This window comes from Ananas comosus, linkage group 5, assembly GCF_001540865.1.
Source record: "Ananas comosus cultivar F153 linkage group 5, ASM154086v1, whole genome shotgun sequence".
Lineage (NCBI taxonomy): Eukaryota > Viridiplantae > Streptophyta > Magnoliopsida > Poales > Bromeliaceae > Ananas > Ananas comosus.
In genome coordinates this window covers 6,378,260-6,448,366 of record NC_033625.1, presented here as the reverse complement: position 1 = coordinate 6,448,366, position 70,107 = coordinate 6,378,260, and the positions used below count along the sequence as shown (strand labels likewise).

Here is a 70,107-nt window from a genome sequence, read left to right as displayed (position 1 = left end):
AAGATAGATTAAGATACTGATAAGATAACCTTTTTAATTATTATGTACATATTACAGCTGTTTAAATAAAATTATGAGGCTAAGTATATTGTGAGCAAACAATTATAAGCATTCTTCTACTGAAAGAAAAGTTTAACTTCTTTGGCAGCTCTTTCCTAAAGATTGACCGGAAAGTGAGTTAAATCCTTGAGAAAAGATAATTTATCATATCTCGGATATGGATTTGGTACCTCAACATACAAATCATAGAGATCGCAGATTCTGTCTTCTAGAGCAGCATCCATGCGATACCTCCCTTTCAGATCTTTTCTTACATTGCTATTAATGCCTTCCTGAAAATCATCAGCTGAACCATCCAGTTGTTCAGATGCCTGGTGAAGCAAAGACATACTTCAATGTTATGAACACTTAGGTCGAAAAAAAAGATAGCTGTATAGTTATATGGTATAATTCCCCTCAGATTTTTTTTTTACACGTATACCCATAAATTAATGACTGTATGGCTCTTGAAAGTCTTTCATCCGATACAAAATTCCCCTTTAAATTGGCTGATTCCACAACTTAAGATCAGGGAACTTCTTGTATCATATTGCACTTTTGAAGTGCATATATAAAAATTCAGATTTCTAGGGAATATATATGTATAAGATGATTTTGCTGGGATATATATATGAAAATCTTGTATAATAATTGTTAAATGGAAATGAAAAACTTTCAGTCTTTCAGACGCCTCATATAAAAAGTTGAGCTTCATATTTCAAGATACATATCAGATGTTATGCAACCTCCAAAACTAATATTGTCCAAAAATGATTAAAATAAATCTGATCAGTTTTCACAATTCAAGAAGGAAGATAAATGAAGTCGGGTTATCATCTATGATTAAAGTTTACCCTCGTCTGCATCTGTGAAACATGTGCTCTGATCATTTCATTGATCTCTTTTTTTATTTGCTGGAATCGGTCAGCCTTCTGCTGTTTAGCTGAAAGTCCCAATTCAACCATCTGCCTAATGTTTCTCTGCACCAAAATATGATTGGTTAGTGTATACTGCATAAAAAAATACGAGACCTAAAGTAGCGCAAGTATTCAAATCAGTGATACTTACATACAAAACTATACTAACAAGATGTTCTAAGGCAGTTACTTAATTTTGGATGAATATTGAGCATAAATAGCACTTTATTCTTCATCTCCTTTCATATATATCCTCTTCTCTCTTGACTACTAAATTGTCACCCTAACGATATACTTATACGCCCTTTTATATATCCTTATGACATTATGCTAATTGGATTACACACATAGAGAGTACAAAGCAAGCCTCTCTTTTTACAGCGCAAGGTTATCTTTCAGCAGATTTTAAGTAAGAAACCAAAAGCAGGAAATCAAGGCTAGAGATACCAAATTGCACTTGCTTTTGTACTTCTCTATTTCAAAATTACCTTCAGAGTCTCGCGCTGAACCAGATGACCAAGAATACCCATAAGGCGGTCTAGTAACTCGTCTTCTGATATTTTACCTCGTGTTGCCTGTATCAATGAAAATTTGGTTGCTTGTAACAGATCCAACAGAAGTTTCAACTGTAAAAATATCAATGAAAATTTGGTTGCTTATAACAGATCCAACAGAAGTTTCAACTGTATAAAGGAATTAAGCCGAAATAGGAATGAAAATAAGGAAAACGGCTGTTAGTAGCACAAATCCTTTTCTGTCAGGAGTTTCTAAATAAGTCAAAAAAGTTGTTTAAGAGTTTCATTCACTACATGGATGAGACAGATTGAACAAAAGTTTTTTTGTACTCCTGTTTGTCTTCTTCATTCTCTTCTTTCTCTCTAAATAATTCCTCTTTATGATTGTTTAAGTTTTGTTTTACGAATGAAATAAAAACTAACAAAACATTTTTCCTAACTATTGATGTTTTCGACACCATAAGATTTCATTAATTTTCCTTTTTTATTATTAGCATTTATGCAATCAATTCATGATTAAATCTGATTAGTTTCAAATCAAACGATTCAAAACATCTTTTCTTGATCTTGATTCTCACCTCCAATTAATTTGTAATCTAAAGAATCCAATCTGAGCCTAAATCAAAGCGCGTATCAACCAAGTTAGTCAAAAGCGCAAGTTGTGTTGATTAAGTCCCCAGCAGTCTTTAAGTTTATTTCATAGAGTTGGTTTTATATTCTGTTGAGTTCAAGTTGCATGTATGAGTCAGTTTGTTATAGGAGTGTTCTTGTTTGCATTGCTGCCACACGAACAATGACTACTATCTTTCAATAAGCACTAAAAGAACATTGCAAGACCATGGTGTACAAGACTTGCACAAATATTTCAAATTCAGATAAAAACCACTACATTCAATTGAACCATAGAGAGAAGGAAATCCAGATTACTGATTGAAGGAAGCGAAGATGCCATCTAGAGGCATAACAAGAACAATTTCTCAAGTAACAACAATGCCAAAAACAAACGAAATCACAATAACAAGCTACAACTATGACTCTACCAGAAAATTCTTTGAATTATAAAGCTATATACTACCCACATATTCGGATACTCCTAAAGGCGAGTAGTGGCTTAAATGGGTTCTCAGAAAGTTAATTCCCATCATCATTTTAGCTACCAAATAACTGCATTCTATGCACCTTCTGTTATAATATCATATTTGTGTTGAAATTAGCTGCGTCAATAAAATTTTCACATATATAGTGAGACAAAGAAACAAAACATGATTTGAATTATGGATCATTTGAATTTTGAACCCAGTAGCACAGATCTAACTCCCGCAACAAGTCATAAATCCATCCCTCAAAGCTGCATAAAATACTATAAAATTCATAGCTACTCTTTAAAGTCAGCGAAGTGTGGATTTGTATTCAGATTCCAACCAGTAATTTGGAAGTATTTCTCTTCTTTAAACCAATAAATATCCTATAGGATATAAAATGGAAATTTTGAAAGAACCACTATAGGATGGTTAAATGTTGTTGCTGAAGTATTTTGACTTCACCTATGAATATTTCTGAACAATTAGGATATAAAAACAAAGATGGTCACAAGTTCCATTAGCTTCAAAATTTAACAATGTAGAAACTAGGATTCCCATGCAAACTGTGACAGCCACATAGAGCAGCACGTACCATGTCAGCAACAAAAACTTCACATTATACTTGTTTTTCTCCTCTTCTTTTTTTAGTTTCAATGTCCAAGGAGACAGTCTGAATTGCACGTGCCATGGCACATTTCGCGACAGGTTCCAAAACAGCAGGGGTTGTTCCACAATTAGGGTAATGCTGCATGCACCTCAGAAGGTCCCTCTCAGAACAATTTTTGATGAATCAGTGTGGCAATGTACGATTGGTTTAACTTTAAATTTCAAACAAGACAATAGACATAGCCATCATATCTAAAAAGTTAAACAAACCACTAGCTTCAATGTGCACAATGTTGACTCATCTTGAAGGACCTTCCAGAGGAACATATAGCATTTATTCACAGTTATATCCTTGGTAACAGACTGATACGCATACAAAAATCAATAGAAAAGGTTAAATCAACAGAATACCGATAATCTCGCAACTTTAGCAAGCTTTTGCTTTACTTCCTGAGGCAATCTCCTTTTAGCTCCTTGAGTTGCAGGATCCACAACATGGACATCATGACTTGGTGGTCTGGCTGTAAGAAAACTTAGAATCTTTGAAGTCAAATCTTCCAACAGCAATGTACTCGACAAAACAATCCTCAAATCAAGAAGCAGATTAGAACTTGTGGCGAACTTACACTCTGCAACTATCTTCTCAAGGTCACGAATAGCTCGCTCAAGTGTCGTGCCCTTAGGCCTCATAGAAGAACCTTCCTTCTCCTTAGCATATGTTGGCTGCTGCAAAAGACAAACAGAAAAAAACAGTTTAATCAGAATCAAGAACAATGCAATATAAGATAAAGCTAAGAATACATACCTTTACAATAGTGCATTTTAATTTTACCTGACTTGTAAATATTTTGATTTAACTGCCTGACTCACAATATGTGTGATTTAAGTACGTCTCCATCAGAATCAAACTGTATTTCAAATGGTTCTGATGAAAATTTCATAACTTAAACAGGATATTATGTTAATTGCAGAATATCCTACAACTCTTTTGAGGGAAATAGTTAAAACTTCTTATGGAACTTAACGGATTTTCTGAAATATCAGTCCTGAAAATTTAGGCCGCAAAACCAAAATTTTCAAATTCAGGTACTACTTTCCAAATATGCAAATCCATAGTAAGATATATACACTTTTGCATAAAACAAATGGTGTGGCATCCAATGAACAAGTAATTGAATGCCTGTATTAGAATCTTTAGATTTAACTGGATAAAACGGCACTTGTATATTGGATTATAATAAACAACAATCTCAAAAATAGAGAACTATCTGCTTTATCAAGTGTCTTTGCTGGCCTACTAGACAGATTGTAAAGCTCAGGATAGGGCTACAAAGAGTTTAACAAAGTAACAGAATATTCAACTTGTTCCCACCATGCTGCTGCAACTTCAAAACAGAAAAGAAGCATATGTTCAAGGAGAAAACCTGTCACAGTTCAATCTACCAACCACAGTCGAAAAGAAAAGAAAGAGATTATATGGTTCATATACATTACCTAAGTTAAGAGAAGCACTGAATCATTTTAACTTAATAGCCTCAATGTATCGAAAGGAAAGCTCATACCCATAAGCTAAGAATGTAGAGAGTAATTCTTAACTTTTTACGAAACAAATGGATACTTACTATTGTTTGTGTAGGATAGACACTTCCATAACTGTTCATGTCAGCAAATTCACCAGCTGCATAGTGTTCTTTGCGCCGTACTTTATTTGCTCTGGCATTTTCGTCAATAAGCGATGACTTCTTTATTTGACCTTCATAATGTGAAGAAGCACCAGCTTTATGTCTCTGGAATTCCTTCCGCACTGAAGGCAGAGACAAGACAATATTATCCGAAAGCTTTGCAGATGTTGGATTGTCAACACTGGATGTGTAATCGCCAAATTTCTTTTTAAGGACTGCTGTGGGGGCCTTTAATGAATTTTTCATCCGTCTCCTTTCTTCGTGAAAATGTTCACCATAGAGACCCAAATCTCTACTTGATGACTTTCCCCTTGCGACAGAAGCACTGCCTGCAACAGTTATCATCTGCATATCACCCATGCTAGCATCATGATCTCGATCCTTTTCTCCACGAACTTTTGTTGAATCTTTTCTTCTCCTTCTGTTTAGCATAACATTAGGTGTAGAGCTAGGTTCGCTGTTCAAAAGTAATAGGTGTATCAAAAAAATGTTTTCATAACATTTTTTGACCTAATTACGCAAATGAGTGTATTTGAAAGCAATCATGAATGGAAAAATGGTAAGTAATGCAAATAACTCCCTATTATTGAAGAAAAATAAAAGGACTCACGCAAATAACTCCCTATTATTGAAGAAAAATAAAAGGACTCACGGTTATACTAATTATAGGTGTTGATGGTTGAGATGACAATCAAAATTTACGAAAGTTTATGATCTTACAGGTAAGCTCGAAAAATCGGCCATAATAAGTCAAAATGATAGAGAACATAAATAATGTGATAACGAATCACGAAGAGGTTCTGGCACCAACTTACTGACCCCTGATAATATGTCCGGTGGTGCAATCAGAATCACGTCAATTAAACGGATTCCATTTTGACTCTGATTTTGTCTTTTATTCAAATTATTTAAGTCAAATCTCATGATTTTGGTTTGTAATTAATTCACATTTACTTGTACTGAGTCGATTATATTTCTTGGAAATGTCGATAACATATAGAGTATCCTAGATGGACTCTGAAAATCTTTTTAGGAAAGTTTAGATCCATAGAGTTTCATAATCATTTCCGTGAAGGAGAGTCCAAAAGGTTTAAAAAAATCTCAATTTACGGCATGAACTCAAAGAGATGTATTTATCGTAGTAGACGGGCTCTAAAAGAGTTGTTCAAATGATTAAGAGCATCATTTTCAGCCCAACTAGTTTTTCTTAAATCTAAACGTCGTATGGAGGGAAAAGGTCAGTGTTATTTTCTAATGTTTTGAATCTTCTACCTCTTCGCTTTTACACATTAGTTTATGTTCTGACCAGGAGAATCTTAATAATTACTAGAAATTCTGAGTACTTACATAACTAATGAATTACTTTGATTTATAATTATGGAGGAGAAAACTGATAATAGATAAGAAAATAGTTAAACGAATATGCAGAGATAGAATAGCAGAAAAGCCAAAATGAATGAGTAAGAGCTGGACAGATGGAGAAATAGAATTGTGGGTCATAATATTAGAGATCTTCTTCCTCCACTAGATCAATTTGTAAGAAAAACTAACAAAGCTAGGCATTAATATGTATACAACCATATTTTCAAACCAGGTGCTTAACGTCTTACATCTGTTCCAACTTTCCTTTATTGACAAAATAACCAGTGTGTTTAGTTGCCAATTTGTCAACTTGGAAATATTCATCCTGCAAAGGAAAAGGCACATTCCATATAAACATTATAACAAAAGCCATAATTCAATCAAACAATCTCAATTCATTGTACACTGATCTACTAAAGATTGGATTTAATTTGCTATGACAGGGGCGACATTCTACAACTAGATGAACAGCACCAAGCCATCAATATTAGAGTAAATATATATGGAACCATGCCAATTGGTGAATTCCCAACTACTGAGAGACATCACTCTGTTCAGATAAAATAGTAATAGAGAAACTACGCCACAAATAACTATATTAGATCCTTTACACATACGAAAACTCAGTTTTATATTCTTATAATATGCATTATAATAAATAGTTCATCTTCTGCAGAATATATAAGGAAACCCAACCAGTTCAGCATCATCAATAAACGAATCCTCAGTGTCATATTGATCATCGTCAGGAATGTCATCAAGTTCTTCCTCATCGCTGCTTTGCTTACCCTAAATAAATGACCTTTGAGTCAATAGGGAATTAAAGAAAAACATACTTTAAAACAAGCAAGACTGACATACAAATACAACTTCAACTTGCAAAATGTCCTGCAATTTTCTGATTTCTTGCACTTTATTGATACAGTAAATATAAAACATGATAGATTCCAGTCACATATTCTTACCATATATAGGCGTTCAATTTTTTCAATGACTGCGCTAAATCTGTTCTGAGGTGGTTGATCATCCTTCAGTTCATTTTCAGCAGGTATAATCTAATAAACAAGAATCGTCAATTTAGGTGAAGTGATCATAGAAAAGCATCATATATTACCAAATATTATTAATTATGTCACATCCTATATATGAAAAGATGTCTAGTAATGTATCCTCAATTAAGTATCAATGACAATACCGAGTGCCAAACATACATCTTAAAATAGAAAAACGACACACAATAAGACACTTTCATGTTGTTCAAGCAAATATAGCAAGTTTCAAAGTAATAACACCCAAGGATTTAAGTGCCGTGGTAGAGGAGCGTGCGGATTCCAAGTATGGAACCACTGAGACTAGTCAAGTACGTATGAATTATGCATGTTAGCAATTGGGGTAACAAGAGTGTGGATTTTTCCCTAATTTTCTGATTCCTACTAAGTAAAAACAAAGCAAACATCACAGATAATCGCAGTCCAATTTGATGTATCAAATTTTAGTGCATGATATTTTTTTTCAGTTTATTTTGGCTTTTCTTTCTGTCTATAAGATGCCTATGGTTTATTCATTTTTGTATGAAATACGTCGCATTCATGGTATCATGTTAATATTGTTGGATCGAGATGAAGCCACATTCCGAGTCAATGTCACGGAGAAAAGCCGAAGAAAACAAGTTACTGGATGTTCAGGTTCCAACACTCGGTGAAGGAATTTCGGAATCCAAAAGTGTGAACTTTTGACTGGAGTTGGAATTCCAGAATTTGATTTAGGAATTCCAGAACCCGAAAGTATGTTTCTGCGCGATGTTGAGATTCCAGAGTTTGGTAGCAAATTCCAGATTCCGGAATTCAACATCTTGCTAAGTGTCGAGTTCCGTAATCCCTGTTTAGATTCCAGAATTTGGACCTGAGATGAGTTTCTTGAGTTGGACTCCAACTTGATGTAATCTGGTGCTAGTTTATGAAATTTACCACCTTTAGGAAATCTCCATGTTCCTCGTGCGTGTTCTGTAATAAAGCTTCAACTATTCTCTATCACTACAATCACTATCAGATTAGAATTTCGGTACTGGTAAAAATGAACAAAACAATAGCCTATATATCCTCACTAAACGTAAGTCCAACGAAATTTACTCAAAAGCCAGTGCTTTCTCCAAAGTCCAAAGATAAAGTTAGTACCTTTACGAATTATCCTATCAATAAACTGAGATCGATTAAAACCAAGGATTGTACGGCACGGGGCGATACGTACCGTGCCCCAAAAAGGGGGCATGGTACGAGGGGGTCTCAGACCCCGGCAAGCAAGGCCATGCCGCACGAGATAGAGCAGCATAGTGACGCATGCCGGGGTACAATGCCGTGCCAGCACTGTGCACTTTTTTTTGCATTTTGTTTTTTTTTTTTTTTGTTTTTTGGGGTATTCAAAGTATTCTGGGTACCCCACATCTCCCAAAGACATTACAAATTAAATATTTACTTGTTAGGCAAGTCAAAAAAATTATAATTTAATTTTTTTTGTTTATCAATATAGGGCAAATTTTTAATTTACATATCCGATCGGTCCGAACCCTCCGCTTCCGCCACATACATCCATTTTTTCTTTACAAATTATTTTATCAAAATTTGTAATACCGCGAAACTTTTGCGGAATTAGGGGAGCAAAATCGAACTCAATAAATAAATTTTGAAGCACATCAAACATAAAATTTTATTTTTGCGTTAGAAGATTGAAAATACTGATAAAATTAAAAATTAAATTAAATCAATTGATACTTAAATTTATTTAATTTATTTGTCATATAATTTATCGCTTAAATTTTTTTTGATAGATCTACTATTTTTTAAAAAAAAATTAATTAAAAAATAATTTTTAAAATAATTAAAAAATGATTTTTAAAATAATTTTTAAAATAATTTTTTTGTATTTTATAAAAGAAAGACTGTAATATGGTCAAAAGAAAAAAGAGAAAAAGATATCTTCGCATTTTAAAAACTCTAACCTATAAAAATTTCTATTCTACATCAGATATAGTTGTACTTTACATACAAAAAAGCTTACAAGTATGTTAATTAATAAGTATAGTAAGATATACATAGCAAATATTTATAATTATTTGATTAAAATTTTCAAAATAATATTATAAGAGCTTATTGAGATTAAAAAAAAAAAAAATTTAAAATAAGTCCGTACCAAAGCGTGCATGTATCATGTGTCGGCACGGAAGCGTGCCGGTACCACACCGTGCCAGGCAGATAGCGACACGCTCCCGTACCACGGCACTTTAAACCTTGATTAAAACGGCAAGTATATCAGGTATAATTCCCGATATAGGTTCAACCAAATGTACTCAAAATTCCAGTGTTTTCTCCAAAGACAAAGCGAGAACCTTTATGATTAATCCTATCGATGAACTGAGATCAACAAAGATGGCAAGTATATCAGGTTAATACCACACAAAATCCCTTCTTTAAAGGAAAAAAAAAAAAAAAGTACTTTGGCGATGGTATACCCATATAAATCTGAAATTAAAACACATTAAACAAACCTACCTATTAGAAGAGCAAAGAAAAAACACCAACAACAAAAAAAAAAGCGCCGAAACCCTACCGGACCAGAAGGACCAGCTTGGTCGGCGAACACCGGATCGACCCCGACTTGCGGGGCCGAATCCCCACCCTCCTTCGCAGCCTCCCTGAGCAGCTTCTTCCACGACACAATGGTGGTCTCCCCCGGCTTCAGCTCCACGTAGAACTGCATCCTCCGCTCCTCCTCCGGCGACTGCGCCGCCACCTCCGCCGCCGCCGCCACATTCGGAGGGTTAGCCGGCTCCATGGGGTCCACTGGTGGAGGGAGGGAGAAGGGGGGGTTCTAGGACATGGGGGATTGGGATGAGAGCGGGGATTGTGGGGATCGGAGAGGTAGGGTTTCGAAATTGGGAGGGATTTGGGGCCTCGGCGTGTGCTCACGCTTTTTGTCGGGGAGAGGGGGTGGGGTTTGCAGGGGAGGACGAAAACGAGAAGCTCGCGCGGGATTATTGCGGAGAAGAGCCCAAGCGCTCTCTCTTTTTTCTTTTTCTTTTTTTTTGTCTTTTTTTTTAATTTAATTTAATTTATTTTTTTTTTTCACTGCGTTAAATGTACTGTACCATTGCTCGCCACTCCACGCTCACCAAATGGAAAATGCTTTGCGCGACCAAAAAGACCCCTATAATGTTTTCTTCAGGGAAAATTACATGGGAGCACCCTAAACTTTTACAATTAAGTCCCCAACGTCCTGCTCGTGCCCAATTTCGCCCTTAACCTGTTTGATCCTCAAACTATGATTGTTGTGACACTTTGGTCCTTAAACTTTAATTTATTAGAATTTCTGATTCAAATTATTACAATTAAGTTTTATAACCCAATTTAATTGTCTAAACAGTGAAATATCACTGTGGTAGAAGTAATATAGCAGTGTTGTGCTTGATAATACGCTAATAATTAAGATATCACATCACTCTTATACTAGTGATGTATTAATATTTAGTTGATTAAATTGGGTTGTTGAACTTAATTGTAATAATCCTAAAAGTTCGATCAAAAAATTATAATAAATTAAAATTTGAGGACTAAATATATCATTTGTCTTATAACTTGAGGACCAAATATGCAATTTATCAATTGAATTTCTACCCATCTAGTTGTAAAGTTATTGTCAAATAATATAAAAAAATAACCCGTATCTGTTAAATTGAATAGAACTTATCATGTCTTAACTTAGACGTTAAATAACCGTCTTCCTCAAGTTATCATATAACCATATTTTTAATATTTATTTTCTACACCTAAACAATCGTTTATCTTGAAAAACTCAAATTATAAAGTAGTGATATTTTAAATATTTTAGATTATTTATTTTATATTATATTTTAACTCTAATACAGTTTGAGTTATAATATTTTCTTTACTTGAAGCTAAATTATTACATTTAAAAGTATAAAATGAATGGAGAATCGATGAATTCGTATGAATAAATATACATATAAAATAAATACAACAATAAAATTTTACTCCGAGATATGGATTAAAATAAAATACTCTTAAAAATTCATGAACTAAAATAAAATATTACTAAGGTATAGGGTCTTGAATATCGAATTTAAAACACAAGTACCAAAATTAAATTAAGCTAACTGTAAGGGACTAGTCGTATAATTCGTACTGAATTAAATGCACTGAATCTTTTTGCTCCCCACTCGCCTCTTACCAAATGGGGTAAGAATTAAAACGTACGCAGGCCCCTTCATTTATAAGAAATTTTAAACTGGTCCCTCAATTTTATTTTTTTTGGATTGATATATCTCAACTTTTGTTTTTTTATAATTAAATGAGTTTTATCAACTAAATTAAATATTTTATAAAATTTGCGTTTAATTTTATCAAATTTAATAATTTTGATCTCCATATAGTAAAGATAATTAGAGTAATTAATGATTATTAATACTTAATGAAGTTGTTAGATTTTATTATTATTATTATTTAATGCAAGGAGACCCCCTCTGCTAGAGTCGATTTTGAAATAGACCCTCCAAACTTTACTTTTTTGGATAGATACCTTGAATTTCTCCTTAAATGTAGTTACCAGTCATTAATTATCTTAGATTTTCTTGCTAAATAATAATTGGAACTATTAAATTGGTAAATCACTAGTGAATCTTATAAATATTTCAATTTAAGTTACAAAAACAAATGGTTTTTAGTATAACCAAAAAAAAGTGTACATTTTATACCCACTCCATCCAAAGGCTGAAGAAGAAATGTAATTATAAAATAAAAAAATAATCAGTCCATTTTATTTTTGGTTTTTTCTATTAAGCCTTAGTTTGATATTGAAGCTCATTTGACGTTATTAGATAAAATAGAGATGGGATAAAAGCATATAGGACTATACTTTTGTGTTTTCCGGTGGCACCGCAGAAAATATATTATAATCGATTCATTGCGATATGCGAAATGCAATTTTTTTTTTTTTATAATCGACTCGTTGCGATATGCAGAATGCATTATTATATACGAAAACAAACATAATATTTTTCCATCATATTTTTTCACAGCACGCAACGTAATCTCCTTGTAATCCCAAATGAAGCCTAAGGCTTAGTTTAGTATTAAGGTCCATCTGATACTATTAAATAAAATGGAGTTGGGGTAAAAGCATACAGAGATATGCTTCTGCGTTCTTCGATGAGACCGCGGAAAATATACTGTAACCGACTCATCACGATACACAAAACAAATATTACGTTTGGAAAAAAAATGATATTTTCCAATCGTACTTTCTCACAGTATGTAATATAACTTTCTTGCAATCACAAACGAAATTTAAACATATTTTTTCAAGCTCATTCCCTATCATAAACAAGGCAAAGTATAAAAAAATTACTCAGTTTGATAGAATAAACACGATAAAATACATTTTTTCCTCTGAATATTTTGTTATCAAACATGATCTTACATGACATGATATTAGGGCGAATTGTAAGCTTCTGACATTTACAAAGATCTAATTTAATGGATTAAAATTACATCTTTTATTTTATCAGTCAATATAACGTATTTTTTTTATATCTATCATGCAGATAAGCAAGGTAGTTTAATTCAATAGATTAAAATTTTACGTATTTTTTATATTTATCATGCAAATAAGCTTCCTTGGACCATTTCTTATCGCACTGATCTTTAGGAAAATACTCTAATATTACTGGCTCCATTCTTAATAGATTAAGATGCATTATTTTGCTACCAAATCCATCTCAACCCTTCAATCATTATTATTTTTCTCTCACCCATTCCATTTTAGAAGTTCTTATTATTATTATTTTTTAAAAAAAAAACAGTTGTTTCACACTATTGGAGCTCAATTTTTGTCCGGTTTAATTCAAATTTTATGCCTACGGGCCGTTTAGCTAAATTCTGAAAAAGTAATTTCTGCAAAATTGATTTTAGTTTGGAAAATGATTTTGATTAGAAACTATAGAGCATTTGGCTGAATTTAAAAAAAAACGATTTTTCTAAAGTGATTTTGTAAATATGTTTAGCAAAAAAAATTAATATCTGCATATGATAATATTTTTATTAAATTTTATTTTAAAATAATTTAAAATTTGAATTAAAATTTAAAATTTGTAAAAAATTTAAATTTTGATATTTAAATTTAAAAAATAAATTTGAAATTTGAAAACTTAAAATTTACAATTTGAATTTTTAAAGCTAAATATAAATTTTCAATTTCAAATTTAAAATCTAATTTAAAATTTGACATTTGACATTTGAAATTTAAAATTTAAAATTTAAATTTTAAATTTTTTTTAAAATTTAAATTTTAAAATTAATATTTAAAATTTTAAATTTAAAATTTGAATTTTAAAAATTAAAATTTGTAATTTGAAAAATTAAAACGTATAATTTTAATTTTTATTTTTTTTAATTTTTAATTAAAATGTTAAATTCTAAAATTTCAAAATTTAAATTTTATCTTAAAATTTCAAAATTTAAATTTTATCTTAAATTTTAAATTTGAATTTTTAAATTTTGTATTTTAAAAATTAAAATTTAAATTTTGAGATTTAAAATTTAAATTTAAATTTTATAATTTGAAATTTAATATCTAAATTTTAAATTTTATGAGTCCAAACTCAAAATCAAATTTCAAGAAGCAGATTTTAGCTACTTCCAATTTTGGGCCTCGAAAATTAAAAAGCTGATTCTCAAAAATCAAAATCAGATTTTGAAAATAAAGTTGCCAAACGCTTTATTGAGCGACATTCACTTTTGAGCCCAAAATCGCTTTCAAAAGGTAGGCCGAACAACCCCGAAACTTTACTGTGGCCACGGGCCGTGCGTGGTCGTGATAGTTCCCGGGCCGGCATGACCATGGATCATGTTGGGTTGTGCCATTCGCAGCCCATGGCCTGGCCCAATACGGTCCAATAACCTTTTTTTTCCTTTAATATTATGTAAAACTCCTTTTCTTGCGTCTTCAATATAATTTAAGCTCGGCTCTTTCAGGAGGCCCTAGCTGTCTCCATCATGTACGCTTAGTTCATTTCGCTTAATGAATGAAGCAGGTAGCTTGCTACCTATTTCTAAAAAAAAAAAAAAAAAAAAAAAAAATTAAGCTAACCAATCATACTTATAGTGCACATGGCTAAAGACTTTGTTGGTTAATACTCGAGGTTTCAAGTTCGAAGGTTAGTTGCTTCGCGTTTCTAACAGATTGTTTTCCGAGCGAGACGAGCTGGGCCATGAACTCGGAGAAAATGCATAGTTGGCTGATACAGCGCAACACGTATTGTGAAAGTAGGAAGATAGTTTTTTCTGTTTTTAGAAACGTAAATCTAAGCTTTATAAATTTATTTTCCTCTTCTTCTACTCTCATGATAGATGATGACTCCGCATGGCGCATGCGTAATGTGTGATCCCCTTCTCTTCTTCTTTATCTCCAATAAGATATAAATTTTGAATGTTGGGTGGTAAATTTTAAATAGGGATAGGCGTAAAAGAGAATTCAAAAAGATTTTTCACATGACCAACTTTTTTTTTTATTTTTTCTTTTGGAGGAGTTCATGTTCACTTTTAGAAATAGATGGTGGAGTAATATTTGGGCAATAAAAACTAATTAATGCAGTTAACATTTTACTCTTACTCATTCTTTGGATATGCATAATACCATTCATTTGAACCCTATGGTTTGGTGTAAATGGTGGGTTGAGTAGCTTGGTACAAAAAATTCGTACTTCTTAATATTTTCAAGCATTAGTTAATTGCTTGTTAAAGTAAGGTCTTTTTGCATAAAAAAATGAACAGTTTTGCATTTTTACAAAAATCGATCACTTTTTTTATTTTTATAGATTCGGACGGAATTATTTAAAAGTTGACCAAAATATCTTTATACCTTAAACACCCTATATTTCTCTCCTCTACCCCCTTCACACTAGCCTATATTGAGGCTGCCATTGGCAGTCTCGAGCTTTCATCCCACTTCTGCTGCCTTCATATCAACTCCTCCATCTGCATTGTGGTGTTCCAAACGTGCAAGAGGAAGATGATGAACTTGCTTGTTCATCGTCATGGCCTCTCAAAGCTTCGTCGGAGGCGAAGACAAGGAGGCAAAGGAGAGGAGGGCAACGATCGCCGACCAAGAATATTTTCAAAGCATGTTCGCTGTGCAAGCGTAGTTGACCGAGGTGAGGTGGTGGCGGTAGTAAGAGAGAACAAGCTGGCAGATGACATGATGTCGCACTATTCTAAAAATAAATTGCACTATTTAAATATATGTTGCACTATTTAGTAAAAAATCGTACTATTTTATAGTTTATTTTACGTATCAAATAGTGTAACTTTCTTAGTAAATAGTATAATATGTGTTCAAAATTGTATTATTTTTTTAAAATAGTGCAACTTCGTGTCATCTGCTAAATTTTCTTTCTCACTACCGTTGCCATCACTTCGTCGTTGCGAACCTGCTCACAAACCTGCTTCGGCAGCATCACCAGCGATCATCACCCTCCTCCTCTGTGACCTCCGTTTTTTATGTCCGCCAACGCTCCGAGCAGGGCTACCCTCGTCTCTAGCTACCGCCACGACCTCGTCGAAAAATGTCGAGAGAAGCCACAACGATTAGCAACTTAAGCTTCGTTACTATCATCTCACGAGTGGGCGAGGTCGGGAAGGAGCGCAGTGGCAACCCTGGGCCGGGGGAGGAGGAAGAGGAGTGAGAGGAAGTGGAGGAGAAATAGAGAAAGAAGAGACAATAGGGATACTTTTATTAGTTTTTAAAACTTCAACCCTGAATTAGCAAAAACGAAAAAAATGGTTCACTTTTACAAAGACGTAAAACTAGTAAATTCCATTTTTGTACAAATTAGCCTTTAAATTTAAAACCGGTCAAAAAATCCAAACAAAAAAAAAAAAGAAGGGCACTTGGTTATTTCAACATCAATAGATTTACGGTTAAAGTATATAATAATATATTTTTTTTATTTTTCGATGCAATTGTAAAATGTATATTGCAATCGACTTACTATGATATATATAAAACGTGATATTACGCATAAAAATAAACAAAATATTTTTTTATCAGATTTTTTTGCGGAATGTACCATAGTTTCCTCAATGTCAAACCGAAGCAATTAATCTGACTCTTTATCTTTTTCTTTTCTTGTTGTTAATTTCTTCAATTATTGAGTGGTGCATCAGCAATTACCTAAATTGGCATGTGATGTAGATTGAGTGCATAAAGCTCCATGCCTCATCTTTTTAACAGTGAATCCTCTCCCATGTGTTTGTCATGTCTTTGGCTTTCACATTAAATGAAGCATAGAATGTCACATGACATGATTAGACTACACATAGAGAGAGATCTTCAACCTAAGCCTAGCTTTAAAAAAAAAAATCATATGCATTACAGAATCTGTTCTTGTGTACGGTACCGTTTGGTTCGGGTATAAACAAGAACTACTTATTATAGGAATAGGGATAAGTATGGGAATAAGAAAAATAATGTTTGGATGAAAATTGAGTTGTTTCCGTGGATAAGAACAATTTTAGATAGTTTTATATAGAAAATGAAGGTGTTGGTACGGATAACCGAGAACTACTATTCTCGGATAAAAAATTAGTGTTTGGATATAAAGGGAGGGATAAGGATCTATTTCTATCCCTATCCCCTAACCAAACGCTGCCTTATAAGAAATTGTATGTGTTACAATTTTACATGGCCATTTGCTCTTCCTTTTAAATATTAATAAAACAAAATATCAGAACTCTCAAAGAGCATTTTGCATTATAGACCATTTCGGGGTGTATGATTTACACCATTTCATTTAATGGATGAGATTATATTACTTGTCCTATGATATTACAAGTAAAAAGAAAAAATCTCACCTTTAGACGAGTAGAATGTATAATATGTATCTCTTTTCAGGTGTATGAATAGCATTTCTAAAAAAAAAAAAAAAAAAGATTTGAAGAATCCCTTAACATTTGAAGAACCCCTTAGGTGTAGACCATTTAAAAATAAGTTAATTGCTCTATTACTCACTGAATTTTAAGTGAAATTTCGTAGATTCGCTTGAATTGGAAAAATTGAAAGATTTGTTAGCCAAGATTTTAGCGTTCAAGATTCACTTACATCATATTTATTTATTATGAAAAAATAGATAAAAAAAAGACTCATTAACTTCAATCAGTACGTGTATTCCTATCAACTAAACAACAGTGGACAAGTTACTTCGCATAACCACACTTCAATATATTCAACAAAAATATTGAGCTACCGACCGTTCCTAGAACAAGTGGCAAAGGGTTTGGTGATTGATACCCGAGATCCAAGTTTGAATCCTAGTTGATTCACATTTCTAACTAAGTTTATTTCTAAATGAAATAAACGAAGCGGGTAGTGTGCTATCTATCTCTCAAATAAAAAAAAAAACAAAAATATTGAGCTTCTAAGGACTGTTTTAACCGGCTTGCTTTGTTAAATTTTAAATAAATTTTTTTAAACAAAAGGACATACTAATAGTAATAATTCAATTATTACTACATTAATAATCAAATAACCTTCTCAAAATTATATATACATTGAAAAAATATATATATAGCACTTTGTTTCCATGTTAAAAAAATCCTTTTTTTTAAAAAAAGGAAAAGTAAATGTGTGCGGGGCTTCTTTCAATAGCAATAATATTAATTAGGAAAAACTTTAAATACTACTTCTATAGTTTCACATTTTTTCATATTAATACTCTATGGTTTAAAATGTACCAATTTAGGGCGTGTTTGGTTCACTTCTTTTTCACCATGAAATCGGAATCGGAATGGATGAATCTGTTTGTGGGTGTTTGGCATGCAGGAGTTTCATTCCGATTCCGATTTCCGAGTGGAATGGAAATCCCCCAATCACTTTTTTTTCCAATCCGGCATAGAAGACCGAATTGGAAGTTGAATCCGGGCAAAATGGGTATTTATTCGGATTAAATTTATTTTTTCAATTTTTTTAATTAAATTATGAGTTTAAATTTAGAAATTAAATTTATATTTTTAAATTTGAATTTGAATTAAATATTAAAATTTAATCAAGTATTTTGAATCTAACTTATAAATTTGAATTTAAATTAAATTTTAATTTACATAAAGTTTTATTCAAATTTTATTTAAAACTTAAATTGAATTTATGGATTCAAATTAAAATTTAAATTGTAATTTTAAATTTGAATTTGAATAAATCGAAATTTAGTTTTATATTTTGAATTATCCACTCAACTTCAAAGTTTATTTTTTTTTAAAAAAAATGGATTTAAAATTTTGACATTATTTCAAAATTTTGATGTAAATTTTTAATATTTAATATTTAATTTGAATTTAAATTAATATATTATAAAGATAAAGTTAGTATATTAATTTGATTACGCTTTTTATATCTACATGAACCAAACACCGACAATAGAAATGATTTATTCCGATTCCGATTCATGTAACAAACCAAACAGAATTAGGTAATGAATCATTCCGATTCCAATTCCACCTTATTTCGATTCTAATTCCGATTCCGACTTTGAACCAAACGCGCCCTTAGTGTCATGTGGTTTTATTTTTATCTTTTTATTATCTATTTCACTAATTTTTTTCGTTAAATCAGTGATAAAGTTAAACCTAAAAAAGGGTACTAAAGTGAATATTCGATAAACTTAGGTGGGGTATTTGAAGTTGTTTATATAGAATTTAGCGAAATATTAACGAAGAATCAAGAAGCTGGGATAAACATGGGTGGCATTTATTTACCCAATTAATTATTAATAAGCATAAAAGCCTAGTGATCTAAAAGGTAGGGAAAGCACTGCTTAAACAAGTAGAAAGATAACACCGGAATACTGATGTCGGGGGGCCAAAGTGAACATTTTTCATTTTTCAAGGGGGCAAAGTGTAGGGCAAAGTGTAGATTTTTAAATGACAACGGGAGAAAGTGAAAAAACGGGTATTGACAGGAAAATTTTCTGTAATTTAGCCTTAAAATTATTATTGCAGATTTAATAGGATAGCAAATTTGCTTGTTTTATTTTTATTTTATTATAAAAATTTACAGTTCAATGCACATGGTTTTTATTTTATTTGGTTGGTTCTGAAAAATTAATTTTTAAAAATCAATGTTCTGAATATTTTTTTTGAGAGAAAGGTAGCACGCTACCCGCTTCATTCAGTAAGAACGTGAATTAAGCTATATGGGTGAGGCAGCAAGGCCTCGGCAAGTGACAAGAAGACGCGAGAAAAAAAAAAAAAAGGGGGGGGGTCAGCTACAGTTGAGTCAGTCTGACGAAAGTTTCATCCACAGGTCCGTTAATGTTCTGAATATTGAATTTTCTTTTAGAGGCTATTTGGATGTAAATAATGATAATTACACTGCAGCCATAAATACATTTAAATTTAAATCTGTTGTTTAGTTTGATGTATTTGAATATAACTATCGAAGTTGGAAGTGTACCAGAAAGTTCAACTGCATCAATTAGAACTATGCTGAAATTGGTTGCAGTCTCAACTGCATCATTTGGAGAAAATAACTTTAAATAAAATATAAATTTACTTTCTTAATAACCTTTTAAATTTGTAAATATACAATTTTCAATTGCATATAACTAAACGAATTATTTATAATTGTGACGCTATTTATTATATCCAACTAAACAAGATGCATGTAATTATAATTGTCTGTATCTCTAATTACATAGTATTTATAATTATATCCAACTAAATGACCCCTTAGGTTAGTTGTTTGATTTTTTCATTTAGTTTTCAATTGGTTCAAATCTAATAAATTAAAAGATGAGATAGTAAAATTAATATTCTTAAAACTTAGATAATCAAATCTAAGTGAGCTATAGTTAAGATAAATTTTATAGTTTTTAGGAAAATGTCAAATGCCACCTTTGTGGTTTCACGATTTTTCACTTTAGTACCATATGATTTAAAGTGTATTACTTCAGTATCATGTGATTTTATTTTTTCCTTTTTATTATTCCTCCGTTAATTTTTTTTTATCTAATTAGTAAGAAAATTAAAACCACGAAATATTAAAGTAAAAATTTAGTAAACCATAGAGTACTAAAGTAAATATTTGATAAATCATAGGTGAAGTATTTGAAGTTTTTTTTTCTATATTATTTAATAAAGAGTTAACGGAGGTGCTGACGAAAGAGAGAAAAAAAAACCACAGAATGGATACTAAAGTGATACATTTCAAACCATTGGGTATTAAAGTGTGAAAATATAAAATCATAGATGTGGTATTTGAAGTTTTTCTTAATTTTTTTTTTAACTAAATTAAAATTAGAGGACTCTACGGCGATCCTCATAGTTTGAGGGTCAAAGTGTAATTTAGCCGTAATTTTTCGGTACAAACATGTCAACGGGTCATGTTTGGGTTGGATTTTTAAAAACCCGAACCCGAATCCGAACCTGAACCCGAACCCGAAAATCAAATTAAAACCCATATTCGGACACGAATCCAGCGGGTTTTAAAAATTCATACCCATATCCGTATCCGACCAAAAACCAGAAATCCGAACCGAGAGCCAAACCCGACGGGTTTTAAAATTCCATACCGTTAAATGAAGATTTAAAGAATAAAAATTATTAAATATTTTATATATTAAATAAATAAATAAAAATAAATTATGTATATATATAATTTATTGGGTTCGGATTCGGATTTGGGTCGGGTTTGGATTCGAATCCGGTAAATACAAAATCCATATCTATACTCATATCCGTTAGGTTTTTATTTTCTATATCTAATCTATACCCGTTTAGCTGGGAGAAACCGGTCTTTGTCCGAATTCGGATTCAGATAATATTTCAAATATCCGTTACCATCGACATCAAAACGTTTCCCGTTCCGTTTCGCGTTTCCCGTCCAACCCCATAATTTTAAACGTCACCCCTCTCTCCAACACCCCCTCGTTCGCCATCGAAGGCTCGATCGAGTACGCACAAAACCCTCCCATTTCCATGCTCCCCGTACCAAACAGCCCCGAAAGCTCCCGCATCATCTCCCCAACAATGGAAACCCTAGCCCCCGCTCCTCTTTATCTCCGCCCCCTCCCTCTCTCTCTCTCGTCCATTTGCTTCGCCCTAGAGAGGGAGAGAGAGGGAGAGTGAGAGGAGAGAGAGAGAGAGAGAGAGGGAGGGGGAGAGGAGGATGGGGCGGGGGAAGATCGAGATCAAGCGGATCGAGAACTCGACGAATCGGCAGGTGACGTTCTCGAAGCGCCGCAACGGGATCATCAAGAAGGCGCGCGAGATCAGCGTGCTCTGCGACGCCCAGGTCTCCGTCGTCATCTTCTCCAGCTCCGGGAAGATGTCCGAGTACTGTAGCCCCTCCACCACGTGAGCTCTCTCTCTCTCTCTCTCTCTCTCTCTCTCTCTCTCTCTCTCGATCAATGCCCTTGTGCTAGTAGTTTTGGTTAGGGTTAGGGTTTTCTCTGGGGTTTCTACGGTTTCTAGGGTTTCTGGGAAGTGATCGGTGTGATTTTGCAGGTTGCCGAAGCTGCTGGAGAAGTACCAGCAGAATTCGGGGAAGAAGCTGTGGGATGCGAAGCATGAGGTAATGCTCGGATCAAAATCCTGTTTTTGACGTTGTTTTTGTAAAAAAAAAAGGAGCTTTTTTTTAAAAAAATTTCTTTCATGGATGTGAATGATAAGAAAGCGAAAGTTTGCAACTTTATATGAGGAACAGGTTGTTAGGTCTTTAAAATTTTCTTTTTATTTTATTATTATATGAGATATCTCCAATGTTTACTCTTTTGGTTTTGAGTTATTTTTTAAAATGTTAGAGATATTTTAAAATTAACAGCTCCCGTGGAATCGGTGCCGATAAAAGTTCATGAGATCTGCAGTTCTATTTGCAGAATTTCTTTTTTCCGACAGTTAAATTCAACAAAATTGCCAAATTTAATTGTTGAAAATTGTTCAAATCAAATGAAATAATGGTTCAGGGGTTTATCTCAAAATGGTCTCTAGTTGAGAAGCCCTGGTAGTTTTTATCTAGATTTAAGAAAACCCATTTCAGAATTTGAGTGCTGGAAAAATGGGTATTTTATTCGTTTTTTTTATTTCAAGTTCGTGGAAACCCCTTTCAGAATTTGAGTGCTGAGATCGATCGGATTAAGAAAGAGAATGACAACATGCAGATCGAGCTCAGGTTCGTCTTGGATGCCCTTCTCTTTGATCTACTTTATGTTTCTTTTGTTTTCTTTTTTCTCGGTAAATTATTTGGTGCTTTGCTAATAGATCACTAAGTTGTTATAAATAGGCATATGAAAGGTGAGGATTTGAATTCATTGCATCCGAAGGAGCTGATCCCGATAGAAGAAGCTCTCCAGAATGGGCTTACCGTGGTGCGGGATAAGCAGGTGAGAATACTTTACCATCTCCTGCCGTTAAACTTACTGTTTATTCTTTGTAAAATTTAGTTTTCATTTTTCCTGTTTGTTGGTTTCTGTTCGTAATCATTCCTTTTCTTGTTGCAGATGGATTATTTGAGGATGATGAAGAAGAATGTATGCTCTATTCATCGGTTAAATAACTCCATTCCTTCTATTTGTTGATTTGTTATTCAACTGTTTGAATTTGATGACCATTTTTCCTTCAATATTGATGCTTGATGTTGCAGGGGAGATTGTTGGAGGAGGAGAACAAGCAATTAGCTTTTATGCTGGTAATTACTTTAAAATTTCCTTGCCATAATCTTCTAGGCCTTAGATGCACTTGAAAATTAATTCGATATATTATTTTTCGCCTAGACGATGGCAAACAATGGAGTATTTCTGTGTCTGTTGTGTATGCTGCTGCATCGTAACTCAGTTTAACCATTTCGTCCTACACAAAATTTGTTGTGTTGATATATTAATATTTCTCCACTTTGTATTGCACCTGAAATGCCATTCGCATTCAGGATAGGACTATCCGTGTGAATCTTATGCGAACAATTTCATATAGTAGAGTCTCGTCTATGCATTTTAAGTGTCAAAAAGTGGAAGTATATTAGAACTACTGGTGTCGTCGAAACTCGAAACAGATGATACAGCTTCCAGTTACAGGATCGGAATAGATCATCACGTATTTGCTATTCATGAGCCTTACTAGTGAAAGAAAAAAAAAGAAAAGTGATGAGCTTTAATAGACCAATGCATTCAATAATGAAGTCCGACTATTATTATTTTTTTTATACTAAACCCATGCATTATTAAATTCCCTCTAAATCAAGCAGTTTCTGTATTGAAATGACCCCCAAGAGTTCTGCATTTCGGTTCTTTATTTCAGGGAGTGTTAAATCCCTTTCTAAAAGATTTGTTGTTGTAAATTATGTAGTCCGACTCGTGTATATGTATTTGTGTAGTGTACAAGTAGTGTGTAGCTGATTGCTCTGCTGCTGACAGAAGTGCTTTTTTTATGATTATCTGCTGTTTTTTGTTCAGCACCACCAAGAGATGGCGATGAATGGGAACATGAGGGAACCGCAGATCCCGATGGGCTTCCGGGTGCAGCCGATCCAGCCTAACCTGCAGGAGGACAAGTAACAGAAGTATCCTACATCTCCTAATACCGCGTCTCTGCCATCGACTTTGTCTGCTATATTATCTGTTGTTATATCATCTGAACATCTGAATCTTTCTTGCTCTTAGTATCGAAACTTTTGATCCGACTGTAAGTTTGTAAAACTTCTTGGTTATCTCATGTATTGAAGGGTTCAGCTTAATCTTAGAATTGAAATGGCTTATTAGTATTCAGTGGACCTTCTTGTTTTCGTGAAAATTATTCTGCGATTGCTGAAAAGTGCGACAACTACTCTGATTTCAGTTTTCACTGCCTCTGTAAATCGACTTCGCAAAAGCAGCGGAGGAAGTAGTCGTCTTACGCTGAGTTATCCTCCGAGTTATCGTTAATCTTTCTGTTGTGTTGTTTCGTAGTTGGTTGCGAATTTAGTCCCTGAATTTTGATATGTGCTTCAATTTCACTTGTAAATTTTTTGAATTGTAGTAATTTACTTCATAGAGTTTGACCCCACTATTATGGACTATTTTATGTCCTTTATTAGAGGCTAAATATGTGGATAATGATGCTAATTTATTGTTTCTGCTTCTGCGAGAATCTGTGGGCCTAGATTGGCCAAAACATTGAAGTGTTAGGTTGCTTGTGTTCCTTAAGGCCAAAGAGCTTTTAGTTTCTTCCAAGTTACTTCCACTTAAATTGCTTGGACCTGATGTACCACATCATCATTACAAAGTGCAAACACCGTAGTATACAAATAGCTCTCTTTTGGGTCGCTCTAAATTAAACGAGGTTTATAATTAAAAAAAAAAGAAATTAAAAAAAGATAGTCCGTTAATCGTTATGCAATCACTATTTTCAGAAACTTGAAAAGTTTGAAAAAAAAAATATAATGACATTAATCAGAGACTAATAGACTATAACTATGATTTGTATAAATAGATGAGATTTTGTTGAAGTCGACCTGGTCTATTTTGTCATAATTTTACAAAATTGGTTGATTGAGGAGACAAGACATAAAAATTATAAAAGCGGGACAAAAAGTTAGGGACCAAATTGAAAAGAATATGGTTTAGGGTATGTTTGGTTGGCTGTAAAATTACTCCGAAAATTTTTTTTCGATTGAAAAGTGATTTTTCGTTGCTTGGTTGCTCGTAAAAAATTTTGCAAAAAAATTTATTTTATAAATTCTCTAAAAAAACGAAGTTTTCATTTTCAGCCGCAGACGGCGGAAAACGAAAACTTCCTCCAAAAAAGCACGGCTCACAGGCTGCTCAAAAAAACGCGGTCCACGAGATTGCCAGGTTCTCGTGGACCGCGTGAGTGGTCCAATGTGGACCACTCCCCCTCTCTCTATTATATATATATTATAAAGGCTCTCGAATCAATTATATATACATATTCTCTATATTTTATTATCAATATTATATAGTTTTTTTATTATTGATAGTTGATTATCTTATTCAATTTTATATGATATTTTTGTTAAGACAAAGCATATTATTATTTTTAATATATTACTTATCAATTTTTATTATTATATAATTTTAATATATTTATTCATTAAATATAAAATTATATATAATAATAATATAATATAATAAGAGCTTAGGCTCTATACTATCGGCGTAGCACGCGAGCGACTCCGTGCTTACCAGTTGTTTTCGATGATTGGCTTATCAAATCGTCGCGGATCGGCTCGTTAGAGTTGATCTACACTATTGAAAGTATTAGACTAAGATTTCAAATTTTTCGAATATTTCCTATTCAAACAAGTAGTCTAGCAAATTGAACGGCCCTGAAAATAAAAATCTCATATAAAAAATGAATGATTAAAGATTTTAAATTCAGATCAGATATACTGATCTTTTCTAAATGCTGAAAAGAAGTTTTCTATAAAATTGTCATCCAATTTGGATTGTTTGACACCGTTAAACTCACAACACAACCACACGGCCATTAAATTGCAATTTTGAAATCTTTTGATCACTATTCAAATGATATCGAAAAATTTAAAATTTATTTTTCCATATATTTCATAGTGTAGATCAAGATTCTAACGGAGAACCGATCGTCCGATTGGAAGACCGGGCAAATCATCGAAAACAACTTGGTAGCACGGAACGCTCCGTGCTACCGATAGCATAGTAGCCGGACTCATAATAATAAATAGCTTAATAATTAATATATGATAATTATAATACAAATAATTTTTATGATAATTTTTTATATAGATTAATAATTTTTATGATAATTATAATATATATTTGTTTATAAATATAAATTATAATACTAATATATATAATATGATAATTATTATTATAATTATAAATAAATAATATATAGAATACATAATAAAAGATAATGTACTTTTTTCTTTCAACCATCTAACCAAATAACTGAAGCTGAAAGTTTTCTTTTCCTACAAACAAAACACTAAAAATCATAAAATAAATTTTCCACGGAAAACTTTTTTCCACGAAAATTTTTTTTTCCAGTTTTACGTACAACCAAACAACCCCTTAGTTCATTTTCATTTTGTTATCTCATAGTTCAAAAATTTACACTTCGTTTTTTCTATGATTTAGCATATATATATTTTTTACTTTGTTATTCTATAATTTTTTAAATATATTTTAATTTTCTATTTCATATATAATTTTTTAGTAATAAAACTTATACTACAGGAGAGCAAAATAAAATTTTTTTATTTTAAGTTATAAGTTAGTAACATAAAAATGAGCTGAACAGCGAGAGAATTTGAAATTTACCACCAAATAATCCAACACGTAACCTCTATTTCCTGGTCAATTTCCCCTACGTTGACTCTCTCTCTCTCTCTCTCTCTCATGATCACCATTGCTATGGAAACTACGCTCCATCTCCATGTGAAAGAGAGAGATTAATAATAACAGTGGTGTTAATAATTGCTATTATTCCTTTATTATTATTATTATTATTATTATTCATTCCTAAGATAGATGTTCGATGAAATGCCTCAACGAGTGTTATTATTTATTATTCATCCATTCACGCACACAAATTAATCGCAGTGTCTTAGATCCGAACCACACATACAATTCAATTTAAACAATATAATATATATGTAGAGAGAGAGAGAGAGAGCGCACCGACGCACGCAAGGTGTTCGACGATTTAGTTGGAAGAGGAGGGGGCGGGGGCGATGGAGCGGGGGTAGCCGATGCCGTGGCGCGTGGTGGGGAAGACGACGAAGAGCAAGCTGCAGAGGAGGCCGACGCCGAGGGGCAAAGCGTCGAGCACCTCGCGGGCCTGGGGCCCCTGGGGGCTCGGGTAGAAGCAGCCGAGCACGTTCGCGTCGCGGAGGGCGACGGCGCCGAAGACGAGGACGGAGAGCGCGGCGTGGACGAAGTCGACGGGGCGGAGGCGGTAGCGGGAGGTGTCGGGGGGGTCGTCCGGGGCCGGGGGGTAGTCGAAGAGGAGGAGGCCGCGAGGGGTGGCGAGGCCGTAGTAGAGGCGGCCGTGGGAGGGGATGCGGATGGAGTCGGTGAAGGAGGCGAGGAAGCAGGAGAGGGCGAGGAGGAGGAGGAGCGCGAGGGTGAGGAGGCGCGCGGCGGGGTCGCAGGAGCCGTGGTTGGTGAACACCGGGGTGAGGAGCTGGAACGCGAGGAGGGTGCCCGTGGGGAGGAGTTTCGCGAGCGACGCGGTCCCCGCGAGCGCCTGGGAGAGCGCCGAGGACGACGACGACGACGATGACGATGAAGGTGGTGGTGGTGGTGGGGAGTGAGATTGTGAGGACGAGGACGACGAGGAGGAGGGTCCCTCTTTAATGGCGGATTTGGCTCTCGCGCGAAGAGACATGACGAAGATGTTGTTGTTAATGTTCTAGAGAGAGAAAGAGTTTTAGAGAGAGAGAGAGAGAGAGAGAGAGAGAGAGAGAGAGAGAAAGGATGTTTTGAATTGTGGTTGATGTAGTGGAATGTTTTTCCTTTTGGACGAATGGATCGTCTGTGACATTGCATAAGATTATTTTCATTTATATGATTGGAGGAATTTTTTTTCTTTTAGAGCTGTTTTTTTTTTTATTTAGGATAAATTTTTAATAACATTTATGTAGTTTCACACTTTCTCACTTTAATACATTTTAATATCATGTGGTTTAAAGTGTATCAATTTAATATCTCGCGATTTTTTTTTTTTTTTCGTCAGTCCCTTCATTAATTTTTTATTAAATTATATATAAAAAACTTCAGATATTCCATCTGGTACTAAAGTAAGAAAGTACGCAATCGCAGAGATGGCATTTGAAAGTTTTTATTATTATTAATTTTTGGGTTGTGGGGGGTAGGGGGTGGGGGGATTGATTTTCGTCTTCTTTTGATTATGAGAACAATTATTTAATTATAGGAACAATTATTAGATAGAGGGAGAGTGCGGTTTATAGAGGAAACACGCAAACGCCAACAAATCAAAGAGTGTAATATATAAAGAGAAAACAAAAAAAGAAGAAAAGAAGCAAAAAACAGGACACACAAGAACTTCTCACATGATGCAAATGGTAGGCTTAGGTGGCTCAATTTAGGTTGTGTGAGGGGAGAGGCAATTGACTTCATTAGAGTAATTTAGGGGGCAATCTTTTTTCATTTTTTTGTGTTCACATGGATGAAATTTGGCAAATTTGCATAAAAAAAATTCTAAGATTTTGTAGAAGTGGGCCACCATCTTTTTGAATTTTGCAGATTCGATCTGATTTTTAGAAGATGACTAAATTACCCTTTTCAAAATGTATAGAAATATAAATATTAAATATCTTGAAAAATATAACTGACAAGTTATTATTGTAGCTGTCCGAAATTCTTATCTAACATATAAATAAAAAGCTTTAAATAAAAAAGAAAGAAAGAAAGAAAGAATGGAATATCATTTAAATAGTGTAATATCTTTTCAAATTGTGCAATATTCTCTTCTAAATAGTATAATATTTATATGTTAGATAAGAATTTCGGACAGCTACAATAATAACTTGTCAGTTATATTTTTCAAGATATTTAATATTTATATTTCTATACATTTTGAAAAGGGTAATTTAGTCATCTTCTAAAAATCAGATCGAATCTGCAAAATTCAAAAAGATGGTGGCCCACTTCTACAAAATCTTAGAATTTTTTTTATGCAAATTTGCCAAATTTCATCCATGTGAACACAAAAAAATGAAAAAAGATTGCCCCCTAAATTACTCTAATGAAGTCAATTGCCTCTCCCCTCACACAACCTAAATTGAGCCACCTAAGCCTACCATTTGCATCATGTGAGAAGTTCTTGTGTGTCCTGTTTTTTGCTTCTTTTCTTCTTTTTTTGTTTTCTCTTTATATATTACACTCTTTGATTTGTTGGCGTTTGCGTGTTTCCTCTATAAACCGCACTCTCCCTCTATCTAATAATTGTTCCTATAATTAAATAATTGTTCTCATAATCAAAAGAAGACGAAAATCAATCCCCCCACCCCCTACCCCCCACAACCCAANTTAAATAGTGTAATATCTTTTCAAATTGTGCAATATTCTCTTCTAAATAGTATAATATTTATATAAATAGTGCAATATATATATCGTTTATATACAAATTGCATAATTTTTATACTAAATTACGAATAATATAGTATATTACGTACAAATAGTATAATATATTATAATATATTATAAAAATTATACAATATGTGTACAAATGATGTATATATTTCAATATTTACATAAGTATTGCACAATTTAAAAAAGAATGTTGTACAATTTGAAAAGATTTTTATTATTTGAGAGGATATTGTACTCTTTCATCTCATTAATTATACTTTACTTTTTATTTCATCTTAATGACGATTTTTGTTTCTTAAGAAAGGTACATACAATTATAATTTAGCAGTTGTTATTTTCAAAAATTTGACACTTTATTTAATATACAATATAATTTAATTTTTAAAAAGAAAGTGCAATATATCATCTAAATAGTGCAATACTCTCTCCTAATAATGTAATATTTATAGAAATAATGTAAAATTTGTACAAATAATGCAACATATATACCGTTTATATACATATTGCATAATTTTTATAATATATTGTAATATATTATAGAGTCCGGCTACTATGCTATTAATAGTACGAAGCTGCTACCAAGTTTTCCGCCGTTCAATCTACCCTTTTGATCATCTTATTAATTATATTATATTATTTTTTATTTTATCTTAACGTGAATTTTCGTCTTTCAAGAAAAGTATATGCAATTATAACTTAACAGTTGTCTTTTTTAAAAAAATTGACACTTTATTTAATATATAATGTAATTTAATTTTTTTTAAAAAAGAGTGTAATATACCATCTAAATGGTGTAAAATTCTCTTCTAATAATATAACATTTACACAAATGATATAAATATTTATACAAATGATGCAATATATACATAGCTTATACGCATCAAATAATTTTTATAATATATTATAATATTTTATACTATTTGTGCGTAATATACAATATTATTCATACTTTAGTATAAAAATTATGCAATGTTATATAAATTGTGCAAATGTTATATTATTTGCACAAATATTACACTATTTAAAAAAAAAGTTACACAATTTAAAAAGATATTGCACTATTTAAGAAGTATTTTATTTTTTTTCTTTTTTATTATGTTAGATGAGAATTTCGTTTTAAAAAAAAGATAACAGTAATAATGACTTACTGATTGTATTTTTTAAGATATTTAATATACATATTTTTTTTATATATTAAAAGAAAAATAGTTTGATTATGATTTTCAGACCGAATCTGAAAAATCAAAACAACTACGTACTTTTACAAAATCTTAAACTTAGCGAATTTTTTATAAAAATTGGCCATGAAATTTTTTGAGAGGAGATATTGTCTATGCCAACACGGCTCGCCACGTGGTTTTCGCGGACGGAAACAACGGCCTTCATTTGACGTTAGTGTCTTCTATGCATAAACACAGTTAGATAGATGGACCTATCACAAAGCTGGGACATGCTTGTAATGAGCCGGACCTGTTAGCAACCCTCGATGGAGATGGATGGCTAACCGGGATGATGGCGTGACCAACCTGATCCCAATCGCGATCCGATGAGACCTCGGATTGAGGAGCGTGAATTGGGAGATGATGGGAATGAGAGAGACAGAGAGAGATACAGAGAGATGAGGATAGGGATTAGAAATAGAGAAGAGAGAGGAGAGTTAGGGAGCTTAGAAGCAAAGAAGGGTTTAGAGAAGGATTGGGGAAGAAGATAAGCAATATTTCATTTCATCGATGCCTCTGTTTGCCATACATTCTCGTACTTATACTTCTTAGGACTTAAACTGAAATGGAAATTACATAATCTTTGAGGGCTAAGTAGCAAAGTGACAAAATGAGATGCTGATGGGCTGGGCTGCCATTCGGGTTGTTGGGCCACCTCTCTGGGCCTCCCTGCCCGGTAGTGCTGGTAAGTGGGTAGGCGGGTGCCGGACTCCTCCTTCTTCGCATCATCCGCGACCCGGCGGGGCTTGGGTTCGCGTTTTATGCCCGATCCGGTAATCCGACCGCCCAATCCGCTAGCTCTCTCTCCTTCGCCCCAACGACATGGATTCCGTCGAGCTCGCCTGAGCCCCTTCGAAGGCGCCTTGCCGCTGGAGTTCCGCCCAAGCGCCTTCTCGCCGGATCGCTCCGCCGAGCTCACCATTTATTCTTCGGGGTTGTTACAATGCTTTCCCACAAACATTTGCCATTCCTATCTCACACGCACCCAAAAAAAAAAAAAAAAGAAAAAAAGAAAAAAGAAAGAAAAAGACTTATTCAATTTGCAGGTTGCAGCGAATAACCAACAAAATTGAGACGGAACAAACTTATTGACGGTTCAGAAGCATTAAATTTGTCTAATGTATTATATATAAAAACTGGTCAGATCAAGTACTTCACCACAATAGTTCCTGATCAGAAGCACTAAATTTGTCTAATGTATTATATAAAAACTGATCAGATCAAGTACGCTACCACAATAGTTCCATGCTACCAAAGTAGTGCAACAAGCATGAGGCTATCCAACAATCACTCCATTTGATCACTAACACATCCAACAATTTGCCGCGACGACTCACCGAAAGGCGACTCAATGCATGCTCCGTTGTCTCTACTATGGTGGCTCTTCTTCGGCATTCTCCGATGTCCACATTGTTTTATGTAAGAAGAAGCAAAATAGCTCTACAGGAATAGCACCTTCAGCTCTAAAGCACTTCAAAGGAAATTATGAAGCGAACAGCGAGTTTCGCGGCAATTGAGGCTAAATTACAGTGGACCGTATAAGTAGTGTGATCCCCATGACTCTTTTAACAATGTGACGCATACAAGGGGGGGTTTGCAAAGCCTAGATGTAAAAAAAAAAAAAAAGGAAAAGGAAAAATGAAAGGATCTACAATTTTGTATTCCTCGGAAAAGTTACAAACTACTTTGCTTAGTTACATCAAGAGTGGATGGTGGAGGGAACCCTAATGCGCAAAAAGCAGATGGAATATGATGTACGGGTTATGGCGACCGAAATGATTCCTGAGACCTCAGAGGAATGCCTTCGGCCGGATAGCCATCCTCATCTGCGTGTTTTGGAAGCCGCATTGATAGAGATTGTGGAAGCCCTGTTGAGAGGCATGACAGGTTAGGACGAAGTAAGTTTCCAGTAAAATAAAAAGAAAAAAGGAAGGCTAAATAGAGCAAGAAAGCCCCCAGTATAAATAAAGATTTTCTCTTAACATGCTTAAAATAACGAAACCTTCATGGGAAGGGGTAAAATGTAGTTAGACAACATCTATTACTCTGCTCATAGGAAGGGGTAAAATGTAGTTGTTAAAACTTCAGAGAGGTAATGCGAGGATCATGATATATATAGATATATGGGGCTTTCATGCATATTACACATATAATTGCGGTATGATGCAGGACCATACCATCAGCCATGTCCTTCGTCTTGTGAAGAAGAAAAGTTCCGGAGAGAATCGTAACAAAACCACACATCTCAGTTACTATTTGCGTTGGATTTTGCCGATCCCAGTCCTGAAAGTTAAGAAGTACTAATTAAACATATTAATAGCTTTCTCAAAGTCGAAGATTACATAAATTCATTCAACAGTAACATTTGTGGGCATCACTGTGGCTACATGTGCATTTCATGATTCTCACCCCTAATTTATCTTAGGAGTAAACATGCAAGATTTCAAGTTGATGGCACACCGATAAACACACTTCAAGATTTTTTTTTTTTTTTTAATTCAGAGATTTGACAAAGATAAGAGAAGCATATGCATCGAGATGATAGTTAGGTAGTTAAGGCCTTTAGGTTGCATTTATGTTCATATATGTCCGATTTCTCTGCTTTGAAAAAATATAACTGCATACACAGTTTATATTCATATGCACAGACTATTTCACACTTATCACCGTTTAAAATGATGTATCATTGAAACTGAAGTTGAGCACAACTAGTGGAATAGCTTGACTCGTACACTTGCTAAGCTTTCAAATACATATAAAATTTACTTAAATTTCTTCACATGTTCATTTAATAAAGAGAATGTAATTACAGAACTGCTACACCAATGAATGTTGCCCAACATGAAGGGAATTGCTAGCAAAAATATGTATAGTTTTATTGCTTCTAGTGATAGGTACTAATCAAATAATATTTAGACTTATGAGCCAACTTTTCTTTTCACTAAAAAAAATATAAATATACATTCTAAGATATTCATATAAATTAATTACATGTTACTTGTAGTAGATCATCTTATATTATGTGTTTATCAAGCATAACAGTAACATCATATAGCACAATGCCAAAAAAAAATTCTAATGTTTTTTTGTTAAAAGAAGTATTCTTAGTCATGAATAATATTTAAAGCATGTACAGAATCATAAATGCCGCCAAATGGACAAAAAAACATGGTTCTGCCCCAAATGTCTATAAGCAGTAACAACTGTACAAAGTTGTGTTTATAAAACTTGGCTTAAGCAACTTTGTCTTTACCAGTTGTCATCAAATGTTGATATTTTTAGAATTACCACACTGGTAATATGAATCATCACATTCTTATAGCTTAATTTACGTTCTAACAGAGAAATAACTATAAACACATAAGTTGAGGACAACAATGATTTGATTGACGAAGACTAAAATAAGTTAAGATTTTTTTACCTTGAACATGATAACACTAGCCAAAATGGTTAGCGATGTAAACATTGTGTAATATATGGGTGAGACAACTGCTGTGTTGAATGTGTCAAGAGCCTGCAGTGGAAAATATTTATCAGCTTCAGATTTACTCAAACAAAAGTAGGTACATACGTATAACCTTAAATTAATTAGGATTTGCTGCCACTAATCTGGAGACGAGTGGTGTAACATAGATCAAGTACTTAAACTTAACAGTAACTCATGAAAATTATTGTATTCTTAATTTTCAGGCCCTTGAAGAATATTATACAATATCTAGTTTAGATTGTAGATTCGTGCTTGCTGAACTTAAAAACAAGCTTAGTCTAGTTAAATGAGCTTAAAATACAGGCTGTAATATATAGACTCTAACTTGTCCATCAGCCCTGAATGTTTCACAAGGGCCATCAAAACAACATGAGCAATATCTAACGAATACCTGACTTGACTATTAACTCTGTATTTGTTTTCACAGAGAAAGGAGAGGACAAGAAGAGAAGCTTAATTACAACATTGTGTGTAGAATTAGAACATTGTTCGTCTCTAATTTGTTGCATCGCTGTCACCTGCCATAGTTTACTGATCAAAATGTAAGGAGGTATCAGATAAAATATGTAAAAATTGAAAAGTCATCGAGATAAGGATGTGGTGTCATCGAGCTAAGGATGTAAGGTAAATTCTTGGGTCGCTAGGAAAGATGGGGAAAAAATATATATATAGTATCTGATACGAGGTAGCTTGAACCTAGAAATAAGAGCATGAAAACCAGTTGAGATTGTATGGTCGAGGGCAATGAACCACATAACATACTGGTAAGGGTGTGATTCTGCTAAGCTAGCACAAGCCTAGGGAAAGAGGGCAAACCAAAATTAACATTAAAGCAGAAAGGGAGAAAAAATATGACAGTATTTGGTTTGAGAATCTTGCCTAAAACCATTTGAATGAAAGAAATAGGATCCATATAGCCGAATGGAATAATACTTGGGTAAAGTTTTGATATTCATGTAAGAAAGGCTTGGAAAGCATTTAAGATATCTGATGGATATCAAGTTAACTAGAGATATGTACACCTAGCTGAAAAAATCAACTAAGCCTAAGAATCTAGGATAAGAAAACAAAATTACTTCGAAGGACAATGCTACTGATAGATGAGCGTAAATATGCAATTATTCTTGGGCAGCTGGGCCATGAAATGAATTCGACAAGTACATTAGAATGAGCCCATGTTCTGATATTTGGATGGAATCACATGCATGCAATTTACAAAGAGAATCTACAGATTGTTACCGTGTCATGTCCCTCATCTTTACACAATTAAAAGCATATTAGATTCCTGGAATAAGAAGCATAAGTGATAAAGAAACAAAAGTCCAAAACAAAATGCAAACAAGCCACATAAGAATCCTGGAATAAGAAGCATAAGTGATAAAGAAACAAAAGTCCTAAACAAGATGCAAACAAGCCACATAAGAATCCTAGAGTTGACTTCCCCAGAGAGGTTCACAACTTGTGTATTTAATGCGGAAAGACTTAAAATGAAATCCAACTCGTTATTTTCTTCATCTAAAAATCAGAAGTACTATGCATAGCAAACAAATTATGAAATTATCCCATTGGAAAACTACATATATTTCTTAAAAATTAGTCAAAACTCAATTAAAATAATAACCACCTAAAGTCTTATTAATAACTATCACTTTAATCAAAGAGTAAATCATATAACCTTGTTCAAATAATTCATTTGGGTAATCACACAAGCAAAAACGACTATAGTGAAAGCCCATGTTTGTGGATATATTAGCTGATTCATCCCTGAAAATGTCAACTTCAAAGCTATTCCAAGAGCTTTCACACTCATGACCTGCTCAAATAAAAATTAATTAATTAATTAAATGGGTCCAGCCCATCTAAAAAACCATGAAACCAAGATAAACTATGATCAATCACCCATGCGGAATTGCTTACCGATAGAGAGCCTACAAGAGAACAAACACCAACGTACACCATAATATGCGTCTGTCCATATTGTGGTATAAAATGGAAAATGAGTATGAAAATTGCTGCAAGTACCATTGCTGCATACAGAAGGAAAGCTGCAGGGAAGACAAATTATGGGCTTAGCATATCACTACAAAATTAATGCGGAAGGACATGTAAATTCATGCCAACCTAGAAAGCCTAGATGCCTCTTTAGCGTAGCTCTTGGAGCATCTTCTCTACTTTTGAAAGTAAAAGTTGTTAGAAAACAAGCATTTGGAATGAAAAGACAAAGGCTTTTGCTATTCAGAAAGCTAAAATGAACTTTTAGGCCCCAAAAGAATAAGCTCTAATTTGAAGCTTCTATTTACCCGACAAAACTAGGCTGTTGAAATTTACCCAACAAAACTAGGCCGTTGAAATTTGAAAATACACAAGTGCTTGTTCAAACAGCTCTAGCAACAGCCATTTTCTAGAAGCTCTAGTAGAAGCTCCAGCAAAGTCAAACAAGCTCTACGGAGAAGAACAAAAAAAGGGACAAAACCTGGTTCTGTAGCTAGATCCCATACTTCTGCCACAGACTCAATCTCACGTTCTTGAGGGGCATGGAGGACAATGGTAGTTGATCCCACAACACAGAGAACACATCCAAGAATGCCAAATATATGTAGTCTCTCCCGTAATATGATATGTGCAAGAGCAGCACTGTGACATAAAAGTTAGCTTCATATCAGAAAATGCATCATTTCATGGTTATGATGAAAATTGTGAACATATATTTGATTTTACAATTCAGAGTCATACCTGATTATAATGCTAAGAGCGCCAAGAGGAGTAACCAGAATAGCAGGAGCAAATGCATAAGCTGCAAAGTTAGCCACTTCCCCAACAATCACTGTAGCATAACGATAAACTTGTTAATATCTCTATCGAAAGAACAACTAAGAATCACAACAGAAAGCCAGAAGGTATAGCATATAGGAAAGAAATTAGAGTGATTACTTGTTATCATGCCTGCCCACCAAAGTGGCTCGTACAAGTATGAATAGCCTCCAACTCCTGTTATGAGGCAAAGGATTTAAGGCGTTTCTAAGGCAAAAACAATCAACACAAACACGATGCAAATAATAAAAGCCTGTGAGTATAATAGGGATATAAGTCAACATTGCTAGCAAGATCTCTAAAATTACAAAACCCAGCCATTGCCGGCAAATAATTTTATTTAGTTGCCCTTAAATGGGATTAGATGGACTAAATCACAGCTAGTGGCACAGCAAAGCACTTTGTACTGAAAAGCGAAAGGTGGTTATCACTAATCAACTAATCAGAGCACTGGAAACTGGAAATGGGTTTACTTGTTACACCAGTACAACTAACAATTGCAAAAATTACTAAAGAACTTACCATATACAAAGTAACCTGTATATGAATCCTTAATTAAAGAATTAGCATCTAGTTCTTAAGTCCAGCTAGTGAAAGAGCAATCCGGTACAACAAGTTGGAACTTGAAAAGTAATAGAATCTCAATGCTACAACATCTTAAAGCAGGCCAAATTTCTTATGAAGATTGAATAACAAATCACAAATTCTCTCCATATGGTGGAAGTTAGAATCGACAAATTTGGAAGAAGTTTGGTCATAGAGATAAAATCCACACGCAGAACAAAAATGTCTGATGTGAAATCAGCAATAACCCAATAATCCAGTCACATATCCCCAAAATTGCACAAAAATACAAGAAAAAGCATCATAAATAGCACAATCACCACCGAATTTTCCACCAAACCCTAAAATCACGTCGAATTTCACAGTTATCATCATCAGATCCCTCAAAATCAACCTCCTACCAAGCGAGAAGCCTAAAACCTAACGATCAGCAAACCATTAATGATGTGAACGAGGCCCGATCGTGTATACCTGCCCTAACCCCGGACGCCCCGGCCTTCTTCAAGCCCTTCTTCTTGACGATGAAGCTGGCGCCGATGAAGAAGCTCGACGAGAGCGCGAGCACCAAGCCCTTTATGTTATCGGAGGACATGCCCGTGTACGACTCCACCCATCCCCCTCCCCCGCCGCCGCCTCCCCCTCCTCCGCCTCCCCCGCCGCCGGAGCCCTCCGCCGCCCCCGGCGCCATCTCTACGCATAAAAACCCTACCGACGCAGCGACTCTTCGCCGAGATCCCCGCCGAATCAGCCGTGGCGGCGCCGTCGCCGGCGCATGGATCGCCGGAGCTCCGATCGGCGTCCTCTGGTGGTGGCCGTGGAAGGCCCGCAAGAGAGAGAGAGAGAATCGTCGATGGAGGTGAAGATGAAAGGAGAAGAAGAGGAGGGGGGGTGTGAGAATGGCGTGTTCGGTTCTTAATACGCGTTTTTTTTTTTTTTCCCCGTGCGCGGTGGTTTTGAGAGGGCGAATCGCTGGACCCCGTTGCCAGATAATAGATCCGTTCTACGGATGGATGCTTATCTTTATTTCTTTTTTTATCCCTTGCGTCTGCCTCGATACTGATAACCTGAAAAATTTTGTATAATTTTAGTCCTATTAGTAAAGATGCAAACACAGCGATAAGGATTAAGGCTTCATTTGCGATTGCGGAGAGATTACGCGATGAGTCGGTTACGATATATTTTCTGCGGTACCATCGGATAACGCAGAATTATATTCCTATATGCTTTTTTCTCAACTCCATTTTATCTAATAGCGTTAGATAGGCCTCAATATCAAATTAAGTCTAAATATTTTAATTTATGGTCACGACTTACCGCTTTACTCCGTGGATCCAAACAGAAGCAAATTTTTTAACAAAATTTTGTCGAATATCAAACACCTTCTGCAACATTTACTTAACCGATTGGGACGAATTTAAGATGAATTAACTTTTTTTTTACCACCGGTTTGGTATGAATTAGAGAAAGAACTCAACCAACTTAGATCCATTTGCATCCCTAATGGATATGAATTTTGTATGTACTTGACCCGAAGTCCAATTCGAAGTAATTTTATATTATATAATATGTATAAATGCATGATGTTATTTTGAATTTATACTTTAAAAATTTAGATTTATTGTAATATATTTTGAAATATAATAAATAGTAAAGAAAAATAGTTGTTTTGGGTTCTATTGAGGCCCAGGTATTTGAATCTTGGGTCGGGTTTGAATATGAATTTTTAAAATCCATCACATTCAGATTCGGGTTTAGATTTCGAATTTGGTAGCTGGGTTTGGAAACTGATTCGGATTTTAGAAAATCCGTCCCGAATTCGGCCGTTGACTTAAGTACATACTCCGTTGACATCCCTAGACTTAAATACATACTCTGTACTGTAGAGAAATTAAAGAATCACATGCAAACAAGCAGTTAATACCGAATAGACAATTTCAGTTACATTGCACAACAATATTAAATAGCTTCACATCATATTAATTACATGGAATAAATATTGTGCTTTGTTAGGCACCTCCTTGGGCTTAAATGCTTAAAGGAGCTTTTGCATAAGTACTAGCTAAATAGAGTATTTTGAACTTACAGAAAAAGTAGAAATAGCTCTTACTTTTCAAATCTAAAAGCTTATTTCTCCTTTGTGCCAGAGCAAAAATCATAAAAAAAAAAAACAAAAGAAAATCCATCTTCATTCTAAGTGTATTACTGAGCCTAAGAACCCATTTGGCATCCAAGATAGGTTAGATAGGATACAGAAAATCATGTCAGAACGGAGGGAGGGTTTAGCGACTCAGAGGCATTGCAGGTTACTGTGGGTGGTGACCGGGCGGTGAGATACGACAAAAATTTCGAATTCAATCGCACCAATCTCTTGATGGTATTTCATAGTCCTGTCCCAACGGGATTTAGTTTACTCTCACCACCTCTGAGTCATTAAAACCCGCTTCCTATCCACTTAAATGATGGGTTCCAAACGAACCCGCATTAGTACAATGGATCAACAATAGCCCCATATACGTAGAAGTTATTAAACATTACAATCAACATACAACAAGATGCTGCATTATAGGATTAATATTGACCCCTATATATATTTGATATCAAGTTTAACTCCTACGTAGATTTGATATATCACATGAAAATCGAGAATCGAACAAATCAACCGACCCCCTTTACAGGTTACTAGATGCCGCAAGGTACTTGGTATAGCGAGCTTGAGCGATTAGCTTCCCATTTTTCTTCCTCAGCTCGACTGTGGCGACACCAACCGCTTTTCCCGCGCGCAACACCTTGGCCTCTATTTCAATCTCTTCCTGAAAAGCACACGTAGGAACATCTCTTTAGTAACATTCTCAACATGCGTATGCCAAAAACCCCACAATCTGTAACTGCGAAGCAGAGATACGAAACCAATATCTCTAATATCATACCTATTATCCTACTTATTTATGCTGTTTGTGAAATTAATATATATATTCCGAAGTATACATTTCGTTAGCAAAAACAAAAGCTGAGCAATAAGAAGGATACAACTGCAATTGAAAGGCAAAATGAAAAATATCACGAGAAAAATCACTACAAATATTTTTTTTCATGTTGCTAAATTGTGAAACTGTTTTCAAGAATCGACCTCAAGGCTAGATGATCATGGTCAACGGTGGAACTAATGTTTCAACTCTAAACAAGCTTTATCTATGTCGAATTACAATTATGTCAATCAAATGCTCCCATAATGAATGATTCAATGCATTCGACAACATCAAGAGGACACAGACCAAAATTTTAGAAGACTAAAATTGTCCAACAAGTTCATTAAAGTAATTTCCCCCTAATCCTTGATAAGAACAAATTTCTAAAATATATAGTCAGAGTGAAAAAATTGAGGTCATAAACATGACACAAACTGGAACACGCCCAGCTCGAAACAATTAATTAAAACTTGCGTAGGTTAACGTAATCTCAAAGTGATAGCTCGATCAATTTCTTCCTGACTAATGAACCAGTATGCCATTCTTAAACTGTACTGGTTGTTGAAATAGACTACAAAATCGCCAAAACCAGTTCAAAATAGAACATTCAATTGGTTTGAATCGGCTTGGTTGAAGCGCTCTTCTTTTAATTGTTTAAAGGGTAAAAGTACACATCAATTAGTTTTTCCACAGAGCTCAACAATGCAACAGCAATTTCATTTTATTGCGATGAGTCATTTAAGTATCATCATTTACGAAGTAATAGAAATATGTTAGATCAACAAATAGGGTATAAAATAGAAAATGAACTGTATCAATCCATTTATTTGCTAATAAAAATAAAGGTACATAACTAAGACAATTTCACGGTGTGGACAAAAAGTATCTATAACTCTTACATATTATGATGTCAATACTTGTTTACAGCGACAATTTCTCCTCAAATTTTCAAAGTGTTTGTTATTTAAAGAACCAACCAAAAATAATTTTGAATTTTGTTTTCTTTCTCAGTGATTAATTCTTACGAACAATTGAATACCATCTCAAAATCAAGTTAAAAACTAAGCCACCGTATACTAAACTGATTTTACTAAATTTAGGGTCTTCCGGGCCGCAACCGTGCCCAAATTTTTCCAATTCTTTCCTATTCATTAACTATGGGAAGCAAATAAACATGACATACAAAAAACTACAATGTCATTAAACTAGCTAAACAGGATCAAACTACATAGATACACTTCACAGTTCAATTTCCGTATAATTCCAATTCAAAATTACTCAATCATATGATCTTTAAAGCATATATCTCAACAATTTGCATAACCAAAACGAGAATCATCAAACCCTAATCACCACAGCGAAGAAACGGAACTGGGAAGGGGAATTAGCAAAACCCTACGTGCGCGTACGCGGCGTCCAAGTAGGAGATGCTCATCTCGAGGGGCGCGCCCCTCGTGGTGGCCCCGGCGGTGTAGAACGCGGCGGATCCAACGAGATCGATCAGCGACGCGGTGGCGCCGCCGTGGAGGAAGTTCCCCGTGTTCTAAGCCACAACATGGAGAGAGAGAGAGAGAGAGAGAGAGGGGGGGAGAGAGAGATCCATAGATCAAATTTTACCACGGAGATAGAGGAATCGGAGAGAGAGAGAGAGAGAGAGAGAGAGAGAGAGAGAGAGAAAGGGGGGGCTTACGAGGAGGCGAGGGGGGACGGAGAGGGAGCAGAGGAGGCGGCCGCGCTCGGCGGCGTCGACGCGGAGGCCGCGGAGGACGAAGGCGTCGTAGAAACGGGAGGGGAGGGAGGAGAGCGACGGCGTGGGGAGCGTCTCCGCCGCCGCAGCCTCCAACGAGCGCTTCACCGCGTCGAGCTCCATTTTCTAGGGTTTGAGGAAGCAGAAGCAGAAGCCGAATTTAGGGTTTCTCGCGGACGAAGAAGAAGCTGCGGAGGAGTGCGCGGCATTGAACTCGGCGAAGATTCGTGTCTCGGTGCCGAATTTAAGTTGCTACATCATTTTTCTTGTTTTTGTTTGGGAAAAATTTCAATTTGCCCCAGATGTTGAGTATTTGCACTCTCCAATTCGATGGTTTAAGCATTGTGCAATTATGCTTTACTTTCATGTGATTTCTTTTTGTTTTAGCGAAGGGGCCTTTTATTAAATAGATGACGGTAAATTGATACATTTTACAAACTACAGAATGATAAGATATAATAGAATTATAAAATATTATATTATATTATTGAGTAGCTCTTGTATGCTATTAGGAGCACGGAGGATTTATTTTTATTTTAGCATAGGGGCCTTTTATTAAATAGATGACGGTAAATTGATACATTTTACAAACTACAGAATGATAAGATATAATAGAATTATAAAATATTATATTATATTATTGAGTAGCTCTTGTATGCTATTAGGAGCACGGAGGATTTATTTTTATTTTAGCATAGGGGCCTTTTATTAAATAGATGACAGTAAATTGATATATTTTACAAACAACAAAATGATAAAATATAATCGAATTATTATAAAATATTATACTATATTACTGAGTAGGTCTTCCGTGCTACTAGGAGCACGGAGGCCTCAGTGCTCCTGTACCATTTTTGATAATGGAGCCTTTGAATCGATGATCGACTCTATTAGGCTTGATCTAGCGTATTTAAAGTATCCAGAAAATAGATTTTACGATTTTCGATATCACTTACTTAGCGATCGAGAGGGTTCAAAATCAAAAGTTGAAAATAAAAATCTCATGAAAGTGATGATATAGTACTAAAATTTTTGATCAGATATATTAATCATGCTATAAAGAGTATAAAAATTTTCTATCAAAATTTAATCTGATTTGAATACTTTTATACTGCTAAACTTACAAAAGGTATACATCAGCCATTAATATTATTAATTTTCGTCCCTTTCGATTGCTAGGGAAATGATATCAAAAAATTATAAAATTTATTTTTTAGATACTTCAAATACGCTAGATCAAATCTAACGGAACTGATCGTTGATTCGAAAGCTCCATCATCGAAAACGGCTTAAGAGCACAGAGACCTCTGTACCTCTAATAGCACATAAGACCTACTCCTATATTATTCATAGTTTGCAAAATTTGTTGTTCTCCTATCTTGTTTAACAATAAATACTCACGGCAAAATAAAAATAAAATTATAAGGTAGTAAGTTGTAGGTTTTTGATCTCCATGGTGAAAAAGTGAAAAAGCCGCAAAGAGGTGAATTGAAGTTTACCCACTTTGATTCTCTGAATTTGCAAAAGTGGGGTTTTGTTTTTTTAAAATTTTAATGTATTCACAATAAACATGAGAAAAATAATGAACATTTGTTATCAGTGCTATTGATTGTATACAACATAAATTATGAAATACTGAATTATAGGCTCTGGTTATCTACTAATACCACTGGATTTTGGGGGCAATAGATGGACAAAATTGAACGATTGTAATTCATATTGCGTACAAAAAATCGCTCTTATCCTAATAAAGGACTTATTTTAGAAAAGTTACTTCGTTTCGACAAATCTATTTTATTACTATTATAATTACTTTTAAGCAAGCAAATAATCTGGTGGAATTGAAGTATCAATAAAATTATGATTTTTAAAACCTTATTAATATCTAATACTCTAGGCCAAAATCTTTCTATTGCTTTGAACTTCACTTGTTATTTTCTAATTTCCCTCTGAACAAACACCACATCTTATTGCACCAGTAGTCAAAAAAATTCCCATTTTGTGAAAAATACATGATATTTTATACTTATTAATTTATTTTATATATGCTATATTTGATAATATTTTGTTAGATTTTGAATTTTATAGCCTATATATGATAACAATGCTACAAAATAGAACAATATTGAACGAAAGTCCAGAATTCGGATTGTATACAAATGTAAAATTGAACTGGACATCACTAGGGGGTGAAAACGGAGAAAATACCATCCGAAAATATTTGTATTTGCATTCGATAATATCCGGATCTGAATAGAAAATATCCGGATCCGGTCGGATACGGACACGGATATGATTTTAGAGAATCAAATTTTTTCGGATATTCGAAAAAAAATGAATATGGATGTGGATATCTAGACTTTAGTCTTATTAATTTTGTACTCTTCATATTTTTGGATCCGTCCGGCCCAATTTCGCCCGCCTGCCTGCCTGCCTACCCCGCCTAAATTCCTTTCTTTCAGAGTCGATCTTTCTTGTCTACTCATCTAATTTATTACCAATTAAGGTATGGAGAGATGATTAATATATGTTATGAAAAAAAAAGTGATTGCCACTTACATTCTAGCCTTAGTGGTGTTGGGTTCAACATAAAACGAATCAAAAAATTATTTTTGGTATAAAAATATTTTTTTCTGCTTGTTTGGTTCGACGTAAAAATATTTTGTCGTAAAAGTATTTTTACAGATTTAAGAAAAAATAATTTTTTTTTGTTTTTGATTGTTTTTTAACGAAAAACAAAAACTCAAGTTACGTAAAATTTTTTTAATTCATTTTTTTTTGCACCTAACCAAAGAAATATATATACATTTTTTTCCTTTCAACCAAATAAATATTGATAAAAAGTTACTTTTTTTTTTTTTTTAACAAATCAAACACTATAAAATATATATATTTTTTTCTACTGAAAATTTTTTTTCTACAAAAATTATTTTTATGATTTTTCGTATAACCAAACACCCCTTAGTTAAAACCTAAACAGCCGACATGTCACGCCGTGATTACTCCTGATGAAAAAGCCGGCAAAAAAATGTTCAGCATCGACGACTCCATTGGCCGATATCAATATCGGCGCCGACTTCCTCCTTACTAAAGTCAAGAACATTAGAACTCGGCGCCGACTATGCTCTATTACTACTACTCCCTCCCCTCGAATCCCATTTCGATCTCCACGGCGTCGCCTTCGTTCTCCTCCTCCCCTCAAACCCCTCGAGCTTTTCGGCCCCCTCGCCCATGGCGACGAAGAAGGGTTTCGACGACGCCGACTCCGAGCCCATATTCGGCGAGGCGAGGGCGGAGTGGGAGGGAGGAGGGGACGAAGAGCCCGGCGCCGCCTCCACCTCCCTCCGCCCCCTCCTCTTCTGCGCCCGCGCCCTCGACTCCTCCCGATTCCGCGTCGTCGCCTCCGATTTCCACTCCCTCGCCTGGGACCGCGTCCTCACCGTCGCCGAGCTTGAAGACCTCGTAATGCTCATCATTTTTACTGATTCAATTGTGTTTTTTCCTACGAATGTACGAGTGATTTTGGGCCGAGACTTTTGTTAGATCTTTGATTCTCAGCGATTAGAGGTTCATTTTGATCGAGAAAAGGAGATGTTGTTGAAAAGTAAAGGTAATTTTTGTTTTCCTACGATTTGAGTAGAAAGGGGGAAAAAAGAAAGATCGGATTTTTGGTCGAGAATTTTGTTGGGTCTTTGTTTGCTTCAAAGTTTAGACATTAAAAAATTCAATATTAGCCGCGATAAAGGAGATACTTGTTTGGAAAATAAGGTAAATTTTGTTTTCCTACGATTTAAGAGCGGAAAGAGGGGAAAAAATTTGATTCCCGGTCGACAATTTTGTTTGTTTTGATTTTGATTCTTTGCCACTAAAGATTCAATATTGGTCGAGAAAAGGAGATTGTTGTTGAAAAAGCAAAGGTAAATTTTATTTTTCCCATGAATTAGAAGTAGAAAAGGGAGAAAAAAAATCAGATTTAGGGTCAAAAATTTTGTCGGGTTTTTTGTTTGTTTTGATTCTTCACCATTAGAGGTTCAATATTGTTCGAGAAAAGGATATGGTTGTTGAAAATTGAAGGTAAAAATGTATGGAGACCCCTCTCAACTACTACAACTATTTAGCTTTTTGCCCATTAAATTGATGTTGGTTATTCTTCTCATTTTGAGCTTCTTATATGCTATATATGTGAGGTTCTTTTGAGGGTTTTTAATATTTTCGAGCACTTATGTTTGTGTTATCCCACAGAGAGATGACATTGGAATTGGTGGTGCATGGGCCGAGTTTGTTGATTATCTCAAATCATCTCTTTCTTCTGGGGATGTAAAGCTTATTTTGAGTGGTCACCCAAATGTAGATTCGAGTGAGTCTAACAATCCTAATTAATTGTCAAATTTGTGTATGTATGCTTATGGTATACAGCATCTGAATTTTCATATATACCGCTACATCGTGAAGTTTCTTACAACAACATTCTTATTATTAGTTGGAGAGTGAGCTAATTCATGGGGGAAGTTGGTTCTTTATTAGAATAAGTTTTTCAACCAGTGGAATTCTTTGTATGTACAATGTGTACGAATCTACGATTTCGAAAGTTTAGATTTTGTTAGGATAAATGTAGACATGTAGTTAAATAATTCACCAAAGACGTATACGTAATACCTATTATATGAATTGGAAGCTCTCTATGACAGGATATTACTTATGAGTGCCTTATGTGATATACTTGATATTCAGGTATTACTAATGCTAAGTTGATAGCAGTCAAGTCAAAGGGGCTACCTCGAATTTCCATTTCTCTCAACAGACTCGCGAGCTCCTCAGCTCATGATGCAATAGCCGACTTCTCATTAGCGCTATATAAAGCATTCAAGAAAAAGGATAAAGACTCTTTAAAAGGTTGTAATTTCTTTCAATTCCTTCTTTCCCCACGTTGGAGTACTTAAGCTTTTCCTTTTGTTGAGGGTAGCGCAAATCTTCATGCCTTAAATTGGGTAGAAGCTTTCGCCTTTTTGGTTTATTGTTTAGTGATGTTTTTTTGCTGTTACATTTGGAATCTGCATAGAGTGATGCAGTTTGTGCTTTTCCAGTGCTTATAATGTCATTTTTCTTTTTTGTTCCCAAATTTCTTTTTCTCTTTACAATTCCTTAAGTAACTACATATGGAAATATAGATTTCTGGATAGTGTTTTCTTAGTCTTCTAATCTCTCGTGTTAGTTGAGATTAGGGGATTTCAAATCTATGCATTTCCTTCATATCTCGTGGTGTTGGAGAAAAGTTTGTATGAGTTCAATGATGCTTTTGACGTTCCAATACTTTTGATTCTTAATATATATCTTTCTTTATTTTCATTGTTTAATATGGAATAATTTTTCGTGCAGTTCTTTCACACCATTATATATATTTTTAAAATGTTGTATGAAAAATGCTTTTCTATCATTCTTGCTTTTGCTTTGATATTGTTCTGACGGGTGTATTGCTTCTTCTGTTCTAGAACAAGAGCGCTCATCAAGGTTGACTGGATTGCTATCATCTGAAAGGGTATTTCTTCTTTATTGTTATGGGAAACATCGTTACTGTCTTTAGCAATTAGCTTGCGTATGTTTCTTACGAAGATACTCTATTTTGGTGAGAATAAATGGACCTTGCAGAAATTATGCCGCAATTTGAAATGAGTACCTAGAATTGATTTTTTATTTTTTTCTCCATAGATAATCTTACATTTCTTTCAATTTCGGAAAGTCTCTTAGACTTTTTTTATGAATTTTATTAAAATTAGTGATCCCCATCAAAATATTATAAATATAAATATTCCATCGAATAACATATTCCATCAATTGGATGGTCCTCAATATAATATGTTAGGTTACAAAATATCCTGTCGAAAAAGTTGAAAATACTAATAAGTTCTGACTTATGATAGGCACATACTTAAATCAAACAAATTTTTAGGATAGGTAACAGAATAAAAAATTTAAAGTTCAAGTACTCATTTCAAAAGGCGCGGTACTTCAGGTAATGTATAAATATTTTTACCTCATATTTTATTTCTTGAAAGCGAATTGCTTAATTCTCTTTCTTTTTCTTGTTGTTCTTATTTCTGTTTAGATTTTATCATCAAGCAAAATTCTGTGTATGAGTCAAATATGGACACTGAAAACATATTAGTCGCATCCATAGCTGACAAGTGTGCCTTTTGGTTATATTGTCGGCCATTTTTTTTTTTATGTATGGTGATCTGTACAGTTATTTAACATAATTGGAGTGGGCTGATTCACAATTTTCCTCGTAATCGAGTTCATATTAGTAGATTATCCAACTTGTTTTCGTTCTACAGGAAAAGAATGATATTCTTCAGAAGCAGCTCGATTCTCTTTCCTTTCTGAGCAAAAGGAAGGTGCCTAAGTCAAAGATACCAGAAAAAGCTCCAAGTCCATCTGATACCATTACAAACCCTGATCAAGTATTAGTTTCTGAGGCGCAACAACCTTCAGGTGAAACATTTATCCTTTTTTTTTTTCTATTTTGAACACTGTTCCGTGAAGAGAATACAAATTGCTCTATTTTCATTGCTTTAATTATGTGCAACCTCTAGTACCATCAAAATATTGTGTAGTTTACTTAATGTGTTTTTATCTGAATTTCAGTGCTTGGTTATAGTGATGCAACTTAAATTTGGTCCGTTATTCATCTGATTTAGCATTTAGCACAGAAACATGCTTAATACTTTATTTTGAGTAATAACATCACACCCTGTGAACCTACGCCTTCGGCTTTCCCAGAATGCACAGAACTAGAAATGGATATGAACAAATGAACAAAATCACTTGTCTAATTAACTTTATGTAACGATGAATCAAGGCATTGAGTAGTTACATTATTGTGACATTAAATATTTCAAAAGAAAAAAAGAGTTATTATCTCATGCAAAGTTTGATGTAAGTAATCTGAATAGTTGATATATCTTATTCTCGTATAATTTATTGATCAGCAGTTGTGTCTTAGTTTAGTAAGCAAGGAATGCCGATCCATGAGTAACCACATCTTAGTTTGGTTACCAATTGTGTCTAAGTTTAGTGGTGTAATAGAACACATCTTTCATTGGAGACTTGTTTCAAAATTCTCACTCTTTGTAACCAGTAGATGCTTTATTTACTGATCTTTACTTTCTTTAACAGTATGCCATAATTAAACACATCTTTCTTTGAAAACTGATATTTAAAACTCAAGAGTCTTATTCAATTTACCGATTATTTTAGCTGCTGCAGAAGTTCTGGCTACTGCAAGTGCAGAAGTTCCAGCTAGCAAGGCTTCTAATCCTACTAAAGCTGGTCGTCGGGTGGCCCCCGTCTCTCGGAGGTTCATGAAAAATTCCTTTTTTACTATTATTCACAAAGGGTAAATATGTAGTAACGCGTCTATATTCATTTGAGTTGTTTCCATAAAATTAATGGAAAATAACTCAAATGAAAACAAGTAAAAGTTGAGCAAGGGTTTCAATAAAAAGAGCAAATTTCGAGGGTGCATTTCATTATGTTCTAAGTGGAGGAGGTCTCATACATTTTTACCTAATTCGAAAGTTGTTATAACTATTCTCTTGTTTGTTTTGGTACAGAGCAAGAGTAAGAGGTGTTTCCTTACAAGATACAGCGGACGACGACGACAAATAATGAGGAATCACAGCTTCATGCCATAAGTTTTCCTCCTAATATACAGGCACACAAGTTGATAAAATATCGAGAAATATCAACTAAAACCGTGTTTTCGGCGTATTAAGTTTACTGTTACCGTCATCAAGGTACTTATTTTCACAAACATTTCGCCATTACTCTCATTACAAATTGATCAGCCCTCATTTGGCGCGCCCTGTACATGAATCATCATAAGTGTATGTTTCTGATCCAAAATGTGATAGTATTGCTTTAAACATGGCTGTGTAGTGCTTGAACCTTACATTATCAAATTTCCTTTTATCCGGAAAATGGTTGTGGTTGTTATCAACAAATGCTATTTCTCTGCTCAAGGTGTCACATTGGGTACATGAAAAAGCTAAGAATGATTTGGAGCCGTTTGGTCCAGTTGGAGCTTCTGCAGTAGTCTAACAATTATATTCATCTAAATCCCCTCCAAGTGCTTTTGACTACAGCAGAAGTTTTGATTTTGAAAAAATAGTACTTGTTGGCGCCATACAGGGAGTGTATATCTTACACCCATACATTCAAGAACTTTAAAAATTCATTTAGAATTTCTAGTTAAAAAAAAAATGATAAGGCTACTGGATAAATTCTGATTATGAAAAGTCTCAGGTGTAAATCTTACATCTACATTGTACGTAGTCCATTAATTTTGCGCAACAACAACTAAGGGACATACAGAAATCAGCTAAATTAAAGTTTATAGCTCAATTACAACTTACAGGCTCACCTGCAAAATGTTCTGAATATTGCTGATCAAGCAATATTCCATACAAATACATCAACAAAAAAGAAATTGTTGCCTTTGCTATATTTTTGAACAAATACACATGGTATTAGAAGCTTTGATTTATCTTCCTTTTCCGAAGACCAGGTTATGTGTAGGGATCTGACTCATCAAGTTCCTATTGAAATAGGATCTACACAAGGAAAAGCACTTGCCATTCGTTGGTTATTAGGAGCATCCCGAAAGAATCTGGGTCGAAATATGGCTTGGCCTCTCTTTCGACAAAAACGATTGGATCGATGCCAGAAGATCAATAGAGTTCTTGAAAACCAATTGAACTGCAGTCGAGGTGTTGCACACCTGCGACTACTTGTCCAGTTTTATGTGTAAGGATCAACTCGCATGTTCCCATTGAAATTGGATCTACACAAGCAAAATGCACTTGCCGTTCGTTGGTTATTAGGAGCATCCCGAAAGCGTCTGGGTCGAAATACAGTTTGGCCTCTCTTTCGACAAAAACGATTGGATTGATGCCGGAAGATCAATAGAGTTCTCGAAGACCAATTGAACTGCAGTCGAGGTGTTGCACACTTGCGACTACTCCAGTTCTATGTGTAAGGATCAACTCGTCAAGTTCCTATTGCAATTGCATCTACACCAGCATAAAGCACTTGCAGTTCGTTGGTTATTCTGGGTCGAAATTTTGTTGCCTCACTTTCGACAAAAACGATTGGATCGATACTGGAAGATCAATAGAGTTCTCGAAAACCAATTGAACTGCAGTCGAGGTGTTGCAAAGTTGCGGTAACTTCATCTGTTGATAACAATGGAAAAAATTCCGCTTATTATCCTATCTTATCATCCAATTGACCAAGTAGCCCAAAAGTGAAAAAAAAAATTAAACAGAAACAAACGTATTAGGTTTTTGCGTTATCTTTCTATCTTATCATGGAATACTATGCACTAATCACTCTGCATCTTCCAAACCAAAAGTTGTGATGCCACATTAATAGCTTCTCCTTCACTAAAACAATAAAGTACTAGAAAATATAAATATAGCAAGTGATAATAGTGACACCGGTGAGTTCAACTGGAATAGAAGTTATCTTCACTAGATCAATAAAGTTCAACTGGAATAGAAGTTATCTTTACTGGAAATAATCTTCTAATATCATAGCAGAAAAAGACATGTACCTCAAAAAACAGTAAAGTACGAAACTCAGACACCTTTTCTGGGTAGGAAAGACCAGAAAATTATCAAGCTTCATTTTGTTGCTGAAAACAACTAGTAGTTACTTCAAAGGTTGCGAAAGAATACCAGCTAAGTTTATTTGTAACAAAAATGAACAAAGTAGTAGCATATTAGCATTCTCTCAAAAAATAGGGCTTGTTTTTACATTTAGCCCCTTCAAAATTTCTTTTTTTACAAATGGTCCTAGCAAATTTATATTTGCATATATGGTCTTCTCCTTACCACGCGAGTGCCAAGTTTTGAGGGTGTTAAATACAAAAAAAAAACCAAAAATTAAAGGTTGCGAGAGAATAGCATGTAAATAAAAATTGGTGTGGTAAGAGATACCATTAACTAATTATTTTACCTTTGATTGCTTGGTCCAGAGAGTGTTATTATGATCCTCTATATAAGTAGATCTGAATTTTGTCAGTAAGCATGAGATTTGCTTCTTAAAAAACAGAGTCCAAAAATGAGCTTCCGGGCTGCAAAAGCACAAGACTCGATTTGAAGTTTCGATTTGCAGCTTTGTGGAAAAGTTGTTGGGTGCATATCAGTGAAAAAGGCACTAGAGCTTCTTAAAACAGCTCTACTCAAACCGCACTTCTGCTCAAGTCCAAAATTGATTATCAAAGTGTTTTGTTTCGTCTCCCTCATCCTCAATCTCCCAATCTAACAATGCCAATATCCTGTAAGTAGCTTCTCCTCCATAATGCAATAACTCATCACCCTTAAATTCGTAAACACAATTCCTAATGCAAATCCAACTGCATCCTTGAACCTTCTTAACACCTCTCTCCTTCATGTGTTTCCAAACCCTCGCCACACTTTCCCATCTTCCTCTACTACCATACAGCTCAGCCAGCACAGTGTAAGGGAGAGAGGAGCGAAGCCCCAACTTCACCATCCTCTCTGCTACTAATTCCGCAATCTCCAAATTTCCATGAATTCTAGAAGCTTCTAGAAGTGTCTCTAAAAGTGCGATATTACGATTGTAAGGCATTTTATCGATAAAACCAAGTGCCTCTTTACACCTCCCCGCTCGACCCATCATGTCCACTACACAAATACAGTGTTCCCAGTTATACGTAACTCGATATTTTGTATCCATTAATGAAAATAGTCTCTTTCCTTCATTAACCATTCCTTCGCTGGAGCAAGCGAGTAGAACACCATGCAAAGTAATTCTGTCTGGCTGAATACGACTATCGAGCAATTTTCCGAATAAGCTAAGAGCTTCTTTCCCTCTTCCATTTTGAGCCAAACCCAGGATCATGGTATTCCATGAAACTAAATCCTTGGAATCAATCTCATAGAAAATTTTCAATGCACTTTCTATAGAACCCAACTTAGAATACATGTCGACAAGAGCACTGGAAATGATTAAATCGGCCTCGAGACCCAATTTACAAATCCAACAATGAATTTGTGTTTTCTCCATGGCGAACCCAAAAGAGGAATGCGATCTCAATATGCTTGTAAAAGTGATTTCATTTGGAAGAACACCCTTCCTTGTCGCCTCCGCAAAAAGGCCCATGGCTTCATCCGTAAGCCCTTTTCGAGCATAGCACGATATCATGGAATTGCAGAGGGCCGAATCCCACGTTTGGATTTCTCCGAACACCCGAACCGCGCCAAGCATTCTGTTACATGCACAATACAAGTCAATAACAGCACTAGAAACTATAGAATTCCGTAAAAATCCCATCTTGAAGCAAAGAGCCAAGAGCTTCTCACCCTCGGCCAAATCTCTAATGTCGGCACAAACATTGATCACGGTCGATATGGTGAATTCGTCGACCGGAAAACCGTAACCCCTCATCGAATAGAAACACTCTAACGCTTGATTGTATCGACGCGAATCTTTGAACACCGAAAGCATGGAATTCCAAGAGACTACATCTGGCTCCTCCATAGAATTAAAAACAGCACGAGCATAGTCGGAGAGGCCGACCCGCCCATACATACCGATAACCGTATTGGCGACCACGGTGTTTGTGGGGATCAAACCATTGCGGAGAACGATCCCGTGAAGCTGCTTAGCATGTTGCAGAGAACATATGGAAGAGGCGGTGATCGAGAGAGTGAACCCACTAACTCGAATTCTGGCCTCTTGCATTCGGTAAAGAACACAAAAAGCCTCATTTTTGTGACCATGCGAGAGATACCCGGAGATCATAGCGTTCCAGGAGACGACATCTCGCTGCGGCATTTCGTCGAACACGCGGCGGGCATCGGCGACGCGGCCGGATTTCGCAAGCACGGAGAGGAGGGCGTTGTAACTGAAGGCGCTCTTCGTGGTGGTGGGCTCGCCGGAAAATTCTCCGGCGGCGGCGGCGGCGGCGGAGGGGAGGTGGGCGAGGGAGGAGAGAGTGGAAAGGCGGAGTCTTTTGGTGTGAGGAGGGGAGGAGAGCATTTGGGGTTAAGGAGTGGTGAGTGGTGGTGGTGGTACCGGCGGAGAGGGAGAGGGTGAAACCCTCCCATGAGTGGTTTTTGTTGTGCGTGCTTTGAGATTGTGTTTCTCTTCTTTTTCTACTTTGTTTACTTTTCCCCCCATTTGTAGAGAGAGAGTGAGAGAGAGAGAGAGAGAGAGAGAGAGAGAGAGGGGGAAATATATATATAGAGAGAGAGAGAGAGGTGGTATATATACTGCACTAACTAATATGAGAGCTAATTATTACTAGTTAATTTTCTTCAACACCCTCCAAATGTTGTAATTTCATAAATACCTTTTTAAATTGTAAAATGTCGTCGGTGCTTTATAAATATTAGGGGAAACTTTAAATAACCCGTGTGGTTTCGTATTTTTTTTACTTTAATATTATATGGTTTAAAGTTTATTAAGTTAGCATCCTGTGATTTCACATTTTTCCACTTTAATACCCTGTGGTTTCAAGCGTATCAAGTTAGCACCATGTGATTTCGCACTTTCTCACTTTAGTACCCTGTGATTTAATATTTTGTTAAATTATATACCTTGAAAATGAATAATAAAAAAAAAATTGAAATCACAGGGTACTAACTTAATAGAAAAATGAAACCACATGATACTAACTTGATACACTTGAAACTACAGGATACTAAAGTAAAAAAGTGCGAAACCACATGATATTAACTTGAAACACTTTAAATCATAAGATACTAAAGTGAGAAAATACGAAACCACATAAGGGTATTTAAAATTTTCCCTAAATATTAAAAGATTTAAGAATTTAAAGGGGGTGTTTAAAAGGGTATTAATTATATTTCAGATTTTGTCCTTACTACGTATCAGGTTTATTGAGTTTGGTCAAAATTTCTACGAAGCCAAACCCTGTTTTAAGCTTTGTATTAGTGCCTCTGCTGCAAATGTAATATCTGCAAAAGCTGAGCTACATTGACCATCAAAATAGAAGGCAAAAGGTGCAGAAAAAAGAAGACAGCTATGAGTGATTTTCCTCCTGGAACAGTCTAACTCGGTAGGGTTAGAGGTGGCAAAGTGGGCGGATTTGGTCAGGCTCGATTCTGATCACTTAATTCCGAGTTTCCGATCTCATGTTCAAGCAGTCGTCAGTTTCCTGTCATCCAAACTTCTGCCAGGTTTCAGACTGTCGCGTCTCCGAATTGTGTAGGATTCAAGTCCCACAAGTTGTGGATAGCTTCGGATTTGAGCTGCTTCAGATCGGCGTTCCGAGACAACAAAAGTTGGTCAGATCTGCAGACTCTCTCTACCAAACTAGGTTTAAGAAGATAGAAATCTATAATTGGATCAAAGAGCTTTGTTATTTTCGTAATGAACATCAGAGGGATACAAAATAAATCACTACCAACTCCAACCATCATCTATATCACACCATCAGAAAAGATGCTATCACCGAAAACACAGGAGAATCAGATTGTGAAAGGATAGAAACAGGTCAGCAGCAGCTGCTTGTCGAAGCATCAGCTTCTGGCGGCTTCTGCTTAAATATGTTCTTCTTCGGCCCAGCTGAACCCTCGGCTACGAGACTCGGTGTGTCCAAAATCTGCATCATGTCGGTTAAAAGATCATTATTATTAGCATAGTTCATAGCAACTGCTGAGAAGTCGATCACAGAAAATGGCGGGGTTCGCAATGAGACGAGATAAAGTTCCAGCATTTACATTTGATCTAAATTAAAAACAACAGTATTAGTTTAGAGATAAAGGATTTTAAAAGTTGGTTAGCAGAGATTTTCAAGCAGGAAGGGCACAAGTTCTGTATCAAACATTTAAAGAAAACAAGACGTAGCAAAACGACTTCCTGGAGTAAGTTTTGGGGCTCTCTCATCTCAACTGCAACTCTTCTAATTGTGGATGCTATGTGCTCAAACTGACATGCTAGTTAAGATTATATAATTTTAATCCATCTATAGATAGTTGTATTAGATTAATTCAGATTACATAATATATATGTTGCAGGTATTAAGTATTTAAATTAGCATACCTTCAAGACGAGTTCCTCAAAGCATTGCTCTACGTTGACTTTCGTCTTAGCACTACATTCTAGAAACAAACATCCGTATTCCCTGGCAAAGTCCATGCCTTCCTTCTTTGTGACAACTCTCTCACTTTCCTGCAGAAATGCAATGTCTTCAGTCAATATGATCCCTTACTAACAGGGAATCGAAAATAGAAAGCCACACCATTTATAAATGAAAAAAACATACATGTAACATCATGGAAACCAGAAATGAAAAGTAGTACAGATAAAAACAGGTAGGCCTTCACTCTTCACATATACCCGTCCTTGCAAAATCATTTATTTACATATACTTCCATGTAAAATTTGATTTTCGTATACACCTCCAAAGTGCAATTTCTTACAGAAATACCCTAAAGTTGGGGATTCATTTAATACATGTGGAAAATCGGTTTGCATCAAGAAAAACTTTTAAAGAGAGGCGTTCTTGCAAGCACATGGATATATGAGTTAAGAACTTTAGTTCTTAAAGGAAATATATGCAGGCTCAGATTTTGTATGTTTATATAAGCAAAAAGATAATCTTGCAGGGCATATATGTAATTGTTTCAAATAGAAATTTGGAATCACCTTGTCTACTTTGTTACCAACCAGCATCTTTATGCAGTCTTGATTTGTTGAATAAAGGTCAATTTCCTTGGCCCAGACATCAGAAAGATTGGTGAATGTGTCCCTTCGTGTCACATCATAAACTGAAACAGATTAACAAAAAAAAGATAAATCTGCAGTTCACATAAGACTCAGAAATAAGCCTACAATGAAGTTGCAGAGTTGCAGGAATAAGGGAGAGAGAAATCATAACACCAATTAAGCAAATTAGTCTCCTTTTAACAAGACAAACTCAAGAAGGAGAAAACAAGAAGCCAGGAAGAAAAACATACAAAATTTTTTGAAAAATTTCTCGACAGTTTGAGCAAGCTGCAGTTCCATCCAATGCAATATTACAGGTGTAGAGCATATACCAAGATTTCTAGTATAGAATTAATGTGATTCCAGCGAATAGGATGGGATTAAAAAGAACTTCATACCCATGATAATCCCTTGTGCTCCTCTGTAATATGAACTGGTTAAAGTTCTAAATCGCTCCTGTCCAGCTGCATGACGACACATCTTGTTATATAACCAATATGCTTGAACAATATTAATAAAATAGATAGTATTTTCACGTCATAGGATACTATTTTAGTCCCATACCACTTGTTAAGCACATCAATGGTGAAGACCCAAGCAACACAAAAACAACCAAGTTTTTTATCTAATGTACTCATGGAGCAATGTTCAACATTTGAGGGACCTATGTACAGTTCTCCTGACAGTTTAACAGTTTATATTAATTCTTCAGTAGTGAACTACGGAAACCCAAAAAACGGGTGAATCATTTTTGAATCATTTTCTTCATTAAGTCCTCAATTTAGCTTTACCAATGAGAAACGCCAATTAGTAAGTGATAAACATTTCTCGTTAGAAATTAGAAGGAAGAAGATTCATACTACGTTCGAAACAACAAAAAAGGAAAAATGCTTCACCTGTATCCCATATCGCAAGCTTCAATTTTTTTCCACCAATATTAACCATCTTTACCTTGAAGTCCACACCTGAACCATGAAAATCATCTACGATTAGGAGGGAAAAAAAAGAGACAAATTATAGCAACATAACACTTCTATCAAAACATGAAATTGCTGCTCAAACCTAATATACAAAATAAAAGCTTGACTAAATAACACAATTAGGAAATTCTGCACTTTCGTGGCAACATAGTCGAAATGAAAATATAAACTGTGCAGGAAGATAGTATAGAACTCATTGAACCATGAGCCAAGATGGAAATGTTTATCATATGGTTTTGTATCCATTTTATACGCCCTAAATCTCCAAAAACACTAGATCACGAGCCAAACTAACAAAGATAGCCAACTTATTTGCCTTTGACAACTATAATTTACAACAAATCTTATATGAGCAAAATTACAACCATAGATCTCAAACTATGAAGAAGGTGGTACTTTGATGCTCAAACATTAATTTACAAAATTCTTGGTTCAAACCTTCAAATTGTTGCAATCAGGTTATTTGGTGCTGACGCGACATCCTAGTTATTTCCACCATTCCAGGCTATCAACTACCATTGCAATACTGAATTTTGACGGCGGCGGTTAATTGTGACAATTTAGAAAGTGAAATTAAAGTTTGTGTAAAACGCTTTATAGTTCAAATTATAGGGGTGCAATTTGACCAAATCATATACAAACAGCCCAAAGATCTCAATTTTCCTACATATAATGAGAAACGTTAAATATACCTACAAAGCAAGATCCTTTGATATACCAATTCAATTAAACGCATCACAATTACCCAAACACCCAGAACAAAGAGCACGTCCATGGATCAAGAGATAACCCACCAATCGTAGGGGAGAGATCGTCGAAGGAATCGGAAGTGAAGCGGAGAAGGAGACTACTCTTCCCCACCCCGGAATCCCCGATCAGCAGCAGCTTGAACAGGTAGTCGAACTCCGGTTGGCTCGAAGACGACGAAGCCATTCCGATTGCTCCTCCCAGAAACCCTAGACGACGCAAAAAGGAGATCCGTCAACAAGTAGCTCAAGAGAGAGCGAGACGGAGCGCAAATTGGATCGGGAGAAGAGCCATTTGATGCTGAGAAAAGCCCTAGAGGTGTCGGGACGAACCTTGGAGAAGGAATCCGAGGAGGAGGTGGAGGAGGAGGAGGAGGAGATCTAGGGTTTTGGTGCGATGGGGAGTGGAGAGTGAAAGCGGTGGTGTGAAAGAGTATAAAAAAATAAAAAAATAAAAAAATAAAAAGAAAGGGGTCGGAATCGCGGGTTGGAGAAAGAAAGCGATGGCGGAGAGGAGAATGGAAAATTAATACGGGAAATATGTACAAACACCCCTAATAGTTTATTTTTTAGTACCCACTCCGCTGAACTTCAAAATGGGAAAACTTCTAATACCCCCCTTGTGATTTCACTATTTCTTACTTTAGTACCATGTGGTTTAAAGTGTATCAAGTTAGTACCATGTGATTTCGCACTTTCTCACTTTAGTACCCTTTAGTACCATGTGGTTTAAAGTGTATCAAGTTAGTACCCTGTGATTTCGCACTTTCTCACTTTAATACCATGTGGTTTAAAGTGTATCAAGTTAGCAACCTGTGGTTTCACACTTTCTAACTTTAGTATTTTGTAGTTTAATATTTCATTAAGAGAAAAATAAAACCACATGATACTAATTTGATACAAAATAAAACCACTGACTACTAACCTGATACAAAAATAAAACCACAGAGTACTAGCTTGATACACTTTAAACTATAGGGTACTAAAGTGAAAATGTGCGAAACCACCGGGTACTAACTTGATACACTTTAAACCATAAGGTACTAAAATAAAAAACTGCGAAACCACGGGGGGTTTTTAAAGTTTTCCCCTTCAAATTTCCACCCCTTTCTAAACTTTGTCAAATAGTTCAATTGGTTATTCTTTTTAGAGGATAATTGTATATGACTCTTTGTACAAATTTTAAATTATAAATATATCCCTATAAAATTTAAATTGTCAAATTTATTCCTCTAAAAGTCCTTCCGTCAGAAAATATATTTTTTTGTTATCAAAATTTGGATATTCGTGAGTTAAAAAAGTTAACCATAGTTAAATAAGAAGTAAAATAAGTGTTTTACCCCTTATATAAATATAATTTGTATTCTAATGTTGGGTTTGACTTTTTTTTATCCTTTCTATTTATTCATGGGACTATGGGCACGGCGAGGCCTATGATGGCGGTGATGTCGAAGGCGAGATATTCGATCACAGTAAAAATAAGGTACGCCGCACGTGCCGCGGCGAAGGCGAGGAGAGAGAGAAATAAAAATACTTTTTTATATGGGCAAATTTATAAGAACAAGATAGGCATTTTTACACCCATCATTAAAAAATTATGGTTAATTTCATGCAAGTCTATACAAATATAGTGAATTATAAATATGCCTCTACAAAGTTCAACTTTTATATATTGTCTCTGTAAAAGTCATAATTTTTCAAATATGTCCTTGCCGTTAGAATTAATTCGGAAACTTTAGTTAACTATAGGTTAAATGCTTAATCCTGATTAATTTATAAAATAACTTGATATTTTTGTCCCTCTTATATTATACTGTTGTGTCTCTTGGAAAGAAATATTTATGATGACAAAAATAACATTTCATATAAAATATAAATAGTTCTATAACAGTAACAAATCAGAGTGACATATTTGAAAATATTAGAGCTTTTGTATAGACAATATATGAAAGTTAAACTTAATATAGATATATTTATAATTTATTATGTTTGTAGGGACCTATATGTATTTAACCTAAAAAAATTAAAAGTGAATCAAACGATAGGAATATATATATATAAATAAATTAGAACTTTTGAAAGGATATATTTGCAAACTAGAGAATTTTTGAAGGAATAAATATGATAACTAAAATGTTATAGAAATTTATTTATTGTTTGATATCTTTTCAGGATCTGTATGAAATTAATCCTTCTTTTAAAGAAAATTTACAAATTACGCAACATATGTTGTCTCATATATGATCTGGTGAAGCTTGAAAATATATATTAACATTTATCTTTCTACTCTAATGCTTGAAAAATAATAAAAGCTGAAGATTAATTCAGATGATTTGCCAGGATTAAGAAAAGTTACTAATTAGAGACATACTTTTCTAAGAAAAAAGTACTAATTTTAGCAAATGTCTCAACCTCTCAAGATAAGTCACTAATTAAACACCTATTTTCGAAAAATATTTTACATGGTATATTAAAATCTGTCTTTTTCTATTCTAATACCTAAAAGGAAAGTAAAATAAATTGAAAAGTGGTTCAGCTTATTTTTCAACTCCAATGCTTTATTTTATTCCTAAAAATAAAAAAGTAGGGACTTTTTTTTTTGGGTTATTTGCATACACGTTCTTGCAAACATAGTGAATTGCGGAAATATCTCTGCAAAACGGAAACTCTATAAGTTGTTCCTGCAAAAGTCCGAATTTATGCGGATATGTCCCTCTGATTAACATCTGTTAGAGAACTATTTATTTTTTAACAGTTTTTATGTGAAATGACCATTTTGCCCTCACAAATATATCCCTCCAAAAGCATCTTCCCCTTCTCTTTCTCTTCCCCTTCCTCTTCGGGCCGCAGAAGTGGATGGCGGCGACGGCACGGGTCGAGCTCGCCGGCGACGAAGAAGAGGGAAGAGAAAGAATGAGAGGAAGAAAAAAAGGGAAGAGGAAGAAGGAGAGGAAGAGGGAGAGGGTTCGTCGCCGCGCGCCGCCGCCGCATCTCTTCCTTCGCCGGCGACGAAGAAGAGGGAAGAGGAAGAGGAAGAGGAAAAGAAAAAGGGAGAGGAAGAAGAAGAGGGAGAGGGAGAGGGTTCGCCGTCGCCGTCGCATCTTCTCCCTCGCCGGCAATGAAGAAGAGGGAAGAGGAAGAGGGAGAGGAAGAAGAAGGGAGAAAAGGGAAAAGGGAGAGGAAGAAGGAGGAAAAGAAAGAGAGAGGGTTCGCCGTCGCCGCCGTCGTCGCTGCCGTCGCTGCCGCTGTCGCCCTCGCCGGCGACGAAGAAGAGGGAAGAAGAAGAGGAGGAAGAAGAAGAAGGGTAGAATCGTAAATTTACGTTATAATTAACCATGGTTAAGTACTTTAACCGTGGTTAACGAAAATTTTCTAACAGTCCTTAACGGCAGGGACATATCTGCATAACTTTAGACTTTTGCAGGGATAACTTATGGAGTTTTTGTTTTGCAGGGATTTTTCTGTAATTTACTATGTTTGTAAGACGTGTATGCAAATAACCCCTTTTTTTTTTGCATTTTGAATCCTTACATTTGCAGATTATTTGTAAAAAAATACCATCAACACCAATCCCAACCATAATTTTTCCTTGAGAGAAATTATAGTTTTAATTTCCTGAGAAATTTTATGCGCAAGCATTTGTGTTGATATTATAGTCTTTTTAACCATTAGACTATTAGAGTAACCCTAGCGGCCCTTAAACCATGTCTTAACTATATATATATATTATTGTTGACTTCTGATTCAATGGCCAAAAAGGTAGATCTAAGAACTGTGCTTTCAGAAGCAATTCAGCTCCGTTAATATTTTTAGTGCTCGATTAGTATACAATCTGTTGCTATACATTTTCAATCACAGTCATCATTAATAGAGCATATGACAACTAAGGATTTTAGACTTTTTTTATGGTGCAAAAGCATGAGTTACTTTTTGAGGTTCAATATTAGAAGTTCCAAATTTGAAGCTCACAAACATAAATAGTTTTAATTATCAAATTAATTTGAAGCACACAAACATAAACAAACAGCACATTTAGTTGTGCTTACACTCTATTTGGCTCTCCAAAATCTTAATTTTTCTAATTTTATTACTTGGAATTATTAATTAATGAGATTTGGTTCATTTGCAAGGATTTGATGAAATTTCTTGCTATTCAAATGACTCTCATCTAAACATTAATTTGCTATAAGTTATATTTTACTTAATTTTAAAATATCCCTTCTAAAAATAGTTTTACACAACTAAGGACAGAATTTTTTTTAAAAAAATTAAACTATTGAAATAAAATCTCATCTTTCACCAAACAACAAACGAAATGATACTCAATAGAACTCCAATTTTATTGCAAACAAAAATTTTAAATTATTTGAAAATAGATTTGAACTGAATTTTTATTAATTAAAATTTAACTAAATTTAATTGTTGTAACTCTTTAATCATCCTCTTATGTACTAGTACTAAAATTTCCAGTAAAACAAAAGAAAAAATTGGAAACAAAAAAAAAAATTCTGAATTTTAGCTCTATCGAAAGTCAATTATAATTTGAAACTCTGTTACAAATAAGAGTGTCAACGAGCCGAACACGAGCAAGTTGAGGCCAGCTCGTGTTCGGCTCCTTTCGTAAACGAACAGAATACGAGCTAGCTCATGTAAGTATCGAGTCGAAAAATTTAGCTCGTTCCGAATATGAGTTGGCTCATGAACAATAAGTTAAAAGACTTACAAATGATATGCATAGAGAATAAACTTATGAGATATTACCCATTTAATTTGATCGAATAGTTGAAACTTTATATATAAACTAGTTAAGGGACCCGCGCGATGCTGCGGGTAGTTATTTTAAAATTTAATTTTAAAAATTAGTTATAAAAATTAATTTCAGAATTTAAATGGTACAATAAGTATATCAAAAAATTTTAGTAGGCATAGTAGTCCTCTATTCGTTAGTGAAATAATTTTAGTAGTTATCGTAGTCCCCCAGTAGTTAGTGAATGAGAAGAGAAATCATTGTTTGTGATTCTTGCAATTAATTTTCGTCAAATATAAAATTAACTTAAGCTGCATCAATTTTTTTTATTTTGTAATGTATAATTTATATGTGAATGCTCAATATTATAAAATTCATATTTATATCTAATACCGGTAGTCTAAATTATTTAACATTTCTTTATATATTTTACATTTTATAAAAATAAATAGTAAATTATATAATAAATTATTATATAATAATATATATCTATATAAACATAAAATACTATATATAATAAATAAATGTATATAATAAATAAACATATATTTATAAATAAAATTAGAGTCCGGCTGGGGTACTATCGATAGCACCAAGGAGTTGGTGCTATCGAGTTTTCCATCGTTAGATTTAACCCTTTGATTATTTTTACCCGTTAGATTATACTATTCAACCAACCACCCATTCAACCCTAGGGGGCCCACATCATCCTAACCACCAATTTCTCAATCCAATGGCTAAAAAATCAATAGCACCAATAGCTTGGTGCTATCGATAGTATTCCAGCCTAGTTCATAAAATTATATATATAATAAATAAATATATATTTATAAATAAAATTATATATATATATATATATATTTAGAGTCCAGCTATGGTGCTTATAAAAGCACCAAGCACTTGGAGCTTGTAAGTTTTTTACCGTTAGATTTACTCCTCGGATCATTTTCAACCATTCGATTATACTATTTAACCAACCACCCACTCAACCCTAGGAGGCCCACATCATCCTAACCGTATATCTCTTAATCCAATGGCTAAAAATCTACAAGCATCAACAACTTGGTACTTTTAAAAGTATATGAGCTCAATTCTATATATATATATATATATATATATAGAGAGAGAGAGAGAGAGAGAGAGAGAGAGAGAGAGAGAGAAAGAGAGAGAGTCCGGCTATGGTGCTCGTAAAAGCACAAGCATTAGTGCTTGTAAATTTTTTACGCGTTGATCTTTATTGTTTGATCATTTTTACCCGTTAGATATATAACTATTCCAACTAACGCACCCCACTCAAATAGAAGGTAGCCACATCATCCTACGCACATCCTTATCCAAGAGCGAAAACATAAATCAAACCACGAATGATTAGTACTTTATAAAAGTAGTAGGAGCGATAATTATATATATATAATATATATATATATATATATATAATATATTATATACGAGAGAAGAGAAGAGAGATGGAGAGAGAGAAGAGAGAGAGTGAGAGGTTGACTGGACTACTATTATAGTAAAATGTTATTATTGCTAACCCAGTTTTTTAGCCTTTGGATCAACTCTTTTCATTATTATCAACAATATGGATTAAATACTATACCAGGGACACCCCATCTAGGGGAGCAGCTACTCTAACTGACTAATTATCATCTCTGGCCACTGACAATTTTTCATCCAAGGTTAAAAACTTGAATAGCAAAAAACGTTTTAGTTTAATAGTATATCCAGCCAATTCTATATATATATATATAATATATTATATATATATATAAAGAGAGAGAGAGAGAGAGAGGACCAGAGAGAGAGAGAGAGAGAGAAGAGAGGCAAGGCTGCTGTGCTCTCAAGGGAAGCAGAAGCCTTTATGCTCCTGAGCCGTTTTCGATGATGGAGTTTCGCGATCGAATCTGCTCCGTTTAAACTTGATCTACGTCATTTGAAGTTTCTAGGAAATAATTTTTGCGATATTTTCGATATATTTACCTGCAATCGAGAGGATCCAAAATCAATATTTTAAGAGGCTGAAATAAAATCCTATAAAAACTGGTGATAAGTACCTAAAATTTCTCGATAAAAAAATATTGATCATGTTGATAGATAGTTGAAAGAAATTTGTATCAAAACATTCTCATCTGATTTGAATACTTCACTAACGTTAAACTGGAACAAATGGCAGATATCACACCATAAAATAGGATTTGAATCCTTCGATCAACTAGGTAAACTGATACTCAAAAATCGGCAAAATTATTTTCTAGAAACTAGTCAAAGCATAGAATAAGTCTCCGGAGGCCGATCGTGCGATCTCAAAAATTCATCATCAAAAATGGCTCAGGAGGCACGGAGGCTCTAGCTCCTGAAGCGAAGCACCTGCTCTATATATATAATATATATATATCTATATATATATATATAATATAGTATATATATATATATAGACTAGTTAATTTAATGCATGTGTCGCTCACCATATTAATTGCATGTTAAATTAAAAATATTATAATTATTTTACACTTAAATAAAATTTATGTATACACATTGGAATAATATTAATTTATAATAATAATTAATTATAAATAATATATTCTTCAACCACTAAATAAAATAGTGTTTTTATAGTAGAAGCTTGACCTAATTAAATTAAATTACATAAAGTTATTAAATTTGAAATTTTTAGTATAATAAATATAAAATTTAAATTTAAAAATAATAAAAGTTGAGAATTCACAAAAAAAATAAAAACTTAGAGAGGCTATTTAGAAATAGGCCTGTAGGATAAGATCTCCCCATGCATTTTTGCTAAAAAGAAAACAACAATAAAAAGTTGAGGATGCTATTTCAAATTGCTTATTAGGTTAAGGGTATATATATCATTTTTACTTTAAAGGTAAAAAATATGCCTGCAGTTGCGTGATATACTATCCTTCAGTCTCCCCTCTGTGGAGAGGTTGGAGGCAGTAAGCTGTATTCTATGGCTCGATAATCTAATATAAAGTTACATATACATTACAAATATGTTTTTAATAAAATAAAATAAAAGAAAATAAAAATTGAAGAATTAAAAATCTAGAAGAAGTCAGTTGAATTTTATAAACTATTAATATATAAAGAAAATATCATATTATAAATTCTAATAGATTTAATATATTCTAATCCTAACTTAGAAAACTATAAGAAACGTTTATAGAACAATGCACAGGATAATTTGCAGTTTTTTGCAAATCATATATTTTATTTATATTTCTATTTTAAATAAATTGTAAAAAAAGATGATTTGTATTTTTTAAATTAATTAGAATAATAACAATTAAAAAAATATAAACACGATAAAGCTAGTAAAATAATATATATATACTATAAGTCAGTAAGTTTTTTAGTTTTTAATATAGTGAATTGCATTCACAATCATAAAATATTGAAATACCATCTCTCTAAATAGTTATAATATTCACAATAATTAAATTATTATATATATATTTTTAATTTACTTTCCATGCACCAACCGCTCTAAACAACCCACAAAGGTATAAAGACAGCAGCACTGTGATTTTAAAAACAGATACCCAGTATACATTATTATTATTTTATAAGAGAATTCAGATATAAATGTCAAATAAATATGCAAAAAAATAAAATATAAAAATAAAAATTATTTATTAAATTCACCAATAAAAATTGAAAGCAAAAAGATCAATCGAACCATCATATTGACATAAGAAAGAAATTTTCAAATATTTTATAACCTCCACAAAATACCATATAATTTAATATATATCATGATAATAAATTATAAACAATAAAAAAAAGAGAAAGAAAAAACTTATGATTCAAACTTACAATATCTCCTGCTATAATCCCTTTCTCCTCCAATTTTAAAATCCAGTTGATATGCCGATCCATAGTAATGATACTTTTTTTTTTTCAAGGAACAAAATTATTAAAAATAAGAAAAAAATTTGTAAAAATTAATTACCCATTACTTTGTTTTGTGGTAGAAAGAAATAGATTAAAAAAAATGTCTAAAACATATCTTTAGAACATGAAAAAGGCAATAACAAGACAATGTTTATGTCTTTATTGCTTAAAAGATGAAAATATTAATTTTAAGAAATCCTAAAAACTCTCTATTTATATGAGAAGATAGGCTCTTCCATTTCTCCTTTTCCGTTATTCATAAAAGAATGATTAATTATTTTTTTTCATTCTCATTTATTATTTAGAAGATGAAAGATTAGTTGTAAATAATTTTAAAAAATTTTTATTTATAGATAGACCTTTTCACTTCCTCTCTTCTGTTACTCATACAATTTATAATTTATTAAATTTCAAATAAATTTAATTGAACAACTTAAATTTGAACCGTTATTCATAAAAGAATAATTAATTATTTTTTTCTTTCTCATTTATATTTTGGAAGATGAAAAGATTAGTTGTAAATAATTCTAAAACTTTTTCATTTATAGATAGGCTTTTTCGCTTCCCCTCTTCCGTTATTCATATAATTTATAATTTATTAAATTTCAAATAAATTTAATTTAACAACTTAAATTTGAATTCACAATAAATATTATTGAATAACTACTATTAAGAGTGATTTGAAGGTTATTTTGGTAATTATGACATTCTAAAAATTTTTCATAGGCTCTTTCACTTCCGCCTCTATCCGTTTCTCATATAATTATAGTTTATTAAATTTCAATAAATTAGTTGAACAACTTAAATTTGATTCATAATGAAAATATTATTGAATAAGCTATTATTAATAGTGATGTGAAGGTTTATTTGGTAATTATACATGTACTGCAAAAAGGCTTGAGATCGAAATCAACAAAATATGTTGTTTATAATAAAAGAATAGATATATTTTTGAAGAGAGATAGAGAGAAAAATGAGAGGGAGGTCCACCGTGACCTCGCTCTCATGTGGTTCCACGAGGCCACTGATTCGGCTCGTGGACCCGTGAACACACCACTACATGAGCCCGATTTTTTTTCATTTGCGCGCCCCGCCTGTTCCCCGGTCGCGCCGCTGCCCCGCGCCGCTCCCGGGCGCCAGCCGGGAGCGCTCACCGAGCCGGTCGACGCCCGGCGCTTGCGCGGCCCCCGACCAGCGGCGGGCCGGCCCCTGGAGTCTCGCCCACGCCTGTGCCCGCGCTTAGTCCCGTCACCGCCCGCCCGCCGTGCCCGCTTCGCCGCTCGCTTGGCTCCGCCCACGCCAGCGCCGTCGCCGGCCCCCCTCGCCCGCGCCTCGGCCTCCTCGCGACACGTGTGCAGTTATTTAGGAATAATATATAGTTATAGATTATAGATTATAGATTATAGATGATCTTTTTATAATTGAGTTGGACTTTATATTTAGATTAAGTTAAAATTCAAATACTAAAAATTTATATTTTATACATATAATTATTTATTTATATATTCGAGCTCTTATCAAACGAAACACGAACGAGCTGACCTCAGTTCATTTTTTGGCTCATTTATTAAATAAGCTGACAAATTCAGCTCGCGTTCGGCTCGCTTAATATACAAGCGATTCGATTTCAAGCTTATTTTGAGCCGAATATGAACCAGCTTACGAACAGCGAGCTAAATTGGCACCATGGTTGAAAATAAAAAACAAATAAAATAAATTAAAAAAAAGCACGCGTTTATAAAACTTGGTCGTGTGTTTTGACCGGAAAGGCGTGTCAATAAGGAAACATCCAACGGGGAGCGATGATATCCGTAGATTAAAGTCGGCAACGTCTTTGCCTCGGCCTTGAAAGACTCGGCGACGAAGGTTCCCTTGCGAACGACGACCGACCCTCGTAATATTTGCCCCGCATTGACCCCCGAATTACCAAAATGCCATTTCCAAAATTTGAAAAAAGAATTTGTTTTCGTGGAAAGTGAATTTCAGGTTGAAGTGGATTTTCGGTTGAACGAAAATTCAGATGAAAATTATTTTTCTTTCGCTATTTATTTTTATAGTTGCGGAAGTGAAGTTTCTCTAGTTTTGCTATTTCTTTGGCAAAAAACTGTTGAATTTTTGCACTCCCAGTAAACTTATCTTTTATATTACTCTCTGCTCATATGATATTGTTGCTTCTTATATAGCTTAATAAATAATAAATTATAATATAATTAATAAAAATAGCATAATTGTATTTCCATATAATTAAAAAATATAATTTAAAATAACTATATTAATTTTTTCATACATAAATTATAATAATACCACTAATTATTTTCATCGCATTTCAAATGTGTAAACTAAGTATTAAAACAAACTAAAAATTGATTAATCCATTTTCATTATACTTCGGACGTGTAAACTAAATAAAAGAAAAATTAGTACAACAATCAAATATATTTAGATAAAAGAAGTCACGCCAATTCCCAAAATAAAGTCTCTTTTATAATATAATATTTTATTATTTTTTATCACTTTTTTTTCGTAATTGACTTTGGTCTAGGGCGAAGTCAATTACGCTATTTTGAAGAACCTGATTTTCGCCCGTAGTTATTTTACAGTGAATCAAATAGCAAAAGTAATGGCCAAACCACTTCACACATCTCTACTTTCGGCGAAACAAATGGACCTTTAACAGTATTTGTTTCACTAAAAGTGGAAAGGGGTGAAGTGAAATGATTTCTGACTGTAAATGCCCACTTTTTTTGTTTGATTTATTGTAACTTTACATTCAGTCGAAACTCAAACTTTTCAAAGTAGGTAAATGATTTCAGCCTACCTT

The 70,107-nt window shown here is 34.3% G+C and overlaps 8 protein-coding genes across 15 annotated transcripts in view; 2 read left to right on the top strand and 6 right to left on the bottom strand.

Annotated features, from left to right (window-relative positions):
- The window catches only part of LOC109710360 (ubinuclein-1-like), a 12,496-nt gene extending 2,465 nt beyond the window's left edge, over positions 1 to 10,031 (bottom strand). Inside the window, exons 1-10 of the mRNA XM_020232872.1 lie at positions 9,807 to 10,031; positions 7,169 to 7,258; positions 6,900 to 6,992; positions 6,452 to 6,528; positions 4,782 to 5,298; positions 3,786 to 3,885; positions 3,571 to 3,680; positions 1,445 to 1,531; positions 894 to 1,019; positions 231 to 371 (exon numbers count right to left, since the gene is read on the bottom strand). Coding sequence (XP_020088461.1) covers positions 231 to 371; positions 894 to 1,019; positions 1,445 to 1,531; positions 3,571 to 3,680; positions 3,786 to 3,885; positions 4,782 to 5,298; positions 6,452 to 6,528; positions 6,900 to 6,992; positions 7,169 to 7,258; positions 9,807 to 10,031 — 1,566 coding nt within the window. The remainder of the gene's footprint in view (positions 1 to 230; positions 372 to 893; positions 1,020 to 1,444; positions 1,532 to 3,570; positions 3,681 to 3,785; positions 3,886 to 4,781; positions 5,299 to 6,451; positions 6,529 to 6,899; positions 6,993 to 7,168; positions 7,259 to 9,806) is intronic.
- Positions 21,172 to 24,018, top strand: LOC109709851 (MADS-box transcription factor 2). Of its 2 annotated transcripts, none has more exons than XM_020232202.1 (7): positions 21,172 to 21,616; positions 21,767 to 21,833; positions 22,369 to 22,430; positions 22,542 to 22,641; positions 22,759 to 22,805; positions 22,902 to 22,946; positions 23,707 to 24,018. In XM_020232202.1, exons 1-6 carry the CDS (start codon positions 21,429 to 21,431, stop codon positions 22,933 to 22,935), a joined length of 498 nt encoding a protein of 165 aa, XP_020087791.1. In that variant the 5' UTR covers positions 21,172 to 21,428; the 3' UTR covers positions 22,936 to 22,946; positions 23,707 to 24,018. The 2 variants fall into 2 exon arrangements, with proteins under 2 accessions (XP_020087791.1, XP_020087790.1); XM_020232201.1 differs by having other exon boundaries at positions 21,174 to 21,616; positions 22,759 to 22,788; positions 23,707 to 23,992.
- LOC109710084 lies at positions 26,764 to 27,762 on the bottom strand. Its single transcript, XM_020232508.1, has one exon. The coding sequence runs from the start codon at positions 27,617 to 27,619 to the stop codon at positions 26,936 to 26,938; it is 684 nt and encodes a 227-aa protein (XP_020088097.1). The 5' UTR covers positions 27,620 to 27,762; the 3' UTR covers positions 26,764 to 26,935.
- On the bottom strand, positions 31,044 to 38,379 carry LOC109710083 (probable magnesium transporter NIPA4). Of its 4 annotated transcripts, XR_002216282.1 has the most exons (11): positions 37,900 to 38,371; positions 36,985 to 37,041; positions 36,787 to 36,877; positions 36,527 to 36,687; positions 35,971 to 36,098; positions 35,729 to 35,866; positions 34,515 to 34,571; positions 33,988 to 34,080; positions 32,744 to 32,849; positions 31,904 to 32,434; positions 31,044 to 31,536 (listed from the first exon to the last, which is right to left on the bottom strand). XR_002216282.1 is itself a non-coding variant. In XM_020232506.1 (10 exons), exons 1-10 carry the CDS (start codon positions 38,114 to 38,116, stop codon positions 32,328 to 32,330), a joined length of 1,155 nt encoding a protein of 384 aa, XP_020088095.1. In that variant the 5' UTR covers positions 38,117 to 38,371; the 3' UTR covers positions 31,655 to 32,327. The 4 variants fall into 4 exon arrangements, 2 of the variants coding, with proteins under 2 accessions (XP_020088095.1, XP_020088096.1); XM_020232506.1 differs by lacking the exon at positions 31,044 to 31,536 and having other exon boundaries at positions 31,655 to 32,434; XM_020232507.1 differs by lacking the exons at positions 31,044 to 31,536; positions 34,515 to 34,571 and having other exon boundaries at positions 31,655 to 32,434; positions 37,900 to 38,367.
- On the bottom strand, positions 39,592 to 42,437 carry LOC109711118 (acyl-coenzyme A thioesterase 13-like). Its single transcript, XM_020234038.1, has 3 exons — positions 42,085 to 42,437; positions 41,794 to 41,937; positions 39,592 to 40,238 (listed from the first exon to the last, which is right to left on the bottom strand). Exons 1-3 carry the CDS (start codon positions 42,262 to 42,264, stop codon positions 40,098 to 40,100), a joined length of 465 nt encoding a protein of 154 aa, XP_020089627.1. The 5' UTR covers positions 42,265 to 42,437; the 3' UTR covers positions 39,592 to 40,097.
- Positions 45,269 to 50,118, top strand: LOC109710435. 3 transcript variants are annotated; one of them, XM_020232985.1, is made up of 7 exons: positions 45,272 to 45,603; positions 46,384 to 46,498; positions 46,873 to 47,034; positions 47,631 to 47,677; positions 48,474 to 48,630; positions 49,405 to 49,495; positions 49,752 to 50,118. In XM_020232985.1, the coding sequence occupies exons 1-7, from the start codon at positions 45,373 to 45,375 to the stop codon at positions 49,804 to 49,806; spliced, it is 858 nt and encodes a 285-aa protein (XP_020088574.1). In that variant the 5' UTR covers positions 45,272 to 45,372; the 3' UTR covers positions 49,807 to 50,118. The 3 variants fall into 3 exon arrangements, with proteins under 3 accessions (XP_020088575.1, XP_020088574.1, XP_020088573.1); XM_020232984.1 differs by having other exon boundaries at positions 45,275 to 45,603; positions 49,396 to 49,495; XM_020232986.1 differs by lacking the exon at positions 49,405 to 49,495 and having other exon boundaries at positions 45,269 to 45,603.
- LOC109710434 (pentatricopeptide repeat-containing protein At1g43980, mitochondrial-like) lies at positions 50,507 to 53,668 on the bottom strand. Its single transcript, XM_020232983.1, has 3 exons — positions 53,526 to 53,668; positions 52,156 to 53,431; positions 50,507 to 51,371 (listed from the first exon to the last, which is right to left on the bottom strand). Exon 2 carries the CDS (start codon positions 53,428 to 53,430, stop codon positions 52,399 to 52,401), a length of 1,032 nt encoding a protein of 343 aa, XP_020088572.1. The 5' UTR covers position 53,431; positions 53,526 to 53,668; the 3' UTR covers positions 50,507 to 51,371; positions 52,156 to 52,398.
- Positions 55,084 to 59,111, bottom strand: LOC109710995 (ras-related protein RABC1-like). Of its 2 annotated transcripts, XM_020233854.1 has the most exons (7): positions 58,958 to 59,111; positions 58,673 to 58,834; positions 57,795 to 57,863; positions 57,297 to 57,362; positions 56,839 to 56,960; positions 56,233 to 56,361; positions 55,084 to 55,792 (listed from the first exon to the last, which is right to left on the bottom strand). In XM_020233854.1, exons 2-7 carry the CDS (start codon positions 58,809 to 58,811, stop codon positions 55,685 to 55,687), a joined length of 633 nt encoding a protein of 210 aa, XP_020089443.1. In that variant the 5' UTR covers positions 58,812 to 58,834; positions 58,958 to 59,111; the 3' UTR covers positions 55,084 to 55,684. The 2 variants fall into 2 exon arrangements, with proteins under 2 accessions (XP_020089443.1, XP_020089444.1); XM_020233855.1 differs by having other exon boundaries at positions 58,673 to 59,056.

Excerpts from the sequence above, each read along its gene's own strand:
- LOC109709851 (XM_020232201.1), top strand. The coding sequence starts at position 21,429 with ATGGGGCGGGGGAAGATCGAGATCAAGCGGATCGAGAACTCGACGAAT. Across the intron at positions 21,617-21,766 it reads TACTGTAGCCCCTCCACCAC|GTTGCCGAAGCTGCTGGAGA; the intron begins GTGAGCTCTCTC and ends GTGATTTTGCAG. Across the intron at positions 22,642-22,758 it reads CCGTGGTGCGGGATAAGCAG|ATGGATTATTTGAGGATGAT; the intron begins GTGAGAATACTT and ends TTCTTGTTGCAG.
- LOC109710084 (XM_020232508.1), bottom strand. The coding sequence starts at position 27,619 with ATGTCTCTTCGCGCGAGAGCCAAATCCGCCATTAAAGAGGGACCCTCC.
- LOC109710083 (XM_020232506.1), bottom strand. The coding sequence starts at position 38,116 with ATGGCGCCGGGGGCGGCGGAGGGCTCCGGCGGCGGGGGAGGCGGAGGA. Across the intron at positions 37,042-37,899 it reads GGCGTCCGGGGTTAGGGCAG|GAGTTGGAGGCTATTCATAC; the intron begins GTATACACGATC and ends GCCTCATAACAG. Across the intron at positions 36,878-36,984 it reads GTGGGCAGGCATGATAACAA|TGATTGTTGGGGAAGTGGCT; the intron begins GTAATCACTCTA and ends GTTATGCTACAG.
- LOC109711118 (XM_020234038.1), bottom strand. The coding sequence starts at position 42,264 with ATGGAGCTCGACGCGGTGAAGCGCTCGTTGGAGGCTGCGGCGGCGGAG. Across the intron at positions 41,938-42,084 it reads CCGTCCCCCCTCGCCTCCTC|AACACGGGGAACTTCCTCCA; the intron begins GTAAGCCCCCCC and ends GTTGTGGCTTAG. Across the intron at positions 40,239-41,793 it reads TGGACGCCGCGTACGCGCAC|GAAGAGATTGAAATAGAGGC; the intron begins GTAGGGTTTTGC and ends TGTGCTTTTCAG.
- LOC109710435 (XM_020232984.1), top strand. The coding sequence starts at position 45,373 with ATGGCGACGAAGAAGGGTTTCGACGACGCCGACTCCGAGCCCATATTC. Across the intron at positions 45,604-46,383 it reads TCGCCGAGCTTGAAGACCTC|AGAGATGACATTGGAATTGG; the intron begins GTAATGCTCATC and ends GTTATCCCACAG. Across the intron at positions 49,496-49,751 it reads GTGGCCCCCGTCTCTCGGAG|AGCAAGAGTAAGAGGTGTTT; the intron begins GTTCATGAAAAA and ends GTTTTGGTACAG.
- LOC109710434 (XM_020232983.1), bottom strand. The coding sequence starts at position 53,430 with ATGCTTGGCGCGGTTCGGGTGTTCGGAGAAATCCAAACGTGGGATTCG.
- LOC109710995 (XM_020233854.1), bottom strand. The coding sequence starts at position 58,811 with ATGGCTTCGTCGTCTTCGAGCCAACCGGAGTTCGACTACCTGTTCAAG. Across the intron at positions 56,961-57,296 it reads AGCACAAGGGATTATCATGG|TTTATGATGTGACACGAAGG; the intron begins GTATGAAGTTCT and ends AATCTGTTTCAG. Across the intron at positions 56,362-56,838 it reads TTGGTAACAAAGTAGACAAG|GAAAGTGAGAGAGTTGTCAC; the intron begins GTGATTCCAAAT and ends GCATTTCTGCAG.